At 43.1% G+C, this 72,089-nt stretch overlaps 1 protein-coding gene and 1 long non-coding RNA gene across 13 annotated transcripts; one reads left to right on the forward strand and one right to left on the reverse strand.

Moving 5' to 3' along the window:
- Window positions 1-22,120: 22,120 nt before the first annotated feature.
- LOC110566611 (granulocyte-macrophage colony-stimulating factor receptor subunit alpha-like) lies at window positions 22,121-27,667 on the reverse strand. 7 transcript variants are annotated; one of them, XM_060375737.1, is made up of 14 exons: window positions 27,255-27,667; window positions 26,383-26,548; window positions 25,956-25,993; window positions 25,515-25,628; window positions 25,179-25,342; window positions 24,918-25,035; window positions 24,409-24,541; window positions 23,731-23,906; window positions 23,329-23,462; window positions 23,072-23,101; window positions 22,817-22,952; window positions 22,620-22,716; window positions 22,451-22,532; window positions 22,121-22,306 (listed from the first exon to the last, which is right to left on the reverse strand). In XM_060375737.1, exons 4-14 carry the CDS (start codon window positions 25,600-25,602, stop codon window positions 22,274-22,276), a joined length of 1,191 nt encoding a protein of 396 aa, XP_060231720.1. In that variant the 5' UTR covers window positions 25,603-25,628; window positions 25,956-25,993; window positions 26,383-26,548; window positions 27,255-27,667; the 3' UTR covers window positions 22,121-22,273. The 7 variants fall into 7 exon arrangements, with proteins under 7 accessions (XP_060231720.1, XP_060231718.1, XP_060231719.1 ...); XM_060375735.1 differs by having other exon boundaries at window positions 26,383-26,593; XM_060375736.1 differs by having other exon boundaries at window positions 27,230-27,667.
- On the forward strand, window positions 26,959-49,624 carry LOC132650149 (uncharacterized). Of its 6 annotated transcripts, none has more exons than XR_009588543.1 (6): window positions 26,986-27,095; window positions 31,699-32,053; window positions 43,771-43,978; window positions 45,431-45,505; window positions 45,797-45,902; window positions 49,102-49,618. It is a non-coding gene; the product is annotated as an uncharacterized LOC132650149 (long non-coding RNA). The 6 variants fall into 6 exon arrangements; XR_009588545.1 differs by lacking the exon at window positions 31,699-32,053 and adding an exon at window positions 41,357-41,602 and having other exon boundaries at window positions 26,998-27,095; window positions 49,102-49,620; XR_009588546.1 differs by lacking the exon at window positions 31,699-32,053 and adding an exon at window positions 39,745-39,891 and having other exon boundaries at window positions 27,001-27,095; window positions 49,102-49,619.
- The last annotated feature ends 22,465 nt before the right edge of the window (window positions 49,625-72,089 follow it).

Raw genomic sequence — 72,089 nt, forward strand, 5'->3', positions numbered from 1 at the left:
TTTTTCTGAGGGTGGGGGAACCAGCAATGACGAGCTCTTAGAACTTAGTATGCTTGTGACTTTGAGGAATGTTTTAGCATATTATAGTATGTTTTCTCTTCCAGAGTAACATAGGTGAAAAATTGTTCAGATTCAATGGAAAAGATTCACCAGAGGAGTCCAACTTCCAGACTTCAAATATAGGAATTCAGGGTCCTGAAGAAATGGTTCGGCAGTTAATAGAGCTCACTGTTGTATGGAGTATCAGCACTTATATCAGATACCTCACAAAACACTTGTAAATCCAGCTCCAAGGTCTAACTTCTGACTTCTGTGTACACCTATTCACACACACATACACACAGAAAGAGACATTTACACACACATACACACAGAGAGAGACAGATTTAAAATATATGCGTTCAAAATGGCAGGCAAAATGGACCAATTTATAGGTAACCTATGTACAGTTTCTAGAACATTTCAGCAGTTCTCACTCAAACTGTGGGTCACCACCCCCAAAAGACAATCAGAAAACACAGATATTGATATTAAGATTCAAACAGTAGCAAGATTGTAAGGTAACAAATAAAATAACTTTATGATGGGAGGAGGGTCACCACAACATGAGGAACTGTATTAAACGGTCCCAGCTTTGGGAAGGTTGAGAACCACTGTGTTACTTAAAAGCACACAGTTGTAAGAATATATTTTCTATTACACTAAGTCATATAAAATGAATAAACAATATGTAGATTTCATGTGTCTTATTCACATGTAGGTATGTTCTAGTTTATCTTAAATAAAAATGCCACAAAATAAGGAACAACCTAAGAGAGAAATCCTAACCATAGAGAAAAATCAGCCTTTTAAGCCATTTACCCAAAAGCTTTAATAAGGAAGTTTCTGGGTATGTCCAAAAATAACCCAGTGGGAGAAAAGTTCTGCTCACTCTCTACAACTTCCCCTGCTTATCTTCCATTTCAGTGCATATGATTACTGCCAGTTCAACTGGTGCCAAAGCTCTGCTATTGTTCAAAATTGAACATAAAGATGGTACCAACTATTGCTCATTCAGGGAGAAAAAAAAAGATGCATAGAGCCTGTTAACAACCACCAGGTCCACATTCACAGCTGAACCTGTCATGATGGTGAAGATTGAGTCCATATACTCCAGAGACCAGCATATCTTCCAGGAGCATAGCCATCTAAGTGGTACCCTGTACCAGGGGGCTTGGAAGTGTAAAGATAATTGATAACTCGTAGGACAGAAACAAGCCCTGCAAGTTTATGCTAGACAGAGATGAGATGATGTGAACCTGGAAAAAAAATGTCCCAGTTGCATGTCAGAGTGCCACACTGTCTCCCCAGACTGCCTACAGAGCCACAAATGGATCTGCCACAGATGGATGTCAGTGCTTCCAGCTGTGGGCACATATACCTGTGTGGATTCTTTCCTGATGTTCTTTGTAAAAACATCTACCTGACAGGCTTGTATTTCAGGATTTAGCTTTGATTTGGATGTCTCCATGACCTCTTGTTTCTTCTTGAATATGTGTTGACCTGAAGTATATGTCATGGGCCTCAAGTTACTCATTTTGTTTTGGGATGAAGTTTCAGCCATTTGGATCTAGGTTTCATGATAAATATGTTGTCAAATAGTAATAGTACTAGTTTACTTTAGAATAAGAATTGTTGCTAGGGGTAGGAGTTATTTGTTTGGTCGTTTGGTTTTGGTTTTTCCAAACAGTGTTTCTCTAGGTAGCCATGGCTGTCCTGGAATCACTTTGTAGACCAGGCTGGCCTTGAACTCAGAGAGATCCTCCTGCCTCTGCCTCCCTGAGTGCTGGGATTGAAGGCATGCACCACCATGCCACACTGGCAAGTTGCAAGAATTTTGTTTTATTGAAATAGAGTTTCTATCTGTTTTATTTTTTAAGATATTTTGTTGTGCTGAAAAGCCATAGCAAATTTGAGAGACTATTGAGGACTGAATTATTCTATGCTCATCAGAGAGATTGGTTGATATTTTTTATTTTGTCTCTTTTTGGAATTCTATAAGGATGAGGTGAGATTGGTAGAGTTTAGACACATTCCTTCCTTTTCTGGTGTATTGAATAATGGAGAAACATTGGTTTTAGTTCTTTAAACCACTGGTTGTATTCAACACTGAATCATTTGTACCTAGTCCCCATGTGTGGGAAGAAGAGGCAAGGCAGAACCAGCCTGCCTTAAACTGGAAGCTATATTCAGACATGGATTACATCTGGGTGGCCTAAGAGTTACCCTAGGGTCAAGATGACAACTAAAGGGTCTGTGTGAATGTCTAAGTCAGAATCTTTCTGCTGGGCAGTGAGATGGCCTGGGATCAGCCCATGTGGCCATTGCCCATGGTTTTGTTACTGAGGTTTTGAATTTCTCTCCCAAGTAGAATGAAGTTCCTTCAGGATTCCTGTATAGCTGCTTCACATTTAGATGGCACCATGTCCCAGTTAGGGAAGTGGCTCAGTCCAATGGGAATGAGGAAACCGCAGGCCACATCTACTGATTCAGGCTGTAATGCCCATCTCTGACCAGAAGTGTTCTAGATAGTGAGTTGCCATCATGAAGAGTAGTAGCAACTGGTTGGCTATTTTTTTCTCAGCAGGTGGGAGAGGGAATGGCCCTTAAGCATGGCTGCTTTGGCATTTTTGGAACAATCCTGCCATCAGGAAGAATTGCTCTACCAACACTTCCCTACCAACACTTCCCTGTGCTTTTTAAGAGAGTACTGGCCTGCTGGGAGGAATTCAGTTCCAAGCAGGACAAGGAAGTGGCTCCTTCAGACTTGTGAACTTTGGGAGACCCTAGGTGGAAATTACTGTGGCAGTCTTGGATAGTATTAATTCCTAGGCAAGACCAGATGGCAATGTGGTTGGAGATTGCAATCAAGAGGGAACAGACTGTTATTGGGTGGTTGCTATACCTGGGTCTATCCCATACCCCAGTATCTCTCAGGCCTTCAGTAAGAATGGCCTGCTATCTCCACTTTCCTTTCACTCTCAAGGTTTCAGTCATTACCTACTCATGGATTTGGTAATCATGAAGACATCAAAGATGCTTGCATCACTCTCAGTGGTTTGGAATTTGGAATTTCCTCTGCTTACTCTCCACATTCCCTTTCATGTCTTTGTGTTCACCATCACTTTCTTCTTCCATATCTCCCTTATATGCTTCACATATTATGTATGCCCATGATGGCTAGGTGTTGGGCATATGCTCTGTTCCATATAGCCCTTCCTTGCAGAGCCTAGTTTTCCTGGTAATTTACTTCTGGAAAGTTTCTGCAATGGGCAGTGTCCTTTCTCACCTTTCTACCTGCGTTCACAGTGTCCACAGAGAGCTGTGGAAGAAAATTCTGTCTTTCCACTCGTTTCCTGTCTTTTGTTTTATGCTTGGTTTTCTTATATTTGCCATTTTGTTGCCAGGAATATTCAAAACTGTATCCTCATGCCCCTTTATTTCACACCCTTTTGATATTCTGAAGCATTATAAAGTAGTTTCATGTGGCCAGAACTTTTTGAACCCAAGCACCCTTCTTCACTGCCAGATGCAAGGTGGCTTAATCTTTACTCAAAGGATTTGATCATTAAGCTTAATAAGCATGATGGCCTTAGTTTGCTCCCTTTGCCTGAGTCAATTTTTCAGGCCCAAGATAAGGCATAAGAAACAAAGACTTACTTTTTCACACATTCAAGAATCCCATAAAAACACTAACTTGGAATTCATAATGCATATACAAAGGACATGTGGGGTAAAAAGAGAAAATACATAACTCATATAAAAATTAAAATAATATAATTTTTAAAAGGAAAAGCTTTGACAAGATGTTATGTGATACGTTTTCATTTAACTAGATAACACTTCCACCTTTCTGTTGGCCATCTACTGCAAAGGGTAGTTTGTTTTCCCAGTTGGAGGAAACTAAATTTTTATATGCATGTGGCTATCAATTGGAGATTGCTTCTGGGACAGGGATTGGGCATGTGTCCACTTCCTAGATGCTCTAAGATCTCATCTGGTGCAAACCCATGTAGGCCCTGAGCGTGCTGCCTCATTCTCTGTGAGTTCATATGTGCACTGATCTTGTTGATTTAGCGGGCCTTGTTTTCTTGCTATTCTCCATCCTCCTTTGCTCTTACACTCTTTCTGTCTCCTCTTCTTCAGGGTTCCCTGAGCCCCAAGGGGAGGTGTTTGATGGAGGGAGATATCTCATTTAGGGTTCTCTCTAGTTGTTTCTGTCTGCTGCAGGAGAAAGCTTCTCTGATCATGGCACTGATCTATAAGTATAGTAGACTATCATTAGGAATCGTTTATCAACATTTATTTTTTTCTTTTTCTAGATCAGTATTATTTGGTTTTGCCCTCATTTCCCATAATTTTAGCAAAGTTAATGGTTCAGACACCTTGGTGCTCATGTCTAATTACATTTGGGGGGGTCCTTTTTTAGGATTTTTTCTTTTTCCTTTATTATTTTTTATATTAATTACAGTTTATTTACTTTGTATCCCAGCTGTAGCCCCCTCCCTCATTCTCTCCCAATCCCACCCTTCCTCCATCATCTCCTTCCTGCCCCTCTCTAAGTCCACTGATAGGGAAGGTCCTCCCCCCCTTCCATCTGATCCTAGCTTATCAGATTTCTTCAGGGCTGGCTGCAATGTCCTCTTCTGTGGCCTAGCAAGGCTGCTCCTCCCTTGGGGAAGGGGAGGTCAAAGAAGCAGCCATTGAGTTCATGTCTGAGATAGTCCCTGTTCCCTTAACTAGGGAACCACTGGGATACTGAGCTGCCATGTGCTATATCTGGGTAGGGGTTCTAGGTTTATATCCATTCATAGACCTTGGTTGGAGAAAGAGTCTCAGAAAAGACCCCTGGACCTAGATATATTTAGTCTTTGTGGAGCTCCTGTCCTCTCAAGGTCATAATAACTCCCCCTTCTTTCATATGATTCCCTGCACTCTGCCCAAGGTTTGGTTATGAGTCGCAGCATCTGTTTTGATACACTGCTAGGAAGATTCTTTCAGAGGCCCTCTGTGGTAAGCTCCTGTCCTGTTACTTGTTTTCTTCTGTTTCCAATGTCCATCCCATTTGTCTTTCTAAGTGGGGATTGATCATCTTACCCCAGGTCCTCTTTCTTGTTTATCTTCTTTAGGTGTACAGATTTTAGTATGTTTATCCTATCTTATAGGTCTAGTACCCACTTATAAGTGAGTATATACCATGTGTGTCTTTCTGCTTCTGGGATACCTTACTCAGGATGATCTTTTCTAGGTCCCACCATTTGCCTGCAAAGTTTATGATTTTCTTGTTTTTAATTACTGAGTAGTATTCCATTGTGTAAAAGTACCACAATTTCTGTATCCATTCTTCAACTGAGGGACATCTGGGTTTTTTCCAGGCTCTAGCTATTATGAATAAAGCTGCTACAAACATGGTTAAACAAATGTTCTTGTTATGTACTTGAGCATCTTTTGGGTATATGTCTGGGAGTGGTAGCTGGACCTTGAGGAAGCACTATTCCTAGTTGTCTGAGAAAGCACCAGATTGATATCCAAAGTGGTTCTACAAGTTTATATTCCCATCAGCAATGGAGAGGGTTCTCCTTTCTCCAAAACCTTTTTTAAGATTTATTTATTATGAATTCAATGTTCTGATTGCATGTATACTTGCGTGCCAGAAATCATTACAGATGGTTGTGAGCCACCATGTGGTTGCTGGGAATTGAACGCAAGACCTCTGGAAGAACAGTCAGTGTTCTTAACCTCTGGGCCATCTCTTCAGCCCATGTTTTTTGGTTTTTCAAGACAGGGTTTCTCTGTGTAGCCTGGTCTGTCCTTGAACTTGCTCTGTAGTCCAGGCAGGCCTTAAACTCAGAGATCTGCTTACCTCTGCCTCCTTAGTGCTGAGACTAAAGGTTTTTGCCCAACCAACCAGCTGTCTGGCTACATCTTATTCATACAACTTTCAAGGAGTCTGGTGAGGTGGCTGTAAGTCAGTCACAGAACATCTTAAGTGCTCCTAACCTATATCCTTCTTCATACCAGATACCTTCCCCACTAGAAAAATAATTACTGAAGACAGGAGGTACATTTGTCCCTTTTATTTTAACATTAAGTTTTTCTTTTCCAACTTCAACTCCTGTTTCTTTTTTTATTTATTTAATTTTTTTTTATTTTATGTGCATTAGTGTGAATATGTCAGAGACCTTGGAAGTGCCATTACAGACATTTGTGAGCTGCCATGTGGGTGCTGGGAATTGAACCCGGGTCCTTTGGAAGAGCAGAGAGCGCTCTTAACCACCGAGCCATCCCTCCAGCCCTCAACTCCTGTTTCTATGAAGAATAATTGTCTAGGAAAAATCATACAAAGTCTTAGCTTTGTCAGGGTGAGTATGACTCTGTTATGTTATATATTTTTCTTTGTCCACCTAGAACTGACATGGTGGGTAGATTGAGATATAGGCACACCCTAACATGATTGTCATTGTTCCTGGAAGATCAATAATAGGTATGTTTGCAGCTAGAATGAACATCCTTTGGTAAAGCAGAGGAGCTGTTCACAGGATTATCATCATGGATTGCTGCAGCCATGAATCATCTGAAGGAATGGGCGGGCATGGGAGCATTAGCAGGCCTTCTGGTGTTGGTCTCTTTGGTTTGCCTGTGGTATGTATGCAAGATTAGAGTCTCACAACAGCGTAATGCAGCCATGACCATTCAGGCCTTTACAGCCATTGAAGCAGGACAGTCTCCCCAAACATGGGAGCTAAAATGTTAAGCTCAGGATGCGAAGCTAAGCACTGCACTCAGGGTCAGCCGCTTTCTACCCAGAGAAGAGCAAGTCTGATTGCATGCTGTTCGATGCCCCAGGTCCCGCCTCTGAGAAAAAGGTATCAGACGGGTCTGATGCTCTTTGGGTGGATGACACCTAAATGAACATCGGTACAAAGTCCCAATTTATTTCTAATATCAGAGATCAGACCTCTACTCTTGCCTGATGCGTCTAAAACAAAAAGGGGGAACTGTAGAGAGCTGCGTAATGCCGCGCCTTAAAGATGGAGCTGGTTTCCGCCTTCCACCTTCCCGATGGTGAGTGCTCTCTGTCACAAACAACTCCACATTTGGCTAAGGCTGAGGATCTGGCTTGCTTCCATGTATGTGGACCTATCTGCATTGCCCATGTGGCACGCTGGGGTTGGCTACCCAGAGGCTATTTAAGCTGTGGGCTGGCTTTCCCCAGGGTCAGATGATTGTTCAAGGTTCCTGAATAAACCGCATTGAAAAAAAAAAAAGCAGAGGAACTGTCAATCAAAAGTCTATTTTCCATTTATTCATAATGGAGACGATAAGGTGGGAAAGAAACTCTGCCATGTTCTGCTATAGTCACACAAATACAGAGCTGAAGACATTCTTTTATGTTTTTATTGTGTGGGTATGTGTGTGTTATACAATATACATAATGGTCTGAAAGCAAACTGTGAATGAAAATTCCTGAAAATAAAATGTGTCTGGCTGTGACAAAAACCTCTTGGAAGGAGTCTCTCTGTCTGTGGAGACTGATCGACCATACCATGAAGAAGTTAGAATTTTGTAGGTTCAGAAGCTAATTACTTTATCTTGGGCTAAATTGAGTCTTCTGGAAAAGCCATTCCTTGTCTGGCTCTGTGTCTGAATTACCACCTCATGATAATAAATAAAAACATCTTAGAAGCTATTAACTTAGAAGAACACTTAGCTAAAACTGATCCAAGAGCTAAGACTGCCATAAGATAGCATCTTGGGACTATAAAATAGCTCTCCCCATGTAGATATACCCATGTCTCTGATGTACTCACCAATATATTTTAAAATTCCATGATTTATGACTTTCTTTGTTCTGTAAAATCATAGAAACACAGTGAAACTGTTTCCACAGTGAGACATAGAATATAGGGTAGCCTAATTCTGTGTTCCTGGACCATAGTCACTCAAAATGGCTCCAGAATAAACTATTTCTGTTACCTTTGATATGGGAGTTGTGGTTTTCATATAAACAAAACCTTCTTTTACATGGGTTCTGGGAAATGAACACAGGTACTCAGGTTTGTACAGCAAAAACTTTTACTCCCTGATCCAACCTTGGTAGTCTAAGAAAGGAAGTTCTGTAAGTGACAAAATGAAAGATTCATTTCCCCCAAAAGCGATTTTAAAAAATGTGTCTTTCTGCTTTCAGTGGACTCTTTCATGAAAGTTGCTGTTACTTTTTTTTTTTTTTTTTTTTTTTTTTTAATGAATCAATCTGGACTTAATCCTTGTGGGATTTCAAAAGGATGAGTAGAGCTGATTTTTCATGTTATGCTTTCTTTAAAAGCTATCCTGTTACTTGAGTGCTGTGATATTATAGCCTGAATGCATTCACTGGGATAGTCAAGTGAGGGAAAAGAATAGTTCCACATTTTGGTCATCCATTTGCAAATGCCACATGAACTGAAAGACGTTCTGGTGTTTCTTCCAGGGTGTGAGAATGGTATCCACTATGATTTCTGGTCATCTCTACATCCTGGAGTTCTGGGTAAATATTCTGTGTTCAAAACATAGTTTTTAGATCCTATGAAAATGCTGATGGAGAGGATAACAAGGCAGAGTGTTGCATGGGACAGTGATATATCGTCTTGTGTAGATTCACCACACGTAGTAAAGAAATAAGTCTTTTAGGTGAGATTCCAGTGAAAGGACATCTAGGATTTGTATGGATGCCTATCCAAGCCAGACTAGCACTCAGAACTTCAGGAGAAAATACAAAGGACATGGACACACACTTGACCACAGCAGGAGCTTTGTAGATTATGTAGCTTTCTGAGGAAGGATAGCAAGGTCTTTTTGGACAATGAACTTGTATTTGATATAAAACCCTTTCAAACCTTTCTTCCTAGTTTTCATCTCTTTTCAAAAAAAAATTAAGAACTTTAGACACAATTACAGTATCTACATCACTCCCACTAGTCTCCCTCAAACTGTGCCTATCACCTCCTCCACCAAATTCATGGTCTTTCACCTTTCCTCTCCCTCTCTTTTTTTTAAGATCTATCTATCTATCTATCTATCTATCTATCTATCTATCTATCTATCTATCTATCTATTATGTATAGTGTTCTGCCTGCATGTGTGCTTTCACATCAAAAGAGAGCACCAGATCTCATTATAAATGGTTATGAGCCACCATATGGCTGCTGGGAATTAAACTTAGGGCCTTTAGAAGAGAGCCAGTGCTTTTCACCTCTGAGCCATCTCCAGCCCCACCTTTCCTCTCTTAGTGGTGAATTTTGAGTTGGCTAACACTGTGACCATCCAGTATAGAAAATAAGGACATAAAATGGACATGAAACTGTTGTGGTCATTCTGAGTGAGGTATCCCAGAAGGAGAAAAACACACATGGTATATACTCACTTATACAGACCTATAAGCTAGGATAAACATACTGAAATCTATACACCTAAAGAAGATAAACAATAAAGAGGACCTGGGGTAAGATGATCAATCCTCACTTAGAAAGACAAATGGGTTGGACATTGGAAATAGAAGAAAACAAGTGACAGGACAGGAGCTTATGGCAGAGGGTCTCTGAAAGACTCTACCTAGCAGTGTATCAAAGCAGATACTTATACTGAGACTTATAACCAAACCTTGGGCAGAGTGCAGGGAATCATATGAAAGAAGGGGGAGTTAATATGATCTGGAGAGGACAGGATACCCACAAAGACCAAATATATCTGTGCCCAGGGGCTTTTATGAGACTGTTTCCAACCAAGTACTATGTATGGATATATCCTAGAACCCCTGTTTGGATGTAGCCCATGGTAGCTCAGTATCTAAGTGAGTACCCTAGCAAGGGGAACATGGACTATTTCTGACATGAACTCAATGGCTGGCTCCTCCCTAAGGGAGGAGCTGCCCTGCTAGTCCACAGAGGAGGACTTTGCAGCCAGTTCTGAAGATATCTGATAAACCAGGGTCAGATGAAATGGGAGGAGGTCCTCCCCTATCAGTGGACTTGGAAAAGGACAGGGAGGAGATGAGGAAGGGAGGATGGGATTGAGAGGAAATGAGGGAGCAAGGATACAGCTGGGATACAAAGTTAATAAACTGTAAATAAAAAAAAAAAAACTGTTGCTGAATTTGAAGATAGTGCTCTTGTTTAATTACTAGGGCAAGTAATTTTCCTGAGGCAGAAACTCACAAAAAAGTCATAAGAAGAAAATGCTGGTTTTATGGTGACTATGTCTCTGTTCAGCAGCTATGCTCAGGTGAGTCTACAACGGTTATATATGTTGCACACCCTTAGTTCTCTACTTCTCATACTCTTGCCAAATGTATTTTTAATTATGTATTTATTTTAATTCACTTTACATCCTGCTTGCAGATTTTCCCCCCAATCTTACCCTCCCTGTCCCTTCCCCCTTGACTATTCCTCAGAAAAGGGGAGCTCCCTTTCCAATTCACAATAGCTCATCAAGCTGCATCAGAACTGACCCTATCCTCTACGCTTGTAGCCTGACAAGGCAGTCCCACCAGAGGCAAGTGATCAAAAAGCTAGCAGGTGGGTCCATGTCCAATGCAGTCCCCACTTTCCTTATTAGAGGACCCACATGAGACCTAAGCAGCCCATCTGTTCCATCTCTGTAGGGGCCTTAGGTCCAGTTTTTGCATGGTCCTCAGTGTTAGCTTTTAGGCAGCCTGCTTTGGGGTTGTTTAGCAACCTATGATGTCATCATGTGTCACCTGCCAAGTAGCCACACCTAGCAGGCATGGTTAAGTTGTTCCTTAAAAGTTATTAACCTGCCACTTTGTCTCTCTCTTGCCCTCTTACTCTCTTGCTCTCCTGCTCTCTCCCCTTTCTCTGTCGAGACGTTCCCTACCTACCCCCTTCATGCCTTACTCTCTCTTCTTCTCTCTTTCTCTTCATCTCCATCTAAAAAATCTTTCATATAAAATCTGTGCACAACATTTCACTAATCCTAACATTGGTGCATTGGACAGGAAGGGCTCTCCTGGTAGCACCTAGTCTGGTCACACCGGGAACCCTTAATTGGACCATGATGCCTGCAACAGATTTTTCTTTTGTTCTACCTATCACTAACCACCACTCAACCATATATGCCTTAAAACCTACACTTTCTCTCTGCTCTGCCCTTGACACACACATCTGTCCCTCTGATCAAGGCTACTCAGAGTTGGTGTCCTGCCACGTGCTCTGAGCACCTGAGACAAGGCAGACACTCATGCTGAGCCAGAATCAGCTTGTGGAAACTAATACACTCACACGAGATGCTGAAGCTGTTGCTTCCTACACAGACACGGCTTGCTTCTAAACTATTGCTGTTAGGTAAGCAATTGCAGGGGACCCTGCACACACACAGATGGCTTTAGATTGGGCCTCTGCCTCAGGCCCAATGGTCAAGGTTCTAAATCTCCCATGGAACACCTGCCACAAGAGTCTGGCTTGCAGAGGAGGATTTTCAGTTGCACAGACCTCCAATCAGCTATGCCACATGCACACAGAGTTTCAGTCTGGGCTGGGAAAGCCATCCCACCAGCATGTATCTGGTCTCGCTATGCCACTATGGCCACACACTGAACATGGCTAGTTGCCATGTTGATTTGAGGATAAGGAGGGTGGAGCCACAGCTTCACTCCATCTCCACTAAAGGCAAGCACATGTTTTCACCGCCATCCTAAGTTAGTTCAATTAAGGACAGTCACACCACTGGCAACCATCTTGGTTATTAAAAACAAGCAAACAAAAAACAAAACAAAACAAAACTCTGTGGTTTCCCCCACTACCATCTGCTTTTACTACTTTGTTTCTGTCCCACTGTTTTTGGCTCTGCAAAACTGCAGTCTGTTGTAGACCCTAAAAGGCCACTGTGCCCCTTCCTACCCCCATTCTAAAACTGCCTATCTGCCCCTATTCTTTCCCATGGATGAGATTTCCTCTAGGAGGGCCTTTCTGCTGATAAAACCCTGGTACCAGGCACCAAGGTTCTCTGGTTTAGCCAGGCTAAGCTCATGACCTGCCATGCTATTTGGTTGATGAACCACTAGCTGCATGGCCCATTTTCATTTCCCTGTTCTCATTCACAGGAACAGCTTCCTCATATTCTCTCCTCTTAGGGAAACCTCTGGCTGCTACACCTATATTTCTCCTACTCAAATGTCTAACATACAGTGATATCCAGTAACACTAAGAGTGATCCATGAAGTAAAAAACAATTCCCTATTTCTCTTTTCTCAAAGTCTTGTCTGTTTCTGTCTGCCTGTTATCTCAATAAATACACTCCGTTTCTTTTTATACTCTCCAAAAAAATTAAATTAAATTAAACTGTAAACCTTAAGGTGACTGTGTGGTATGAACAATTTCAATCAAATTAATTCTGTTTATTTATCTCCTTTTGGACTAGGACAACAACAAGTCTCATTTTAAATTGGTATGTATTTTTATAAAAATTCAAAGTTACATTTTACAGTATATATGATTCAACCCTGGTTCAAAATAATTTTTATATAATGCTAAAAATTCAAAATTATAAAGGTATATTCAAATTAAGCAAATTTAAATGTACATCTAACTGCCTATGCCTTTATCAATTCCTAAATTAATAAATGCTGTTTCTCCTGCCATGAGCTGCCTATGATCCAGATTCACCACTAGGCTTTCTGGCTAATAGGTTTGCTATAATAAATTTAAATGTAATTTTAAAATTGCTTTATACTGTTCTACTTTGTTGTTGGTTTTAAGACTTATAACTCAGAGGTTACAACATACAAGTTTTTACCAATAATCTAAATTAAGATCTATTAATTTTAGAGGCATTCACTAAACAAACACAGCACACCTGGTTGGGGCTGAGGCAGTGCCCTCCCAGGATCCACAATGGGATTATAATACTCCAGAAAGCATTTTAGCTTGAGATCAGTTCAGGACCTGCCTCCTGACTGGCCTCCACAAGGCTGCCCTTAAGCCAGTTAATTATAAGAAGCCTCAGGAGGTCATTCAGGACAATAATGAACACCTGTCTCAATTCCTAGAGCATCTTACAAAGGCCTTCTTACAACATACTAGTTGAGACCCCGAAAGTACAGAGGGTAGGCAACTTCTGATGACCTATTTTTTTCTCCCAGAGTTACCCTGACATCAGGGGTAAATTTAAATGCTTAGAGAGAAGACCTCTGACTCCACAGGAAGAAGTCTTAGTCCTGGCCTTTAAGGTTTATCACTGGAGAGATGAAAAAGCCCACAAGCAAAAATACCAAATGTTGGCCAAAGCCATCCAACTGGCCTCAGTGACTACCTAGGCTCCCTTGCCTCCTAAGGGACATAGACCATAGTGTCCCTGTTTCAAATGTGGTCAAGAAGGTCACTGGGCCAGGTTTTGTCCTAAACTCCACAAGACATGGGAGCCATGTCCAAAATGCCACCCAGAGGCACATTGGGGTATTGACTGCCATTGTTTCTCCCATGATATGGAGGGGGGGGAAGACATCAATCCTAGATTGGCCTCTGGCCAATATCCTAGGCCTGGCTACAGACGACTTAAGGTGCCCAGGTTCCCTTGACCTGACCACTGCCATCACTAACAGGGATCCACAGGTAATTATCATGTTATTGATGCGACCCATCTCTGTCCTTGTGGACACCAGAGCCACTTACTCAGTCCTGACAGAGTAACTGAGGACCAACCTCTCCTTCTAGTTTCCCTATTACCGGGGTAGGGCGACAGCCTTGCCAGCCTTGCTGGACTCCACCATTTAATTGTATTTTCAGGGATGTTCCCTTGACTCATTCCTTTTTAGTGATGCCAACCTGTCCAGTACCCTTCCTGGGAAGGGACTTTTTAGTCAAAGTGGCAACCTCTATCTTCCTTACTCTACCCACTCACCTAATCCCAAGCTCACCAGTGTCCTCTCTCCTCCTTCTCCTAGCTCTACTAACTATCACTTCCTTTACCAGCCTCTCAAGTGGACCCCCAAGTCTGGAATGTCCAAAACCACTCTGTCAACTAGGCACAATTCCTCTGTGGTCATTCAGCTACAAAATCCCACCCTGTATTTCACCCAAGCTCAATAACCACTTCCTCTCGGGAGTCTCAGGGGACTGAAGACTATTATTGCTGACCTTCTAAGAAAAAAACTCCTTTGCCTCATTTCCTCTCCTTTTAACACCCTATACTTGCAGTTACAAAGCCCAATGAACTTATTGCCTGGTTCAAGACCTCAAGATTCTTGATTCTGCAATTGTCCCACTCCACCCTGTTGTAGCTAACCCTTATAACTCTTCTCTCCACTATCATGCCAGGTACCCCCATTTCTCAGTTCTGGATCTCAAGGACAAATTTTTCTCTATCTACCCTGGATGCTCAATCACAAAATATATTTTCTTTCACCTGGACTGACCCTGACACCCTTGTTTCTACTCATCTTACCTGGACTGTCCTACCCCAGGGATTCCTGGACAGCCCACACCTGTTTGGTCAAGCCCTAGCCTCTGATCTACTCTCCTTATCTTTCCCTAAATCTAAACTTATATATGTAGATGACTTTCTCCTCTGCAGCCCATCCTTACAAGTTGGCCAAACTTACACCTCTGCTCTTCTAATTTTCCTATCCAACAGAGGATACTGGGTCTCACCCTGCAAGGTCTAACTGTCCAACTCTGAGGTCACTTACCTGGAATGAATAACCCCAACCCACAAGCCCATCACTTTAGATAGAAAAGACCTAATGAAGTCTCTGGCAGTTCCCTCTACTAAAGAAGAAATACTATCATTTCTGGCAATGGCTGGTTCCTTACAGTCCTGGGTCTCTTCATTTTCCTTTCTTGCCCACCCCTTATGTGAGGCAGCCTTAGGCTCCTCGAATGAACCCTTTCTTAAGCCCCTTACTAAGCCCTTTTGGAGGCTCCAAAAGGATCTTCTTGAAGCTGCAGCCCTACATCTTCCAGACTTAACCTGATTTTCTTCCCCTATGTAACACAAAAAGAGGGATATGCCCTTGGAGCCCTGGATCACCAACTGGGACCCTCCTTTGCATCTGTAGCATACCTATCAAAAAAATTATACCTGACAATCCAAGGATGGCCACCCAGCATTTGTGCCTTAGCGGCTTTGGACTTATTCAGGAGTCCAAAAAACTAACTTTTGGGTCATGTATTACTGTTTTCCCTTCTCACAATTTGTCTCTCCTTTTAACATAGAATGTCTTACAAACTTCATGTCCTTCTAGGGTCCTTTCCCTCCAGGTGGCGCTAATAGAAGACTCTACCTTTACTTTCCAACCATGCCCACCTCTTAATATTTCAAACCTTCTTCCTCGACCTAACTGACTACTCCCCATCTCATTCTTGCACTGAAACTTTAGAGGAACTATTGCCCTATCACTCACACATACAGTAGGGCACATTACCTCAGGCCATCTATACCTGGTATGCTGATGGCAGCTCCTTTGTGCATGAGGAAACTCAAACAGCAGGCTATGCCTTAGGGTCGGATACTGAGGTGGTTGAGGCAAAAGCCCTCCCTGCCCACACCACTAATCAAGAGGCCAAACTAATTGGAAGGCCGCACCTTCCAATAGTCCCAGGGACAATCCCTTAAGATCTACATAGACACTAAATATGCCTTTTATATTCTTTTCTCCCATGTTGCCATCTGGAGAGAGCATGGGTTGCTTATAGCAAAGGGAAGATCTGTAACTAATGCAGATCAAATTATGGCCATGATAGAAGCTTTCCACCTTCCCACAGCCATCAGAATAGTCCACTTCCAGTCCCCCTGGACAGACAATTCCATCATTAACAAAAGAAATAACGGGGTTGACAAGGCAGCTAATGCTGTGGCCTTTAAAGACCTAGACTCATTCCATCCACCACAGGACATCCTTACACTACAACCCAAATCTCCTGTCATCACCTGACACTTGTTAGATTCTGTCCTATATACACCAGCTCTTTCATCCTAATATTTGAGCCTTGTCTAACTTTGTCAAGACTTACCTGCAGCCCACCCTGACAACCTGTGTTTACTAAAGACTATTACTGCCCCTTGTAAAATCTGCCAGACTTCAGAGCCTAAAGCAGGATATCGTAGCAACACTTTCCTTACCCACCAGACTAGAAGCTCTCTCCTTATGACTGACTGGCAACTTAATTTTACCCTCTTGCCAGCAGTTAAACTTGTACCGTACCTCCTGGTCTTGGTGGACACATTCTTGGGATGGGATGAGACATTCCCCAATACTAACAAATGAGCTCATACAGTTTCTGATCTCCTGCTTCATGAGATTATCCCGAGTTTTGGAATCCCTACCTGCCTCCAGTCAGACAATGGTCCTGAGTTCACTTCTCAGGTTTTCCAGACCTTATCTAAAGCCCTTAACATTCTTTGGTATTGTCATACCCTATACATCCCCAGTCCTCAAGAAAGGTAGAATAAAGTAACAGATCCTTAAAAAAAAAAAAAATGTTTGTTAAACTACAACAAGAGCTTCACCTCGATTGGCTAAAACTCTTCCCCCTGGCCCTTTTCAGGCTCCAAGCTCTCCCTAGAAAACCTCTATCTATCTTGCCCTTTGAGCTCATGTATGGAAGACGAGTCCTAACTCCTGGTCTTTCAGTTAAGTCCTCATGTCTCCCTGACCACCTATTTACTTCCCTATTGTGTCATCTCCCTTCTCTTCTACAGAACTTTACTGACCACTGTTTACCACGGCCACATACTAACCCCTGTCTATCTCCTATTACCAACAGGGACCATGTCCTTCTTTCCCCTCCAGACCAAAGTTCCCCATGTCTTTCTCCTAAATGGCAGGGCCCTTTCAAGGTGATTCTTGTCACCTCCATAGCTGCTAATCTTGAGGGATTCCCTCACTGGATTCATCTATCTAACCTCAAGCATTTTACCCCCCTCAAGATAATACCCCTTCCTACATATCAACTCCAACAGGACACTGCTCCTTCAAGCTCCAGAAGATGCCAAGATCAATTACTTTGTCTCTGATTCCAGAGAAATGAGGCCTCACTACGGAATCTGTGTTCAACCCTACAGTATTAGATATGTATTTTTCCTCCTTTCCCTCTTGTCTATTTCTGTCCGAGACAATCCTTACAAATGGAGATTCGAGTTTCAAGAAACAATCATTGATAATAAAGTCTTTCCATATAGGTTCAGGAAGTTGCTCTATGGGAGTCTGTTGGAGCCAACTCAAATAGCCATCACCCCCATATCCATCCCTCCACTCTTATTTGTTAATTTTTTTTTGCTTCCTTTTTGATCAAAAACAAAAGATTATTGCAAAATATCCCCAGACAGCTATTAAGGTTGCCCATATTGGTTTTGACAAATCCATGCACCAGCACAGGAGAAGCTCTTTTACCTGTATAAAAAGACTCTACTTAAACAGCCAAGACCCTTGGGATCACAGATGGAAAACAGGCGTCCTTGGAAAACTCTACCACTGCTATACACCCAATTTACCAATAAGTACCATCCATATTCAAAGAAAATACATCCCAATTACCCAATCCCTGGGGATGGGAGACATAGAGAAGGTAATTAAACACTCCTCTAATGTCATTGTGTATTTGACATCCCCCTTCCTAAATAATACAATCCTGCCATTTCGTCTCCTACTTCAGACTTTGACCACGCCTTACAAGCTCCTTAATGTGACCCAACCAGGCAATTTTAAAGCTTGCTGGCTGTGTGTCTCACCTGGGACCAACTCAGAACTATCACTGACAGCTTCTCTGGTGACTCTGTCAAGTTAACCTTACTTCACCATTTACTAACTGCCCTGACTCTGATGTTGCTACAACCCCCTTCCTTTTTCATATCATCCTCTTTGGTGTGGCAAGCTGTTTCAAGGCATCTGGGACACACTCTGTAGGAATGCTAAGTTCCTTAGACTGTAATAAAACTATAATCCTTGATACATCATCTCAACCCCAATGCCCTACTGCTAATAATACCTCGATTTTTTTTATGGTACTCTGATCTACCATCGTCTGCCTGTTGGTTAGTCAGGAGTTTACACACTTGTGCCCCTCTTTCCTGAGCTGGGGTTAATAAATGAAAAGGAGCCCCTACCAATCCAGGTCTTGGACTCAATAGCTGTCCAGCAGAATAAGAGGGCAATTTAATTCTTGCCGTTCTTGGCTATTGCAAGCATCATGGCAGCTGTCAGAACCAGGACTGCAGGCTAGCCACTTCAGTAACTTTGTATTATCAGCTTTCTTCCCAGTTAATCCAGGACCTCCAACAAGTGGCTCAGACCATATTAACTCTCCAAGGACAGATCGACTGGCTGGCAGCAGTAGTACATCAAAACCAACTGGATTCCCTTACAGCTAAAGAAGGTGGCCTTTGCATCTTCCTCCAGGAGGAATGTTGTTTTTATGTCAACCAGTATGGTATAGTAAAAGACAAAATCCAACAACTCCAGAAATATCTACAAAAGCAAAGGGAATAGCTTGAGGCCTCAAGCTCTTGGGCCTATGAGAACCACATATGCAAATAGATTCTGCCTCTCCTTGTACCTCTTCGGCTCATCTTTCTGCTTTTGCTTTTTGCTCCCTGCTTAATTAAATTCCTCTCTACATTCCTCCAGCAACAAATACAAAAATTCTCTAACCAAACCATTAATCAGTTACTTTAACAATATTTTCAACCTCTGCCTATAGAACTGGATGACAATGACCTTCCAGCCAACCCTGATGGTGGGGACCAGCTATATCCTTAGAATGACCCTAATTCTAATACAATAATACTCCTAATCAGCAGGAAGTAGATTGAAAAGCAAAAGTCATCCCTATGCCCTCCCCACCATCACCCCCTTACTAGTTCCACATTTAATAAAACAGAAACAGAGAAATGTTGGGATCCATAAGGAGACATCTCTATGTCCAATCCCAAGGGATCTGACAAACCGGATATCAGGCATCTGTGAAGCTACATAAGGACCATCCAAGGACCACCTCTAATTACCTCCTCATGCTATGGGTCACCTTATAGGAGAAATCGCACCATCCCCTCTTTCTCTCCTACACTGCTTGGAGTCAGTCTCTGTGAAAACCTCCCCCTTCGCTTAATAAAACCTCCTAAGTGGAACCAGTCACGTGGTGTGATTTATGAACCAGCTGTGTAACTTCACTGCACAGTCCTAACACAGTGGGACAAGGAGAAGCAGAGGGATATAAAGTAAATAAATAATGATTGAAAAAAAATTCCATGGAGCAGACTCTAGGAGCCTACTCGCTAGGCCATACAAATCCTAATGAGCAAAGGTGATGAGAGATGGGTCTCCTTATAATGAGAGACCAAAAAGATTAAAAATTAGCAGCTATTAAGGGCTAAACTATGTGGGTGGAGAAGTCTGTTGATGCCCTGAGGGGAAGGACCGCCTTACTACATTCTTTCCCCACCCACTAAAGATAACAGTTGCTAGGAAACTGACCCATCCCCCTATGGAGGGACACCAGGTCATTATGGTCTGGGGACCTTCCTATAGCCAATCAATTCAAAATGTAGCATTTTGACCAATAGATGCTTGCCAGGCAGGAATCGCCTCTGCCTTGGGCATGTTGGGAGGAATCAGAATCTATATATCACCCAACTAACCTGGGCGCGGGGCGCTCAGCTCCCACTGCTTCGGCGGTGGGTGCTGTGTAGGCCCAAGCTGCAGCTTGTAATTTTCAATAAAAAGACCCTCATGTGTTTTGCAACGGAGTTGATTCCTGGAGATCTTTTGGGGGCTCTCGAACTGGGTATAACAATAATTACACTAAATTTTCTTTTTTCTCACTTTCTCCCCATCTCTCCTCAAGGCAAAATCATTATATGTTGTGAGGCAGCCTCCTATGTTTCTCCTCCTTCAGCCTTTCTAGTACTGACATTATAGACATGTGTTACCACACCTGACTTAAAAATGAATTTGCCTACACTATGATTTTCATTTCCTCATCTGTTTTGCTCATTTCTTAAAAATACAGGGTCTTGCTATGTCAGCCAGACTGTCTTTCAACTCTTGCCTGGATTCAAGCAAACCCTACTGATTGAGTCTGCCAGATAACTGGAACCTCAATCAATTTGCCACCATGCCCAATTCTATGAACAACATTAATATGTTTTGTGAGTGCCTGATGTGTCTTCCTCAGTTATCCCTTGGAGGACACTGGAAATTTTGTGTGGGATGCAGCAGCAATTCCCAAACAAATGAGTTTGGGTCTGCAGAAATCTGTCAGTTTGGCTCATCACAGAAGGAGTGAGCTGTAGCCACATTCTTTTCTGAGGGTTTCTGGGAGTTCTCCCCCCTCATGGTCAGGAAACCCTGGTGCTCTGATTATACAGAACAGAACACTCCAGAACATGCAGGGCAAGGATGTCCTCTATCTGCAACTATGTTAGATGAATGTGCCTAGCAGTTTAAGCTCTGGCTATGCTTTCTTTCAAAGGGCTGTATTAATTCAGGAGAAACTTGTAGTCATAAAATTGGTACTATAAAGGATTTACTAGTTAACTTACTTAGGAAAATGTTATACAAAGAATTTAGCAGAAGGTGCACTGCCTCCACATGACTGGAAGATAACTAGTGTACTAACCAGCTTGTTAAAAACTGTAAGAAAAGTAGAGCTGGGGGTGGTGACATATGCCTTGTAATCCCAGTACTCACAGAGGCAGAGGCTGGGGATGCTGTGAGCTAGAGGCCAGCCTGATCTACAAACCCCAGGACAGCCACAGCTACACAGAGAAACCTTGTCTGGCGAGCAATTTGTACTACAATGGAAGTTTAAGTTTGCTGAGGAAGTTTTCTGCTAATGTTTATTTACAAAGACTGCCCTATAATTATGCTCTATCCCCATAATAAAAGAAAAGGACTCTGATTTAGAATCAGCCCTGAAGCCCATTACCAAGTCAAAGAACATATCTAAAACAGTCAACTAAACAGGGCGTGGGTCCCAGTCTCCATCTACAGACTGTGCCCGACCATCTTCCTCACCCCTGTCCTTTGGCCAATTTCCTGAGATAACAGAGCGACTGATAGAGCGCTGGCTGAGGTGGGGGTCACCGGGGTCATGGAGGTCACGAGGTTACACACAAGGACTGCCACATCCCTACTGTGCCCAATCCCTACTGCCATACCTCCAAACCCAGCTCCTGTGGCCATTTTGGAAACTGAAATGTGGATTTTCACTGGGAAGCAGGGGGTGGGGGTGGGGTGCGGAAAGGATGGGGTCTAACAGGTTGATTGGCTTAGAGGGGAGGGGAGGTCAAAGTCTGGTTTCCCAGCATGCCTTGTGGACCCCAGCACTGAAAGAAGCGAGCCTGAGGGATGAGTGAAAGCCTCAGGGGAGTGGGCGGGGGCCAGAGGGAAAAGGAGGAGCTTTGGCAGATGATGTTAGCAGCCCAGCCCACTACTTGGACAGGTCAGTCGGAGCTGAGGCAGGGGCATGGCCACCAATGTGGAGCCAGTGAGTGGGGGGCAGGACTTCTGGGTGATTCCTGTGATTGACAGGTGGAGCTTAGTTTTGAGTCATTCCCTGCAGAAGCCTGGACCCACAGCCTGTTCTTGTGAAACCAAGACCGGATGTCAGTCCCTTGGTGGGGGTGTTTAAGGGCGACTTTTCATTTTTGTTCCAGCACTTTGCTTTACTCAGGACTAGTGATGTCATCGCCACGGGGCTGAATTCTGACTCAGAAAGGGAACATCCTCTTTCCCCTAGCCCCTCTCCAGCTTCTCGCGCTCATGTGCATGTGAGGTATTCACTCAACAATCTCCTCCACCCTCTTCAAGGCCCAGGTCACATGGGCCTGTGACATCACTGGAAGTGCAGGAGCTGAAGTGTGTCCCATGTTGCTTTACTCTCTGATGAATGGGAACCCTAGGTGCAGGTCATGGACCCATTGCTGTCATTATTATGTGTCAAGCTCCACCCACAAGCCCACGAACTGGACCTTTTCCCATGTCTGTTTGTATGAGTGACAGGTGATCTGGGTCTGTGGCCCCACCATGATCAGCTTAACTCTGCTTGTCAGGCGTTGCCCACACAGTGGTGATAATCATGAGAACGGCCTGTTGGGAAAAATTATGTTTATTCCTCACATTGTTAAAAATGAACTGGAAGTCAAGGGAGGGCAAAGCGGGAACTTCCAGTTGCTATGTGCGTAGGGGATAGTGGAACTTCATGTGACTGTGACGTCAATGTGGTAATGTCATAAGTTCAGCTTCCTACAGGACCAGCAAGATGTCCTTCCTGAGAATCTGTGGGGCCAGAAGTATTTCAGAAGGTCATCAGGGGTCAAGAGAGATTACACGAGATCACCAGGGGTCACCCAGGTTAATTGGCTCAGAGGGGGTTAACAGGGCTGGCACATGACAGCCTTGGCCTGCCCCAAGACATCTGACCTCAGAGTTGACTTGATCGTTGTCTGTCACTTTGTCCCTGATCTCCGGGATCCGGGGTAACAGCTCACAGGTCCTAACAAACCTGCAGGGAGGGGTTGAGTCACATTGGGTCAGGGTCGGCGGGGGGTGGGGGGGAGATCATGGAGGGTCATGGGAACTCAGGTGTCACCTTTTGCTGAGGAGCCCGAGCCCCAGAGTACACAGCAGGGTCCCGGCTGCCAGCAGCAAGTACAGGTTCATTGTGGGAATTCTACTCTCTTGGCAGCCTGGGGAGACAGGAAATAGTCATGAGTCAGAGGTCAGAGTCTCAGAAGTACATGGGATATGCGGGGTTTAGTCTGCTAGAGACAAACTGGGGGAAGTCACCAAAAGTGAGGGGGGGGCTCCAGTCACTCCAGCGCTCGCTGCGCACATCGCCAGCCCGGAGGCGCAGCACATGACCTGGCCTGGGCTCGGGGCTCAGGAAGATGAAGTGGTTTTGCTCCTCACTGGAAATTCGGACCTGCAGTTAGGGGTGAGTGTGGGGTATCGGAGAGGTATGTGTGGCCACGTGAGCATCTGTTGGTCCAATGCTCATGAGGTTAGGGGTTAGGTTTCACCCAAGTGTTCCCCAGGCCTCACCATAGGGTTCCAGCTTCCAGGTTCAACATCCTAGAGGGGGCGGGGCTTAGTATGAGGGCGGTGCCTAGAAAGCACCACTGATACACAAGAGACATGAGTGGCCTGGAAACTCCCCAACTCATCCACACAGAAATTGTGGGTCAAAGAAACCTAACTCACACACAACAGGCCATGAATGGCCTAGAAACTCACAAGGGAAAGGCAGAGTAGAAGGGGGCTCAGCCTTGCCCATCCTTTTCCTGTGATGCACTACTCACCTGTCTCTGCACGTCCACCTCGTAATGAAAGTCCCGGAAGGAGAGGCGGGCCCAGGTCCTTGGCCGTGACCATGTGACTTCACAGTGGGATGCGTTGCAAGTCACTGTGACGTCACTCGGGGGGCTGAGTTGCTCTGGGTGAGAGAGGGTGGGGTACAGGGGTTCCACCCACAGGGAAAAGGGACAAGAAGTGATGCTATGACGCCTTCTGTGTCCCGCCCATAGAGAAGCAACCAAAAAGTGACTTCATGATAGGTTTTGTGTCCTGCCCACAGGAGGAAAGCAGCTAGGACGTGATGTCATCACATCGGCCCATCACTCCTGTGTGCCTGCCCCTCACCACCACCCTGTAACTCCTGTGTCCCTGACCCAGAGGTCACCGTTACCTCACTGTGACCTCACCGATGAGTTTGCTGTTCAAGATAACATCGTGGAACCGCACTTCGGCTTCCTGGCTGACCCCTGTCACAATGATGTAGATGCGATGCGGCAGCAGTGACAGATCGTCCACACGGCAGCCATGGTGTGCGTCAGTGCCCAGGTAGGTGGGGCACTCTCTTGCCGCTACGCCCCCCCTGCTGGGGACATCCAAGGAGAGTGACACCCCATAACAGTCAGTGTGGGACTGTGGGAACAGTCCATAATTGTCAGTATGGAATCAGGGACACCTCAGAATAGTCAGCAGGGGGTTGGGGAACATACCATAACATCCCCCATGGGTGTGGGGAAGAACAGGTACATCCCATAATACCAGGGGATGGGGAACATCTCATAATACTCAGTGAAATACTGGGATAAACCCTTTAATAGTGTCAGTGGGGGATTGGGGAACATTCCATAATAGTCAACACGAGAAATGGAACATACCATAGTAGTCAATGTGGGAACTGAGAGAACATCCCAAAATAATGTGGGGATAGGACCATCCCATAATACTCAACACTGCACTGGGAGCATCCCATAATACTTGGTTAGTGAGTTGGAATATCCATTAACACTCAGCAGAGCAGACACAGGGACAACCCATAATACCCCTCTGCCCATTCTGGCCACGCCCCACGTGGTAACATCACCACTCACCTGGAAGCATCACGAAAGTACAGGAAGTAACGCACGTCATCAGGCGCTGTGGGTCCCACCCTCCAGTTGCAAGTCATGATGCTCGCATCGCGGATGATGCATGTCACATTCTCTGCGGCTGAGCCCTCCAGGCCTGCATGGACAAGATGGTCCTTGAGCTTCTAAATAATCTTGGGGCAGGGGTGGGCGTGTCTTGGGAGGTAGCCTATCAATCAGCTTTGGTGGGTATGTCTAAAGCAACCTTCTTCCACACTGTCATCAATGAACCAGAAAAGTCCACCTTGCACCTGGAAGTTGTGACCCTTCTACCTGTGAGGTCAACCACAGAGTCTGTCCTCAAGCCCTGATATCTCCTTGGAAGACCGGCATGTGACCTGGAAGTCCTTCCCTCAAGATCCTCAACCCGTAAGTTCTTATATTCAACCCAAGAGGCCATCAGCAATTGTGTTATGGAAGTGGGTAGTGACACTGTGATGTCATTACCCTCCCCCCTCCATTGGGGCCCTCACCAGTATTGACATAGTTCAGTTTTCGGTATGCTGGCTGGTTATTGATAGTCCCATTGACCTCTAGCGTGAGCCCACGGTGCAGGACCATCGGCTGGAACTGGCAGACACAATTCCTTGCCTGGAAGGATCGGGAACAGAAGTGACTTCCCCCCATACCCGCGCCATGCCTTGGTTTCTCCCTTTAGTTCTGGGCTGAGTGATGACGTCATCCCGCCAGCCCTGTCCTATGAAGCCCCGCCCTGCCCGGTTACTACTTCTCACTCGGATCCGCCTGTGCCTTGGTTTCCCCTCCGACAGAAGGGGCTCCGTGGCAACGCATGATGTTACTGTGATGTTTTCCTGGCATTCCCAGTACAGGCTCCAAGTCCTGGGATCAAAGGTCACATCCAAGGCCAGAGCGAGGTTGGGGTCAGAGAGGGTCACGGCTGTGACATTGAGAAGGGGGAGGAGGGGTTCAGGGTGGCTTTGCCTGTTGTCACCCTGCTGTCATCTCTCATCGGTGACTCCTCCCTCCCCTGCAAGATGTGATAACCTCATGGTGCATGGGCTGTGATGACGTCATCACATGCATTGGGACCAGGCCTGTCAATTACTCACCAGGAAGCTCCATGGCATGGGCGTGGTCGGGAAAAGTGAGTGTGAAGCACAGCAGCAGGATGAGGCAGGGCAGGGGTGGGCCCATCATCGAAGTGGGGGGGGCAGGGATTCCTCCTGTCAGTTAGAGGCACGGGGTGGGGGGGTTTGGGGGAAAAAAGGTCGCTGGATGACAATCAATCACACAGGGAAGTGGCATGACCGGTGACGCCACCCAGTCACAGCACCACTTCCTTAGGAATGTGAGGTCACTTATAGCCTCCTGATTCGCTTCCCCAAGAAGACTGCCTGACTTGGAGCCTTTGACCTCTGACACTTCAATTCTCCAACAAAGGTGGATACCCAGCCATCAGGTGTCACCCCACTGTTTCTGTGATGGCACCACAAAGGCCCCGCCCATGCCCTGACATTAGCCCCACCCACATTCCCTTCACCCATTCATACCTGAGCAGAAAATGGCTGGAGCCACCTGGATTCACTTCCTGTAGTGGGGTCCAGGGTGGGAGGGAAGAGCGTAGGGGGGGAACAACCTGTCAGTTCCTAGTTCCCTGTGACACCACCGAGAGCGCCCTGCCATTGCCTTAATGTCACCCCTGCTCCCTATCCCTCCTGACTCTGACCTGAGAACCCCAAGCCCAAATCTAGGGGGAAGCTCTGTTTCCTGTTAGGGAGAAGTGCTGTCCAGTGCGACCACCCAAGGCGGTTATTATTTCCCCAGTGTGATATCACCAGAAGTGCTCCTTCCTCTCTGCCAAGGATAACGGGACTCACTGAGGAGCTACAGCAGGAGAATGCCCATAGAATGGATTTTGGAGTGGGTTCTGGGGGGCGAGGGTCCTGCCTCGCTTCTGGTGATGACAAACCCCCTTACCTCGGTTGCTGTTGTGGGGTCACCCGGGAAGCTTGGGGCTGGGTTTGTCTTTCAGTCTGGGTGTCAGTTGCTCCTGCTTCCTCATCTCGCAGTTGGGAAATCCGGAAGAGGAAGGAGCCAGGCGTGATTGACAGCTGTCAGCCGGTGCTGGAAGTGATGTCACGCCCTGTTGGATGTGTGCATCCCCCCTCAACACGTGATTGATTGACAGCTGAAGGAGGACAAACCAGAGCAGAGTGACTGAGTGACTGACAGCTGTCAAGGCCAGGCCCTCGCTCATTAGTTGAAGTGACATCATACACAAGAGGGATGGAAATGGTTGAGGGACAGATGGCTGCACCCTGATGACCTCACCCAGGGGGAACATGGGCGGGGCCTGAAGGTGATGGAATGAATACTGATCACAAGGTTTGATGGGAAGCAGAGGGGGAGCCTCGTGTAGGCGGCATGTCATCGAACAAGGCCACTGATGGAGCGGGGCTTCCCCTGACAATAATAAGCATCCACAGTCACTCAGTCACAAGCACCTACAACCCCCACAATACCAGGCCCCTCCCACTTCCAGGACAGAAGTCACATCGTCCCCTCTCCCTCCAACAAATCCCCGGGTTGTCCCTTTGAGGTCAGTGGGGGGAAACACAAGACAACTATTCAAACCCCGAGTCTGAAGGAGCACCTGCGTTCTGCGTAGCATCCTGTGAAACCCGGTGCAGGTGGGTGCGTGGGGGCGCGAACGGGGTATTCTCGGCGTGTCCTAGGGTGTGTGCATCTGTTCTTCTCTCCCCAACCCCCATTCCTTTGCCCTTCCCTCCCCTTCCTCATCCTCCCGCCCACGTGATTTTACTACCTCTCGCTGATCTTCAATCACTCACACGGATTCCGCCTCCTTGTCCTGGGGCCGCGACTTCCCTAAAACCTCCCACACAGGGCTGGAGCGTGGCTCGATCCGTCCCTCCGTCTACCGGACTGCCCCTCATGGCGGCCGCCATCACTGTCATCATCCTGCCTCAGCTTCCGCTCTTCACTGCCAATGATAACTGTCAGAGCCAAGGGGAGAAGGGGGGGGTGGTGGCGGTACCTTTGCTTTGGTGTGAATGGGCAAAGTCCCGTCTTCATTAGGATATTATCTGCATATACAAACACTCCCGCTAGTCCAGGGGCCGGTGCTCATTTGCATGTTAATTGGCCTCGTTTGCACAAATATAAAGCGTCTCTGCGATATGAGTATGCAAATAAGGGGGTCCCCGCGGGTCGTTAACTTTAAATATTCATAAGCCACTCGTGATTGAATATTCAGGAAGATGCACAGGGCGAGGGTGCTATGGGTGGGACGGGATGGAGGAGAGATTCCGGGAGGTCTCTGACGTCACTTCCCACGCCCACAGCGTTTCGTTTTCCTACGTCCCGCCTCTTCCCGCTGCAGTTTTTCTAAGAAAGAACGGGCTTTGACCGTTTCATGGGTCCCCTGGGGAGGGGCTGGGATAGGGTGGTCGCGTCATACCAGGAAAGCCAGAGGAGGGGTAGGGGAGCGGCGACAGTTGCTTGGTGCTGGATGATCTCTGCTCCCTTCTAGATGTTGCATGTTCTCTTCTCGGTGCTCAGTATTCAGTGCCCCACCGCTTGCATTCACGACCCCCAGCGGTCCAGGAATGCTGCCCAGTGACATCACCCCCATGGCCCTTGAGACAATGCAGGCTTCCATAGATTGAGCTATTCCGGAATACAGGCTTTGCGATCTCATTGCAGCCATGTCTGGCACAGTGATGAGGAACACTGCCGTGGCTTCAACTGGAGTGCAGTTATGTGAGTAACTTTCTTGTCAAGGTATAGAATCTGCCCAGTTGCTCCTAAACTTTGATTTTATTTTAGATACCCATCTGCATAATCCTGAAATCAGGGATTGTGGTCTTTGTTCGTGAGTTCCCGGGTCCCCAGAAATTCCATCTAGAGGTCACAAATTAGACAGTCCTTTCCTTTATCATTCTGTCTATCCTGCTCTCCTTTTTTTTTTCTTCCTTTCTTCTCTGTTTGTTTTTGTTTTAGCATCGGCTAATCTGCACTTGCTTTGTAGAGCAGGCTGGCCTCGAACTCAGATCTGCCTGCTTCCCCATGTGCTGGAATTACAGGCTTCTCTCCTTTTTTCATTTTCTCCCTTGCTTAGTCAGTGCTTTGTTTTCTCATCCTTGCTTTCTGTATTTTCTGTCTATTAGCTTTCTTTTTATTCCCTTTATATTTCTGCTGTCCTTTAGGAGTTCTGTAGGTTGAGCTCTGTCTGGAACCTGTAAGCACCAGAATCAGGTCCCCAGTACTTCCCAGTGTTATGGGAAATACTGCAAAGGTGAGGTGTAGACATTATATAGCCACGCCACAACGAAATTTCACCTTCAAAGCAGGTGGGCAGTTAGTATGAGGAGGACAACCATCCCAATTTATCTCAGGACTTGCAATGGAATCATACCTGGAAGCAGACTTCATGATAACAGAAGACAAAGAGCACATAAGTTGCATTAGCCAGTTACTTAAACCATGGATAAGAATCACACTAGAGAGGACATTTGCCAGCCAGGCCCTTTGGTTCTCTTGACTAGAGACCCCAGCTAGCATTGTGTTTTTGGATGGTGTCATCCCCAGCCTCTGCTGAGATAGGAGACTCCCTGGAACCATGATCTGAGGATAAAAAAAAATATAATAAAACTCTTATTTCATCTCAGCTGCTACTTGTCTACCAGGCCTTGAGGTTAAGCCCCAGTAGATTTTTCCTGGCTTGCCCAGCAATAGTTATGATCTCACTATGTGTAAACTATAGCTCCCTAGACAGGAAACACCCATACCCACTCAAGATATTTGCTACTTTTTTGTTTGTCCAAAGGACACAAAGTCTCTCTAGGATATGGAGCTTTCTTTATTATGTACATCATATCTTCATTTCTGAGGCCCTGCACAAACATAAAGGAAGGCTTTTTTATTAAGGATGCCAGTCTTCTTGACTCCTGCCAGGTTGCCAGCACCAAAACAGGATACCAACACCTCTTTATACTGCAACTGGGGCAACTTCAAAAGAAACTTGAAACACAACTTCACTTCATCTTCTTTTTTCCTAGAGCTGTACACAGGGACAGTTAAGGGTATTAGGAGAAGGAATGTGTTTCACTACCTGCCCCCCCCCTCTCTGTCTCTGTCTCTCACTCTGTGTGTATCCAATAAGGATAGATTTCATTGGATTTCTGGGGAATTAACACTTTAGCGGGTGAAATGCTCTTTACTACCCAACATGAAGCCTTCTTATCTCTAAGAATTAAAGCTGCAGAGGCCCACCTCCTCATTGCAGACTTTCTGTGCTACCTAGGGATAAACAAAAGCTCTCCCTTCTTCCCCCAGAAAGCCCTCTGCCATTGCTTTCAAAGGCTCCATCTCTACCATCTACCAGCTGGGGGAGCCCTTCTCATAATGGCAAATGAGCTCCCTTGAGGCAGACCTGCTCCAGTTTCTCACTGGTCTGAGGCAAACCACATCTAATTGACCGGTCTTGCCACTTTCCGCATATATACTTCCCGGCTAACTCACCCTTGGTTTGAGGAAAGCTCATCTTCTGTCACATGCCACAGTTGGGTCCTATTCTATCTAATATTCCAACAGAGTGACAGTGATCACATGGGAGGAGGGGGTATTTCTTGAACTTGAGCCTGGCTGTTCTCTGGGAATGCTGAGCAAGGTATCCTTGGAAAGAGAAGCCTTCAAGAGTGATGACTTGCTTGTCTGTAAGTTTTATAGCTTAGTGAGTTTTGTTAACCAGGCACTGGTAGTAAAATCAATCACTGTGGCCTCTCTCCCAGGTCACATCTGACTTCGTTGCTTGAACTATGGGTGTGTCTACTCAGATACAACTCAAGAAAGAACACTGCCTTCTGCTTCTTGCTGTTACATACTCACTTGGCTCACAACACAAAGCTACCCCACTTGTTCCCATCCTTGGAACTATTCTCTGTAACAATGGATTATACTATAGACTTGGTTTTGTTGGTGAATCCTTGGGTCACAGGTAATGGACAGAACTCTATCTGCAACAGTACTTAAGGACAGCAAAAGCACAAAGGAAATAAAGTCAAAAGACAGAAAGAAGAGAAAGGAAAGGTAAAAAACAAAGTAGGGGTATCCTGAGGAACTAAGTATGGGAAGAAGAAAGAGATCGAAGGAAGAAGGACAAAAAGAAGGACTGAAGAGAAGGTTAGAAGGGTGAACAGGGAAAGATATGAAGTAATAAAAGAGGATGGAAAGGATTGACAAATATATGACTTCTTGTTAGAATTTCTGGTAAATCTCCAAGTCTATTAGCAGAGTCCAGAATCCCGAAGACAATGTCTGATTCCAAAAAATGAGGGGTAGGTATGAGTGAGAGCTCAAACAACAACAACAAAAAAAACCAACAAAGAGCCAGAGACCATGTTTCTTGACACTAGTAGGAAATGAAAGAGTCACAAGCAAGTTGCTCATGTATATATCTAGGCCAAGCTGATAACTTCTGGGCAGAGACCATGGCTGTCACAGGATCTCCAGCTAGAACTTTCTTTGTCCACGAGTTTATTGCTCAGACTGAACAATTCTGGTGACCTCACTGGTCACCTGGACCCTGGGTGACCCCTGGCAAGCTGATTAGAGCTCCCTTTACTTCAGTATTTGGACCAGAGTCCCAAGCATTCCTCACCCCCATACCTCAGACCTGCTTAGAAAAATCACATTGAGGTGTTACCAAAAGCAGAAATACAGTTCCATTGGATGGCATTATTAGAGAAAAAAATGCCAAGAAATTTTTACCATTTTTCTCTCTCTCTCTCTCTCTCTCTCTATCTGTGTGTGTGTGTGTGTGTGTGTGTGTGTGTGTGTCAAGCAGTTTGCCATGACACTCCAAGATAGCTGAATTCTATCTTGGCCACTATTGCTAGATATGGGCCTTGGATCTTGCTTGCTAGGTCTCAGACCTAGTTGGAATCCCAGTCTCAATGCACTGAGACACTCTTAACAAGGTCAGGGCCCTATATCAAGGCATAAGGACACACAAGAAAGCTAGATACAGGAGTCAATAAAAGCCACAGAAACATAGTCTTGGATAGAAACTGGTCTTAGGGCTAAGCAAAACACCTCACATATCAGAAGTGTTCTAGCTGCCACATGTAAAGAAGACCTTCAGCTGGCACCTTGACCCTGGGAGTCAGGGCTGTCCCATAGAGTGTCTAGGACTGTACTTCCAAAAACACCTCCTCATTAATGAGGTTTTCTTTACTACCCAGATGAAAAGGACTCTTCCTCTTTTTCTTCCAGACAGCTGTGGCAGTGCTTTCCCACTCTTCAATCTCAAAGCTCCACCTGAAAAAGCACTTTTGATGATGGAAATTGACCTCACCTTTGATTGGCCTCCTCTACTTATCACTGGCCTGAGGCTATCCACCTTTATGGACTGGTCCTGGCACCATCAACATACATACTTTCCAGCCAAAGGTCCCAAGAAGCATATCTAGGCAAAGATACTCACCTCCTGACAAATGCATACACTCCTCTATGATCTCAGGACTTCCTGCTAGATGCACCTAAGGTCTGGGTCCATAGGAGCTTATATAGTTCAGACCAACAGCCCTTCTGTGTTTGAACTTGGGGCTGCCTTCATGAAGTAATAGAGGTAAGATGTTCTGCCACTTTGGTGTCTGAAACCTCCATGATCATAATTCTCTTCAGGGTTACACCCTTTTAATACAGACTTGGGTGGTTTGGTAGGAACGGCCCCCACAGACTCATGTGTTTGAATGTTTGCCCATAGTTAGGAGGTATAGCTTTATTGGAGTAGGTGTGGCCTTGTTTGAGGAAGTATGTCACTGTAGCAACAGGCTTTGAGGTCTCCTATGTTCAAGCTATGCCATATGTGGTACACAGTCTCCTGCTGCCTACAAATCAAGATATAGAACTCTCGGCTCCTCTAGCACCATGTCTGCCTGGATGCTGTCAGCTTCCTGCCATGATGATAATGGACTGGATCTCTGAATGTGTAAGCCAGCCCCATTTAAATATTTTCTTTATAAGAGTTGCTTTGATCATGGTGTCTCTTCACAGTAATAAAACCCAAACTAAGACACAAACTCACACACATACCACCTAACATTCAGGTGGAGATGAACCATAGCCTATTCCTCCACTACCTGCCAAAAGTGGTACCTACTCTACTATATCCATAATTCCAGTGGTTGAGCACAGACCAGTTTCCCATTTAGGGCAGTCAGCACATGGGAGAGGAAAACCTTTCTTGGGATTGACCAGGGGATTCTATGGGACTCTTAAACAAGGTGGCCTAGGAAAGAGTGGGCTCCAAGATCTGTGATTTGCTTATTAGACAATTTTGCACCTACTGGGCTTGGCAATGGGGTCACTGGTAGTGAAACCAATCTATATGCCACCTTTCCTGTTACACATCTACCTTCTTGATTCAGATTAATCTTAAGGAAGAACACTGACTTCTTGTTTCTACTCACTCACTTGGTTCACAAGACAAAGATGTCCCACCTGTAATTTACCCTTGAGTTCATTCCCCATACCATTGAATTGTGCCGGGGACCTGATTTTTATGTTCCACAATTGGCTGAGAGGTACAGGACACTGAACTCTAAGTGCAGCCCTCTTGAAAGAGAGCAAAATACAATTGAACAGAAAGAAAGTCAAAATACAGAAAAGACAGAATCAACAGGGCATGAACCAGAGAGAACAGACTGGGGATGTCAGCATGGGATGGAGGGAGGGGGCGAAATAAGGAATATTCATTGAGGATGGACTGAGGGAGAAGGTATGAAGGAATGAAGAAAGGAAAGAAGGACTGAGTGAGAAATAGGTAAACTTTTGATATTATTTCTGGAGATTCCCCCAAGCCCATGTACAGAGGCCAGGATCCCAAGATAGTGTCTGGTTTCCAGGAATTGAGAGGTAGGTACACATAAAGGTTCAAAAGAATAATCATGAAGATGGGGAATGTCTTGTAATAACAGACTTTTGATCTCTCTCTGATCCTTGTCGCTAGGGGATATGAAGGAGTCAAAAGTATGTGGCCTATATATCTGCTCTGAGGCTGCTAACTCTGGGGCAGAGAGCTCCTTCACTCCCTGACAAACATAGCTGCAACAGTATATCCAAGCCTGTACTTCTTATGTATCTCTGGTTATTGCTCTGTGGTACAGCAAGCTTCTGAAGCAGGCAATGGTGTAGACCTCACCTGTCACCTAGAGTGGGCTAAATGGAGCCCACATTACTTCAGTCTTTGGACAAGCATCCCAATGAAATTTCTCAATCCTTTACTTCCAGTCTCTTTGAGAGAAAGCACACTGAGTTATTTGTAGAAACAGTAAATAAATATTGCTTGATGGCAGTATTGCACCAACAATGCCAAGAGACTCTTCTCCCAGGATTCCTCCCTCTGCCTTTCTTTGATTAAAATAAAGACAACTTGCCATTAGGTTACAAAATGGTTGAATTCAATCTTGGATTCTTTTGGCCAGAGCTTGGCATTAGAACCTTAATATATGCATACTGTCTGGGAAGTCACAAGCCACACAATCCCACTCCAACACAAGAACATATCACTTCCTCAAGATCTAAGGACCATACAGAAAAACTAAATGGGGAATCCCAAAACTAGAAGCAAGAGTTAGAAGAAGCTTTTAGAAAGAAAACCTTGAGTAGAAGCTAGACCTCAGGCTGAGCACAAACCCCTCATGTCCTGCCAGGAATATTCTAACTGATAAATATGTGCCTGTCAGCACATATTTAACACTGGGTATCAGGCTATCCCATAGAGTTCCAGTTCTCCTATGGGTATACAGATATTGTATAGCCATTCCACAACCAAGCTCCTAGTTCAAGGCTACCAGATTCCTCTTCCCAAACTCACATACCAGGTTTCTGCTAGGGAGAGTACATTAGACAGAGAAGAAGGTGGGCTGTTGGCACAAGGGAGACAACTACCTACCCGGACCTAGGACCAGCGACGAATTTGTACCAGGCAGAAAGAAAGTCAAGCTTGTACAAAGCACAGAAAGCATAGGGATTGTTTCTGTTTTGAGTACCTCAGTTCCTCAAGCCAAAGAGAGTCAGAGTAGAAAGAGGATGATAAAGGACAAATGTCACCATGCTGGCCTTGAACTTACAGAAATTTGCCTATCTCTGCCTCCCAATTGTTGGGATTAAAACTTACGATGTTATGTTCACATGAGTTTTTGTGTTGAGGCATTCTCAGACTCCGATGGAACAGTACCCTCATGTAGGGACTAGAAAATATCAAAAAAAAAAAAAAAAAAAAAAAGAACTGTTAGTCCATCCTAGGTGCTATCAGCCCATAAGTTCCTGGTCTGTGCTAAAAACCGTCGCTTTGGACCTTTCAAGAAAACATGGTAATCTCATCAAGAGTTAACAGTATTTCCCTTTAGTCTACTCAGCCACTGCCACTGCAGGTCAAGATGTGTGTTAGTATTTCCTTTCTCCAAAGGACATAGAGTCCCTTCTGTATGCAGACCTTTATTATGTGCATGCAGCCAGGTACAGATGTCTGTAACTCTCTACACAGCCAAAGCAAAGCTCTGTGATTGTATTGCACAGACCATAGGGCACCTAGACATTTTCCAGGGAACCCAGCCCTCTTGTCTTTAGCGGGAATACCAGCACCACACACCAGGATACAAGAACATTTTGCTCAGGCAGTCCCATTGTGTCACCTTTGGGCCCAAACCAAAAAGAAGTTAACAATTTCATCATGTTTTCTCCTACATATCTGAATACAGGGAGAAGGACAAAGTCAGTGTAGGCATCATTAGAGGAAATGTGATTTTATAAACACACACACACATGTACATGCACATGTACACACACACATACACCTATGCTAACATGTCTTTTATACCACAAGCAAAGTTAAAGCACCGTTTTCTCTGGATTCCTGTGGAACTATTACTTTCCCTAGGGAAGAACTTTTTACTACCCAAGAGGAAGCTTTTTGTCCTCAAGGACTGGACTTAAAGCAGCCACCTCCTCATTGTTGTGAAGTTCTGAACAGCCCAGAGGAAAAAAGACTGAGTTCTTCTTCTCCTCAAGACAACCCTATACTACCAGTGCTTTCAGGCTCTCTATCGGTTCCATGGCCTAGATGAGGGAGCCATTCTCAAGTTCCCTTGTGACTGGCTAGCTACTAGCTCTCAGTGGCCCAAGGCCACTCCCACCTACAGACTACTCCTGGTACCTTTTACACAATTTTAAGTGAAAGGTCTTGGACACTACATCAAAACCTCCCAGCTCCTCTCTGACAGGACAGTGTGCCACTCCTCTGTGATCTGAGCCCTATGTGCCAGGTGCACCCTTCTCTGTTCTCCTCAGGAATGTGTCCCTAAGGGGCTTCCACTTCAGACCAATCTGTGTGTGAGCTTGGGAAAGTCTTCCACACCTACTAGTGGTAAGATGCTTTGCCATGGTTTCTGGACAGTCTGTGGCCTTACATTTTCTATAGAGGACACCTGAGATGTACACACCAATATACAAACTTGCATACTAGCTTACTCCTGAGTCTAGGGGCATTTAACAACATTTCTGCCACCTACTAAAATTGGGCCTTATTCTACCTGTAATTCCTCTGGTTGAGTAGACCAGCGTCCCACTTACAGCACCTTAAACAAGGTGAGTGAGCCATTTTTGACTTTTACCCTAGGTGTTCTCTGGGTCTCTTCAGAAAGGAAGCCTAGGAAAAATAATCCTGTGAGAGCGATGACTTACATATACGTTCATTTTTTTCAGTTAGCATGTTTGGCCAGTGAGACACTGCCAGTGAAACCAGACCATGTATATAGTCTTATAGTCTTATAAACTTATAAATAGTCTTATTTCACATCTACTTTCCTTGCTTGACTGTGGTTGCCACAACTCAGATTGACCCCCAAAATAGATACTGTATGCATTATGAATGTTATTATTGTGATGAAACACCATAGCCAAGGGAAACTGTAGTACCCATTTTTAGCAACTCTGTTTAGGGTGCTTAGTTCTCAACCTCTCTTCCAACCTCCAAAACTCTACGTAAGAGAGAGGTGAGTGGGGAAAGGGCCTCTTTCCTTTTTCTTGCTGTTTAGGGTCAATGGGTCTTTTAGGACTGTACCAATCTCTGTCAACCACAGATGCAGCCAGCAGTCTTCTTCAAGCTCTTGGGCCCTAAGTGTTTCTGTCTGTTTGCTCCAAACCGCCATATGATCGGTCTCTCCAAAATATTACAGGCCAATACCACATGCCACATGCAAACACCACACTGTCTCTTTCTCGGCTCTCATATTTATACTCTCAGAGTCTTATACCAATCCCCTCTCCATGCCATGTACAGAAGGCCATTACCAGCTAACAAAAGTCACAGTCCACATGAGACAATTAACGGGTGTAGACAAACTATAGCCCAACTAAAATTCCACACTTGGGATTAAAACAAATACATATTTACATAACATAACTGAGTTTACAGAGAATCCAAAATTTCCATTATAGGAAGCTAGGGAGAAAAGTGTTTATTGTGGCATATACTTCCACTGTTCATAATTGGAGGAAGCCAAGACAGGAACTTGGAGGCAGGAGCTGATGCACAAATTATGGAAGAGTGTTGCTTACTGGCTTGCTCCCCATGGCTTGCTCAGCCTGCTTTCTTTTAGAACTCAGGATCACCAGCCCAGACATGGCATCACCCACAAGGGACTGGGTCCTCCCCCATCAATCACTAATTAAGAAAATTACCTACAGGCTTGCCCACAGAAAGATCTTATGGAGACATTTTCTTTCTTTCTTTTTTTTTTTTTTTTTTTTTTTGAAAACCAATACATTTATTCAACTGGGATTTGAATCACCTCTTTTTTTTTTTTTTTTTTTTTTCAACGCAGTTTATTTGGGAACCTTGAACAATCATCTGACCCTGGGGAAAGTCAGCCCACAGCTTAAATAGCCTCTGGGTAGCCAACCCCAGCGTGTAACGTGGGCAATGCAGATAGGTCCACATACATGGAAGCAAGCCAGATCCTCAGCCTTAGCCAAATGTGGAGTTGTTTGTGACAGAGAGCACTCACCATCGGGAAGGTGGAAGGCGGAAACCAGCTCCATCTTTAAGGCGCGGCATTACGCAGCTCTCTACAGTTCCCCCTTTTTGTTTTAGACGCATCAGGCAAGAGTAGAGGTCTGATCTCTGATATTAGAAATAAATTGGGACTTTGTACCAATGTTCGTTTATGTGTCATCCACCCAAAAAGCATCAGACCCGACCGATACCTTTTTCTCACAGGCGGGACCTGGGGCATCGACCAGCGTTAAATCAGACATGCTCTTCTCTGGGTCCAAAGCAGCTGACCCTGAGTGCAGTGCTTAGCCTCGCATCCTGAGCTTAATATTTTAGCTCCCATGCTTGGGGAGACTGTCCTGCTTCAATGGCTGTAAAGGCCTGAATGGTCATGGCTGCATTACGCTGTTGTGAGACTCTAATCTTGCATATATACCACAGGCAAACCAAGGAGACCAACACCAGAAGGCCTGCTAACGCTCCCATGCCCGCCCATTCCTTCAGATGATTCATGGCTGAAGCAATCCATGATGATAATCCTGTGGCTAGTCCTGCGTCCACTCTGGTACCGTGACAATGGCCACTCTCAGCTGCTCCATCGTAGTATCAAATTCTCCAGTCCAATTACCTAAAATATAGCTAGACAATTGTTTAGACAGATTTGCAGCACAGGAAAAATTCTCATATGGTATGCTAGTGACACAAAGTCCAGCATACTTCCATTGACAGCCAAGTTGAGCGATTTGCCATAGGGTATCAATTTGCTCCGGCATGAGGTCAATCCTCTGATTGAACACCATCAAGCCTCCTTTTAGTTGAGCATTAATTCCTTTTTGTACATCTAAGGCATGAGCTACATTGGCTAAAAGATTATTCAGGGTCTGAGCAGTCTGCACAGTATGACTCATGGCTAATGCCACGGTGGTAGCTCCAACAGCTGCCAATGAGATGGCAGTAACAATGGTGGCTGTAGTTCCAAGATCCCTTTTCTGTCTGAAGAAAATTCATAGCATGAGGGGCATCCACAGGCACAGGCACCCAGCAAGGCATGCGAGTAACCAGGGCATACCTAAAATCACTAGCATTCCAGCATTGGATAAAAAAGCAAGTATCATTACCACAATTACTTGGCTCTATCTGGCTAATAATGAAAAAAAATGGGGGAGATAAACAAACAGGTGTGGGGTTATAGGAAATATTATGAGAAGCCTTAACCCCCTCGTTGGAACTCCTGCATCAGTTCTAGAACTAGCAGTGGTGGTGTCCGAGGTCTGAGTAGGTTCAGGAGACCATTGCCCCCAAGGGCGAGACATGCTCCATGTAAATTGACTAACTCCATGTTTTCCTCCACTTTTGAAAGTCATTTAAGGTTCTTAAATTATCTTTTTTTTCCTTTGTTTTTTAAATTTTTCATCATTTACACTTTATTCATTTTGCATCCCCCCATAAGCCCCTCCCTCCTCCTCTCCCAATCCCACCCTCCCTCCTCCCTCTGTGTGCCTGCCACTCCCCAAGTCCACTGATAGGGGAGGTTCTCCTCTCCTTTCTGATCTTAGTCCATCAGTTCACTTCAAACGTGGCTGCATTGTCCTCTACTATGGCCTGGTAAGGCTGCTCCCCCCCAGGGGGGGTGATCAAAGAGCAGGCCAATCAGATTATGTCAGAGGCAGTCCCTCTTCACATTACTATGTAACCCACTTGGACTCTGAACTGCCCTGGGCTACATCTGTGCAGGGGTTCTGGGTTATCTCCATGAATAGTCCTTGGTTGGAGTATGAGTCTCTGGGAAGTTCCCTGTGTTCAAATTTTCTTGTTCTGTTGCTCTCTTTGTGGAGACCCTGTCCTCTCCATTTGGGAAATAGTAAGAGCTGGAGAGACATTTTCTTAATGGAGGTTCCCTCCTCTCAAATGACTTTAGCTTGTGTCAAGTTGACAGCACAGACATCATCTTCTGCTCTGTCTGATTGCCTCAGACTGACTTGGTTGACAAAACTAAGATTCTTCCACAACCCCACATGCCATACTTGCAGTTATTCTACATACCCTTGGTTTGTGCTAGAGGCTGGGTTTTCATGCTGAATCCTTTGCTTACATATACAGGATGCTGAATGCTACCTTGCAGCACTCATTAAAGTACAGAAAGATAGCATTCCGCAGCTCTCTACAGTTCCCCCTTTTTGTTTTAGATGCATCAGGCAAGAGTAGAGGTCTGATCTCTGATATTAGAAATAAATTGGGACTTTGTACCAATGTTCATTTAGGTGTCATCCACCCAAAGAGCATCAGACCCGTCCGATACCTTTTTCTCAGAGGCGGGACCTGGGGTATCAACCCGCATGCAATCAAACATGCTCTTCTATGCTATGCCTTAAAGATGGAGCTGGTTTCTGCCTTCCACCTTCCCGATGGTGAGTGCTCTCTGTCACGAACAACTCCACATTTGGCTAAGGCCGAGGATCTGGCTTGCTTCCATGTATGTGGACCTATCTGCATTGCCCCCGTGGCACGCCTGGGTTGGCTACCCAGAGGCTATTTAAGCTGTGGGCTGGCTTTCCTCGGGGTCCGAGGATTGTTCAATGTTCCTGAATAAACTGCATTGAAAAAAAAAAGTACAGAAAGATATAAAGAAAAGGAAAATCCAGAAATTCCAACAGAAAAAGAAAATAACTCAAACAGAAAAGACAAAGAGAGGACCCTAACTAAAATGTTCAATACCCATCCTGAAAGGCAAAGAGGATGGACATCCGAAGAAGAAGAAAACAGGAAACAATCTAGGAACCTGCTACAGAGGGCCTCTGAAAGCCAGAAAAAGAAAACAGGAAACAACCTAGGAACCTGCCACAGAGGGCCTCTGCAAGCCTCTGCCATGCAGACTGTGAAAGCAGATACTGAGCCTGATGGCCAACTGACAGGCAGAGTGAATGGAACTTTATGTAAGAAGTGGGAAATAGTAAGAGCTTGAGAGGACAGGAACTCCACAAGGAGAGCAACAAAACAAGAAAATTTGAACACAGGGAACTTCCCAGAGACTCATACTCCAACCAAGGACTATTTATGGAGATAACCTAGAACCTTGACAAGGCAGCCACTTCTGATGAGAACTGATAGACTAAGATCAGAAAGAAGGAGAGGAGGACCTCCCCTATCAGTGGACTTGGGGAGGGGCATGCATGCAGAAAGGGGGGTGGCGTGTGGGCCCGGGAGGGGAGGAGGGAGGGGCATATGGGGGGATACAAAATGAGTAAAATGTAATTAATAAAAGTTAAAAAAAAAACAAGGAGAGACAATGAAGCACAGACAATAGACTGATAATATAAGCATGGAATAAAGGAAGGGAGCCAGGATAAATATAGGGAAGATGAAGCAAAGAAGGATGGAAAGGAACACATATACATGCTTTCTTTGTGGAATTTCTGGGGACCCTTAGGCTAGAAGCCTTAGGCAATGTCTCATTCCAGGAAAGAATGGGTAGGTACAGGTGAGAGTCCAAAAATTAATCACGAAGCCAAGGACCCTGTTGTGCCCACAGGCAATTGGTAAGTCTCTGCTTCTTTATTATTATTATTATTCATTTATTTATTCAGTTTATATCTTGATCACAGCCGTCCTGTCCTCCCAGTGCCACCCTACAACAGTAGAAGGAAATGAGGGATTCCAATGTATGTTGTCCACACATCTGTTCCTAGGTTGCTGATTCCTGGGAAGAGATCTCCTTCCTACCCTCATAAACATGGCTGCCACAAGAAACCCAAGTCTATACTTTTTGTGTAGCTCTGGCTGTTGCTATAAAGCATGGTGATCCTCTGATGCTGGCTCTAGTTAGTCCCTCACCTGTCATCTGGCCTGGACTAAATGGAGCATTCTCTTTTTCAGTCTAGGGATCAGAGTGTCCTTGCATCCCTTACCCCATTGCCCTCAGTTCTGCTGAGGACCAGCACATGAAGCTGTTGGCACAATCAGGAAAGCTGTTCCACTTGATGACATCATTGTTTCAACAATGTCAAGAGACCCTTCAGAATGGTCCTCTCCCTCCATCTTTATCTGAGAAAAAAGAAAAAAAATACAGCTTTCCAGTAGACTCCAAGATGGCTAAATTCAAATTTGATTGTTTCTAGCCAGGTAAAAGTTGGAATCTTCTAGGACTGATCTGGGAGGTCACAGAACCCCCAGGTTCTTCAATCTCCTTCTAACAAGAGAACATGTCATTCTCTCAAGTCCTAAGGACCACAGAGAAAAACTAAATTGGGGACCCCAAAACTAGAAGCAAGAGTCAGAAGAAGCTATAGAAAGAAAACCTTGGGCAGAAACTGGACACTGGGCAGAGCACAACCCACTCATATCCTGTAAGGAGCACTCTAAGTGGTCCATATGAGCATGATACTCTGCAGAACTCTTGACATAGAGTGTCAAGGTAACCCATAGAGTGTCCACTTCTCCCATTGTTGTGCACACATTGTATAGCCATTGTACCATGAAACTTCTAATTCAAGGCCGCTTGACCCTCTTCCCACACTCACACACAAGGCTCCTGACAGGGAGAGTGCATAGGACAAAGAAGAAGGTGGCAGGCTGGCACAAGAGAGATAACACCTACCCACACAGACTTTAGGACCAGTGACATATTCATACCTGGTAGAAGGAGATGCCAGATTGTACAGAGGACAGAAAGCACACAGTTTCCATGCAGAGAGCTCCAGTTCCTTGGACTGTGGACTGGAATCAGAGTAACAAGGACAATTGTCACCCAAATTCTTTCGTCTTCTTGTCCAGAGAACCAAACCTGTACATTCCAGGACCCTGTCTGTGCATTCAAGTGTATCTGTCAGCCATCTTCCAAAGCTCACATGAGAGTTTGTGTTGAGTCACCTCAGCCTCTGATGAAAGATTATGCTTCTAGGGTCCTCATCTGGCAGCCAGAAAATACCAAAGAACTATTAACCCATCTCATCTTCTGCAGGCCAATCAGGTCTTCAGATGTGGCTCCAAGCCAATAATTTGGGCCTTCCCAGAAATCATCATGATCTCATTGTCTGTGAACAATGTTTCCTACTCAGCCACTGCCAGTGAAGATGTTTGCCAGTATTTCCTTTCTCCAAAGGACAAAGAGTCCTTCTTATACATGAACCTTCCTTTATCATGTGCATATAGCCAGGTACAGATGTCTGTTACTCTCCAGTCAAATATCAGATTCCCTGGTGGTATTTACATAGACTCAAGAGCACCTAAACACATAACAGATAACACAGTTCTCTTGCCTCTTGCCAGGACACCAGCACCACATTACCATACCAGCACCCTCTCCTTGTGCAGTCCCATTTTTGTCTTATTTTGACAAACTCAAAATAAATCCAGTACTTCATCTTGTTTTCTTTTACAGATATAAACACATGGAGAAGGACAAAGTCGGTGTAGGCATCAGGAGAAGGGTTGCCATTTTGCACAGAAACACAACGCACACACAAACACACACATGAGCATGTGTGCTTACACATGTGTGAGCTAATTTGTCTTTCACTCAAGAAGTATACTGGAAGCACAGAATGGGGATAGGAATACGGGATCGATGGAACAAGTGAAAAAGGAGTGTAGTAAAGAAGGACCACATAGAGGAAGGATGGGCCAAGGGAGAAAACAAAGAGAATGAAAAAAGGCAAGAAGGCTGATGAATACATAAATTCTGTGGAATTCCCAGGGGTCTCCAAACCCATGAACACAGGCCATAACCCCAAAGGCAGATTCTGAATGAAGGAAGTGAGGCTGAGGTACAGATGGGGGTTCAGAAAAACTGTCATGAAACCATGGACTCTGTTGTGTCCACAGCTACTTGTGCTATTTCTGCTCATTGATGGTGATAGGAGGGTATGAAAGAGACACAAGGAAGTTGCCCACATATCTGCTCCAAGGCAGTGTGTCCTAGACAGAGAGCTCCTTCACACCCAAACAAACATGGCTGTCACAGGATATCTAAGCCTGCACTTTATGTGTCAAATGTGTGTTGTCTTGAAGCAGTGTGTGGCAGAAGAGGAAAAAGAATGTTACAACTCATAGAGGGACATGGCTCCCTTAGACAAAGAAAATGAAAATATAACTGAGTGGCCATGAAGGAGTGGGATGGGAAGAAGTGTTAGATTTACAGACCAAAATATTATAATGGGTGCTGAGCAATCCTAAGGAGATTCTTAGGAGTCTATATCCAGGTCCCAACATTCAGGGAGGTGTGATCCAGTGTTTTACTTTGAATATATTACTTTCTCAAGATAATGATCATATACAATCTTTCTTTTCAGCACATATTTATTACGGATGCTCCCAGCCAGGTCATGACTCAAGCTGTGAGAGATGGTCTTCAAATGACACTCTAACCCATACCCTGGGTACCTGATGGCACAGGCTGTGGTCTGCGAACAAAATGAACAGAGAGTTTTGGTGGCGAATGTTCTCTTTCCTAAGAATGTGGACTAAGAAACTTAAGGCCTCAGAGGTATACACAATCGGGTGAGTTTTACTCTGTGTCCACCAGGGACTTGCCTTCAACAAGGTTTGGAGCAATTTCTCAGCATAGGCCTTCGATGATGCAGGTGTCTGTCTCTGTTGTCATACATGTCTGCCTTGTTTATTTACACAGTGGTCTCTAAGATCTTGGTTGTGTAGTGGATCCATGGTGTCAGCCCAATGCTGATAAGATTGATTGCCTTGGAGCTTACCTTATAGCCTTGGGTCGAGAGAATAGCTGGGGGTCCTGGGCCAGTGATCACGTCAGGATGTTCCCATTGCATAATGAAAAGACTTCAGGTATGTCTCTGATTCTAGTGTCCGTGGCTTTGGTTCTGAGGATTTTCCCTTGTGTCCATAGGAGAACTGCATTTAGCAAGCTTTGAAGCCATTTCATGGGCTGAGCCCTGGTTGATGCAGGTACTTGTCTCTTCTTTGGCAGCTGCCCACCTTCTTCTATGTGCAATGGTCTCTAAAAGCTTGGATATAGAATAGCTCCACAGTGTCAGCATAGCCCTGATAAGACTTATGGGTCAACCTTGACTTTGCTGTCAAGATGAGAGTTGAGGCTGCTGCATCGAAGCCAGGATATTGCTGGTGAGAGGACTTGGGCCCAGTGTCTGTGGTCTTGTTTCTGAGGCTTCTGATCTCTCTTTAAGCTAAGAATGGGGTTCCTTTTGTCTTACAGATGTCTAATCTCTGTGCTTTGATTCTGACATTCCTTCGAGTGGAGTGTCTTGTTCCAGTGGAAATGAGAACCCTGTGTGATCTTTGGCCCTAAGGCTATTCCCCTGACTCACACTGAGAGGCCTGAAGTGCCTAAAAGAGTGGGATTGTCATGTGGGTACCTGGTAGTCAGCAACTACCTGGGTGTTTTGCTAAGCAGAGGGCCCAGGGTTTATACCCACGTAAAGAATAGTTTGGCATTTTTGGTGAAATACTACCCTGAAAGAGGCATCAGCCTTTTCCTGATGCCCCTAATACTTTGCTTTGCTTTGCTTGACTTGTCTTGAGAACAGTGGAGTCTATATCCGATGGGGCAGGACAAAGGATTCCTTTGGTCTTAGAAGTCCAGGGGGATCTAAGATCCTGGTGATCACTTGGACTAGTAGACATAGGAAGCAGTTTCCCAGTTCCATTGGTGGCCATGTCTGGAGAGGCTGGAAAACTACCTGCTCAGCAGTTTACACATGGGGCTCAGGGATATGGGAAACTTGCCCGACCTCCCTTTCTGTCTTCCTAAGCAGAAAACATAGGATGTCCAGGTATGCACAATCTCCCAGTGGAGACTCTAGCTGCTTTTCACTCCCAACAAAGCTCATTTCTTGGAGCTACAACCTGACCTGGATATTCTGGCCTCTGCCCATGAGATTGGGAGTACACAGACCTTTTTCCCCAAAGGTTTTTGTTTGTTTGTTTATTTGGGTTTATTTCTTTCTTTGCTTTTTGATACAGGATTTCACGGTGTAGCCTTGGCTGTCCATACTTTTGTGTCTGAGGCTTCTGATCGCTCTTCCAGAAAGAGATGAGGTTTGTTTGTTTCAGATACTTATATAACATGGTTCCTATCCCTTGAGGGAGCATCATCTACTGGAATGTCACAGTAGAGTAGAAATGGGGACCAAATGGGATCTTTGTCTCCAAGGCTGAGTCATGTGATTCATTCTGAGAGGCCCATATCTAGCCAACTCATATCTAGTGAGTCTGGTGGCAGGTAATGTGTTGGAGTGCTTCACTCTATGTAAGGACTAGATAGAATGTGGCAATGCATTATTATGAACATGACTCTTACATTCCCAGTTTAAAATGCAAGTTCTATAGCCCTAGGGTTGACTCAACAGAAGAACAGCATGTTGCTAAAATAGCAGACTCTGCATCCTGTGGAAGAAGCACCATGCTACCCAACTCCATCCGTAACCCAAAACCAGTAAGAGATTTGATTATTACTACTAAGTGGAATTTATTGTTAGTTGTATCTTTAACTCCATTTATAAAATTACACATAATCAAAGTGGTAAAGGATCCCAATAAATCTATGATGACTCCTTCCAACAAACTTTCCCCTTGGTATTTATAATATCAAATTGGACTATTAAAGGAGACTTTGTTCTCACATATTATATTGATTCCAATTATAACTTGTCAAACACATATTATAATTTATTTCTAGAAGCTCTGAGAAATTCCAACTCTAACTCAGTGGCAGAATTGATTCTTCTTCTTTCTCCTCCTCCTCCTCTTCTTTTTCTTCTTTGGTTTTTTGAGACAGCATTTCTCTGTGTACAGCCCTACATGTCCTAGAACTCGCTTTGTAGACCAGACTGGCCTCAAAGTCCCAAGTGTTGGAGCAGAGATCCACCTGCCTATGTTTCTAAAGTGCTGAGATTAAAGGCATGTACCACCATAGCCTGGCATGATTATTACTCCTTTCATGATTCCATATCCTTAATTTGGTTCCTAAATCAAAAATGTTATTCGAAAAACAGATACTGGACTCAGTTAATGTCTCTTAATAAACATTATTTACAGTTTCTATCAACCAGATCCTATTAAAAGACATTATAGATACAGTAGTAGCTGATGGTTCTTTTTTTTATATAGTCAAACATCACTGATTTCTAATTGGCACACTCAGCCTTTAACTGTAGAAATTCAAGGGGTTAGTAACAAAAGTAATCCCCTCCAAAGTACAGAAAACTTCTGTGCAAGTTCTCAAAATGAAACTACCATTTGCAACCCTATAATTACCTTTCTCTCTTGTTTCAATGGAGTTGTGAAATCTCTGTACCTGAAGGTTCTCTCTCTAGCAGCTACTGAAAAACAGCTAGCCAATATTCTTGGATAGAAAGGTCTCTTATTTTAGTAAATCAATGACTGATTATTGGGGGACAGACTTAAACATTTATATTAGCTAATCCAAGAACAATGTCAGGAAGATCATATTGACCATGTTTTGGTACTTGGTATCTTCTGTATTCCTCAAAGTCTGGTAAATGGAGACTTTTATATAACCTCCCTGCTTTCAATACTCATCTACATGTCTTTGATAGCCAGAGTGAGTTTAAGGACATCTCCCAGCTGTCAACTCTCACCTATATTTCCTTGATGCTCTTTAACCTGAAGTTCTGCTTCCTGCCACGGTCACTCAAAACTACTATATTACTGTTATTGATTTAAAGGATTGCATTACTATTCCTTTACATCCTGGTGATAAAGGTATGCTCTTTCAGTGCCTACTTCTCAACAATCAAGCACTGATGTCTTGCTTTCAATGGAAAGTACTTCCCCAAGAAATGATCAACGGCCCTAGCTTCTGTCAGTGCTGGGTAATAGAGTAATTCACCCCAACAGACAAAAATTTTCCCACACAGAGCATCAAAATGCACTCGTTGGAATATAGTAATAATCTCAGAGTACACAAAACCTGTCAGTGTCATATTATGGAAAATAAATTTTTTAATGGAAGATAAATTTAAATGCTTTGCCCTGGGTGTAATTTAATCAAGAGTGAGTCTGGATTTGAATGCTTTGTTTCTCTCTTCCCATGTCTTCCATAGTTTCTGCTGATCTGTTACATGAATCCGGGCCTATACAGTGCTGAATGCAGACTTGTGAATATGTATTTCTTTGACATTGTATCAGTTTTTGTATGTACCTGTGTTCCTTTCCCCAAGTAATGGAATCTCTCTTTCTCTCTTTTTAAACAATACAGAATGCATCATATGAATAAAATCAGGGATACTTTAAAGAAATATTTAACAAAGTTTTTACAAGGGGATAAGTCACAGATTCCAACTGATCTAGATTTAAAAAAAAGAATAGAACAAATAGCATTGTTTTTAAAGAAATATCTATATGTTGCATCCAATATTTATGGTGGGTATTCATTTTATAAGAACGTTTTTATTCTATTTACTGTTTTCAGAATATGATTATCATAACACATATGCAAACACACATGGGTCACACCATGGGTCAGGGGCATAGAAGAGATCATGTCTTAAAATACAAGGTTTACATTAGATTAGATTATAATGGTTACTTACTTGGGAAACTCAAGGCAAGTAAGGATGGCTGTTGCATTGGTCTGTTCAGCTCTGGTTAAACAAAGATGATGAGTACAGTAGGATAGCAGTCTTAAGTTTGAAGTGACATCAAAATATATTATTAACCTTAACTGTGAGATTAAATAAAAATTTCAGTCTTTTAGAATGTAAAAGAGATTTTTATGAAAAGTGCCTCACCATTAGAGTGCACAAGGCATAAGGGTAGTTTGGAGTTCTCAGTGTGATACTGTTCTGAAGCAGAGTTGTTTCATAGATGCCCAAAATATTTTCCTGTGGTTTTCTTGTCTAGGTTTGTGAAAAGAGGGTACTTGGGTCTCACAAGAATAGGATAGCAAGTTTCTGCAGACTTGGGAGACCTTGAGAGAATGAAGGTCCAGGTTGACCTGTGGCAGCTTGGACCATGGCAGGCTTCTAAGACAGACAGGGCTCCAGATTTCAAGGCCTGGGAGATACATATACATCTAAGTCATGTGACAGCCATATCTTCCAGGGAAACCAGTTTCTCACTGTCCAGAAGAATGTGTTTGATATTAAAGTATGTGCTGAAAATTTCTGGGAATGATGACTGGCCTCCTTGCACACTACAGCAATGTGCACTCCTACACAGGGTCTTTACCTACTTTCTGGGCTACCCAGTCCCTTTCACAACAAATTCAGTGGACCCATACCTTTTGCTGAATATCCTGGAATCTTCCTAACTTTTCTCTCTTTCCTCCCTGCCTCTGACCCTCTGTCTTTTCATGTGTGCCTAGTCACAGGTAGGAAGGTGTGTGTCTGTGGAGTACACAGAAAGAAAGATCCATGTCTGAGAGCTACTTAGAGACCTTGGAAAAAGGAAAGATAGTGAAGTATCCTGAGTGGTCCCTGATGATTTACGTAGGGTTGTATGATAGGCTAGGAGAGGAGAGAGAGTGTCACAGATCTCGAGATAGCTCATTATGATTGCCTGGCTATGTATAGGAAATGTTTAGGGTGGGAGCCAAGCCCAGGGCTTGGCAGGCAAATGGGCAGGTGGGATGGAATGTTTCTCCTTTTGATATGTCTTCGTCCTCACATCAGGTTACTGGGCATCTTGACTTTTCAACAGAGGTTGTGAATGAACTCTTCTGCCTCCTAGTGGCCCCTGGTTTGAAGGACATGCTGTAGCATCCACCTGAGCCCAGATGACTGGTGGTGGTGGTGGTGGTGGTGGTGGTGGTGTGACACCTGAAGACTCTGGCTTCGGACTGTGGAAAGAAGAAACAAAAGTATTAACAGCCCTTCTCATCTCCTTTCATACTCCTGGCTCTGGGTTGTGACTCTGACATGGACTCTGTTGCCTGCTTTTCGATCACTTTCCCCTGGCGGGACTGCCTAGTCAGGCCTCAGGTGAAGAGGTCTAGTTCACTCCTGATGCAACTTGATAAACTGGAATGGGTGGGTAGGGGGGGTTCCCATTTTGTGAGGAATAGGGATGGGGGATGGGAAGATGGAGGGAGGGTGCTATGAGCAGGATGTAAAGTGAATAAATACATTAATTAAAATAAAACACAGAAAAAATGGAGCCCTCACAGCTGAATATAGCTGTCTATGCTTTTCCCTGTGCCCATCCTGGAGCCACCTTCTGCCATGTGGGAATCCAGTGGTGGGCCTAAGGCCCCCTGAGGTAGGTTCTACTTAGATCCAAGGACTCCTGTCATTTAAACAGAATGCACACAGTGAGGGGGAAATAATTCTCCCAGGTGGGCCTTCCCTTCACTCAACACTTGTTCTAAACTCTATGTGGTGGGAGCGGGGATTCCCTTGGGCTGAGGCCTAAGAAAGAGAACATTCCCCTCCTTTCTTTTTTATGATTTATGTCCTCTTCAACCGATGATCCATATAACTGGAAAACTCAAAACCCACCATTCTTTGAAGAAAAAAAAGAAAAAGAAAACATAGAACAACCACACATGGTCCAGGCAGGGTGATCTCTGCCAGACAACACAGTCTGGACAGAACTGGTTTTACCTTCTGTCCAACACTGACCAAGCAAACGTTAAACAATTTTTACTAGGTTCTTTTTTTTTTTAAGATTTATTTATTTATTGTGTATACAGTGTTCTGTCTGTAGGTATACCTGCATGCCAGAATAAGAGTACCAGATTTCAAAATAGATGGTAGTGAGCTACCATGTGGTGGCTGGGGATTGAACTCAGAACCTCGAGCAGCCAGTGCTCTTAGCCTCTGAGCTGCTAGGTTCTTTTTTAAAAGGATTAAAAATAGCTTCTAAAAATATTTCCTTAGCCATCTCATCAGCCCCAGATATTAGAAAAAGGTTAAAAAAATTTGAGGTATAAGTAGGTCCCAGTTGCTGGAGGTAGCTCAAAAAAGTGTTGTTTTTTTTTTTTTGTTTTTGTTTTTTTTAAGAGAACTGATTGCTGCAATATATTTTTCATAAAATGAAAGCCAACATACCCTTTTCTGATGATGAGAAACGGTTAGATTTACAGATACCCACTGTCAGAAGAATATATCCTAGTTGAAAGTTCTTTCTCAAATCAAAAGATGCAGTTGGACTATCTCTCAGACTGACAATGAAGATTCTTGGGGTAATGGACAGAAACCAACCTCCCAGTGCTATCCCATTAACAAGTTCAACTAGCCAGTTCAGCTATCACCTCCAGATTAAACAATACCCAATAACCCTAGAAACAAAAGGAGAAATTGCATTCCATGTTTTCTGGCTTGGATAGACAGGCATCCTCGTGCTCTGTGAATCACCCTGGAATATATCACTCCTTCCTGGGAAGAAACCTGGGACATATGATTTCCAGGACTATGATTCTTCAAGAGAAACAAGTGAAGAGTGTCTTGGACCTCAAAGATGCATTCTTCAGCCTCCCATTGGCAAATGAGTCTACCCATCTTTGCTTTTAAATGGACAGACCCAGAAAGAGGTCACAGCAAAGTATATGGACCAGTTGCCCCAAAGAGTTCAGAAAAAAAGTCTCCAACCCTGTTTGATGAGACATTAAGTGCTGACCTCCTTCCTTTCTATTAGATGTTTCCTGGGAAGATAGATTATAAAAGACCCACTGAAGGACTGTTGCCAGAAATACAAACCCTAAGCCAGAAGGTCAGCTAAGAAAGCCCAACTTTGTACATCGGAGACTATGTATCATCTTTGGCTACCAGCTGAGAGGAGGCAAAAAGGACTGTGTCAGAGGAGGATAGCTGCTATCCTTCAGGTCCCAACTTCAAAGACTAGGCAAATAGGTTCAGGAATTCCTAGGCACAGCTGGGTTTTGCTACCTCTCGATACCAAAATTTATAAAAATACCAAGTCCTTTTTCTATATACCAGCATATGGGGAACACTGAGACCCTAATCTGGACTGAGACTAAATGAAATGTATATGAGGCATTAAAAACAGCTCTTACTTTGGCTCTATCCCTAGCACTTCCAGATGTCTCAAAACCTTTTCATTTGTTTGTCCATGAAATAAAAACATTACAAGTGGGGGTTTACCCCAAACTTTGGGGTCATGGAAATGTCCTATGGCATACCTATACAAAGGATTTGACCGTGTTTCAACAAGTTTGCCGACCTATTGAAATACTGTGGCAGCTATTACTAGTCTAATGCTAACAAACAAACAAATCAGTTAACTCTGGGTTAAGAACTTACACAAACAACACCCCACAATGTGTTTGAGGCCCTCCTCCGAGAAACACCAGAGTTACTGTCTAATGACTGTATGACCCAGTACCAGGCCCTCCTACTAGACCAACCTTGAGTCCAATTTCAGAAATCCACTGCCATCAGTCCTGCTACCTTCTTGCCTGATGATGGCTTGCAGGTGCTCATCCGTGACTGTCACTAGATGCCAATGGGGCCTATTGATATTCTGGAAATATACCCAACCTAGTGCAGCCAAAGATGCCATGGTAAAGAAGAAAAGAAAATAAATTGATAGCTCAAACTCATAGGTGGATGAAAGACACCAGAGGGGAAGGATCATTTTCCCCAAAACAGCTAGCTGGTAGGTAACTAACCTTTACCAGGTATCTGCGTCCGGAAACCCATAGTCATCTTGACCTTTGCTCATTGATACCCACTTTAAATGTCTTGTTGTACTGGAAAAAGGATATATGTGGGAATTTATCTTTTGAGATAGGAATATATAGTTTACAATTCTATGCGTGCCCTGTGGCTGGCCCTCCTAGTTGCCAGAAACATTTTCCCATTGCAAAACCTGGGGTTGTAAAGCAAAGGCTTTCCCAAAGCACACAGATTAATATATAGAAATAAAGTTTTTTCCCCAAGAAATGCACTATAGAAAAATAAAATCCAATGGCTGTAAAATGAAAAAAAAAATCTGGAAATTCCTTTTGAATTTCCAGTGGCCTTTGGAAAACAGGGAATACCTGGGTAATCAGACCCTATATAACAGGATGGGACCCTGGGGATAGATTTGATCATAACCAGCCAGAAATCAACCAGGACTACTGGTTGAACTTAGACACCCAGACTCTGTGCTAACGAACCAGACTTTCAGCCCACAGACAAAGCTCACTGTGACTGAGGACAGCCCAAAACTAAAGGATTTATAAGGGGATGAAAACTAGAGGATTTATAAGTGGATAAAAAGAATGTATAAGGGGAAGAAACTTGTCTAATATCCAAAACCTATAACCTAGGTGTTCTGCCTCATGGATTAATTCATCAGGATAATAGCAGTATTATCCTGCCCCTGAGACTACTTTGTGGACATGTACTAACGATTTGACTAAATGTGTCTCTTGTGATGCCTCACAAACTGAGTAGACAGGTTGGTCAGGACCCAGAAGTATCAAAACATTGGTTATATTCTCTTGAGGAAGTATTCCTACAAAACTGAAGAGGATTAGACTTATTCTCCATGAGATAAAGGAAACTATGTCTTTGTTTGGGAAAAACTTGTTGTTTCTATGTTAAGCGCTAAGGAAAAAATAAAAAAAAAAATCTTGCCATGGTTGGAAACAAACAACAAACTCCAAGGGAGAAAGAGAAAGACATTATTAGATAATGATACCAGTCTCTGTTCTTTTGGTCCCCCTGGCTAACTACTTGCTGTCAATACTACTCAGGCCTTTAATTCAAATTCTGATTGAATTATAGTGTGGTCCTGCAATTTAAACTCTCTGTCCAGTTGTGTACTAATTCAGTAAAACGTAGTGGTCCTTAGAACCAACTGCACCTCATTTTATTTATTTGTTTGTTTATTTCACTTTATATTTTGATGTTAGCCACCTCCCTCCTCTCCTCCCAATTGCTCCCCCCCTCTTCCCCATATTCCTCCTCCCCTACTCCACAGAAAAGGGGAACCCACCTTATACACCCTCACCAGCACATCAAGACACATCAGGACTGAGCCCATCCTCTTCCCCATTGTGGCCTGTAGAGGAAGTCCCACCAGGGCCAAGTGATTGAAAAGCAGGCAACAGAGTCTTTGTTAGCCAACCACACACCTCTTTAGAGCAGCATGAGTCCATGATTTGTCTCATCCAGTGGGGAGTGTAACAGGACCCTCAGCCTCTCCCCCAACCACTCCATTGTTGCTTTTTTGTTGATCTTCACCATTCTAAACTCAGCTAAGACAGATGAAATCTCACGGTTGTTTTGAATTGCATTTCCCTAATTACTGAGGACAATGAACATGTTTTGAGTTATTCTTAGATACTTTTTGATCATTTGAGATCTCTGTTCATATTCCTAGCCCATAATTTTATTTTTTATTTTTGAGATTAGATTTACAATATTTGCCCCTTACCTTTTCTCCCTACAATCCACCCATATACCACTCCCTACTCTCTTTCAAATTAATAGGCCCAATTTTTGAATATGTCATTTGGGTATTTTGCTATTTTTTAAGTTCACTGCATATTCTGGATATTAATCCTCTGTCTGATAAATACCTAGCCGAGAATCTTTTACCTTCTATGGGCTTCTTTTTCACCTGGTTGACTATTTGTTTAGTTTTACATAAACTAAAATACTGTTATAAAGTCCTACATCTCAACATTAATTTTGGGGTAAATCGGGTCCTTTTCAGAAAAGCCTTTCCATTCTGGTGTATTCACCAAAGGAGACTACTTGGGCATGGGTTTAAGCTGATAGAAAGTCTTTCATGGCTGGCTAGCACCTACACTGGGTGTTCAGGATCTCAGTGTGCCCTGATTCTTTCCCAGGGTGAACTTTATAGGAAAAGTCCTCGTTCTGAGTTGACATGCTTAAGTCTAGCCAACTGTATCAAGAACAATAGTCTTTTTTGTTTTTTTGTTTGTTTGTTTCTGTCTGATTACCAGAAGATCATTACCATGTGCACTTGGGCAAAGCTTTCTCAACACTCAGGAAGCTTTCATTCCTTTGAGGACCAAGCCTTCAGAAATACATCACTGTACTGCATGGAATTTCTGTGCTGTACCCTAGAAGAAGACCACCCTCCCTGCTGCTTGGAGACATCACCACCACTGCATGCCAATTCTCCCTCTCTAACAAGCATCCTAGAAGCATCCACTCTGGTGCTTGAAATAGAGCTTCCTTGCATTGGGCCTGATCTGAGTTCACAGAGGTATCATGTTAACAACATCCAAAGATGGGGTATGCCACAACTGATAATTCTACCATGTAATTCATCTGCTAAGCTAAGCCACATGTATATACACACATCCCAGAACAAGTCCAAACCTTGTGCCCACCTTGGCTGATTTTGAGGGATTGAACCCTACTTGCCTTTCCCTTCAAAACTACCTGTCCTCACATGTGTCTACTCTGAGATGTGTACCCTAAATGCTACACTCTGTGCCCTCTGTGGTCTTGCTTCTTAGCTCTCTGAGGCATACTTCCTGTACAGATGACAAAGTGGTTATACTAGAAACTAATGGACACATGAAAACACACAAATATGCATAAGAATGCACACAGACACAGACACACAGGTACAAGCACAGGCACACACAGAGACACCCCATAGCAATCCGGGCTATAGTTGGGGAGCCTTAGGAAAAAAAAATCGTGGATATGGAGACCAGGCTCTATGCCCTGTCCCTTCACTTATCAGCCAGGTCATTCTTCTTGGGACCTGACCAGCTATAACACTCTTGGGCATATATCCAAAGACTGTTTCATCCTACCACAAGGAAACTTGCTCAGCTGTGCTGATAACAGATTTATTCATAATATCCAGAAATGGAAACAACCTAGATGTCCCTCAACCAAAGAATAGAAAAATGTGTTAATTTACACAAATGGGGTATTACTCAACATTAAAAAAAATGATAGGATAAACGTACTAAAATCTGTACACCTAAAGAGGACAAACAAGAAGGAGGTGAGGGTAAGATGATCAGTTCTTACTTAGAAAGACAAATGGGATGGACATTGGAAGTAGGAGAAAACAAGTAACAGGACAGGAGCTTATCTCAGAGGGCCTCTGAAAGACTCTACCTGGCAGTGTATTAAAGTAGATGCTGAGACTCATAACCAAACCTTTGGTAGAGTGCAGAGAATCATATGAAAGAAGGGGAAGTTAGTATGACCTGGAGAGGACAGAGCTCCACAAGGACCAAATATATCAGGGCACGGACTGTTTCTCCAACCAAGGACCTTGTATAGATATAACGTAGAACCCCTGCTCGGATGTAGCCCATGGTAGTTCAGCATCCAAGTGGGTACCCTAGTAAGGGGAACAGGGACTGTCTCTGATATGAACTCAATGGCTGACTCTTTGACACGCCCCCCCCCCTCGAGGGAGATGCAGTCTTGCTAGGCCACAGAGGAGAACAATGCAGCCAGTCCTGATGAGACCTGATAAGCTAGGGTCAGATGGAAGGGGAGGAGGGACCTTCCCTATCAGTGGACTTGGAAAGGGGTAGGGAGGAGATGAGGGAGGGAGGGTGAGATTGGGAGGGGATGAGGGAGGGAGCTATGGCTGTAATGCAAAGTAAATAACCTGTGATTAATATAAAAATTTTATATATATATATATATATATATATATATATATATATATATATATGAAATTTGCAGGCAAATGTATGGAAATAGGAAAACAAACAAACAAACAAACAAAACCCACTTCCTAAGTGTGGTAACCTAGGCCCAGAAATGTGGGATGTGTTCATTTACATGTGAATATTATCTGTGCTGGATTTTTTTTTTTTTTTTTTTTTGTCAGCTTAACACAAGTTGAAGTCACCCGAGCACAGGGAACCTCAACTGAGAACTGAGAAAATAACTCTGTGAGATTGGGCTACCAGCAAGCTTGTAGGGCATTTTCTTAGTTAAATTTTATTGTGGAAGGGTCCTGTCCATTGTTGGTGCTGCCATCACTGGGCTGTTGGTTCCAAATTCTCTATAAGAAAGGAGACTGAGCAAGTCATAAGGTGGTAGCCAATAAAACATCACCCACCCTTCCATGGCCTCTATATCAGCTCCTGCCTCCATTTGAGTTTCTATTTGAGTTTCTATTCTGGATTCCTTCAATGATGGACTAAAGTGAAGAAGTGTAACCTAAATAAATCCTTCCATCCCCATTTGCTTTTTGGTTATAATGTTTTGTCACTACAATAGAAATGCAAAGACATTAGACATTAAATAAATGGTGATTAGTTTACAATCCATAGAACCAGAGAGGTTAGGTATAGAGGAAGGAACTGGGAGATGGATGTCCTAGTATGGGGAAATACAATAGATTTTATTGGTGGAATGGGGTGGGATATGGTGGGGCAGGAATCAGAGGAGCAGGTTGGGACGGGAAGAGATAGGGTTGAGGAAGAAATGCAGGGAGAGAGCTGGAATCGATGTACTTGGAGGGATGATATGAAAACCTAGTGCAGTGGAAATTTCATAAAATATATGAAAGTGATCTTAATGAAGTCTCCTAATAATGAAGGAGAGCGAGTTTTCAAATGAAGCTTCCAGCAAAAGACTGGGTTGCATTCTGTTGGTTTGCTGACCAAGGAGCTCCCATGGAAATCCCCAAAAACCCAGGCCATTGTCAAGACAATGCATTACTTTCTGCAAATAGACAGTGGTGCTCCATTGCTGAGGAAAACACTAACACAACACAATGAAAACGAAGAAATCAAGCTGGTGTCTACACAGAGCCTTCACCCTTACATTTTAGTGTATTTGATGCATGAAGGTACTCTGGGGGTTAACAAAAGGGAAATGTAAGCAGCAACCCAGCCACCAAGCCTTTGACATACAGTCTGCAAGATACGGTAGGGTAATGGTGGCACAGAACTTGTGGGAGTAACCAAACAATAACTGATTTCACCTAAGACTCACTCTTCAAGGTAGATCCCATAGCCAACACTCTTTGGGTCACTGAGAACCTGAGACTAGATATCCCAGGGACCTAGGGTACAATAAAATAATGGCCACCCTGCCAAAAGCAATCTACAGATTCAACGCAATTCCCATCAAAATACCAACTCAATTCTTTTCAGACCTTGAAAAAAAGATTCTCAGCTTCATATGGAGAAACAAACAAACAAACAAACAAACAAAAAAAAAACCTAGAATCTCCAAAACAACCCTGTACAACAACAGATCATCTGGAGGTATCTCCATTCCTGATCTCAAGCTGTACTACAGAGCAATAGTAATAAAAACTGCATGGTATTGGCATAGAAACAGAAAGGAGGATCAATGGAACCGAATAGAAGACCCAGAAATAAACCCACATACCTATGAATTCTCAATTTTTGACAAAGCAGCCAAAACCATTCAATGGAAAAAAAGATAGCATCTTCAACAGATGGTGCTGGTCTAATTGGATGTCTACATGCAAAAAAAATGAAAATAGATCCACATTTATCACCCTGCACAAAACTAAAGTCTAAGTGGATCAAAGACCTCAACATAAAACCAGATACGCTAAATCTGTTAGAAGAAATAGTGGGAAATACCCTAGAACTCATTGGCACAGGAGACAACTTCCTGAACAGAACTCCAACAGCACAGGCTTTAAGAGCAACAATCAATAAATGGGACCTCATGAAACTGAAAAGCTTCTGTAAAGCAAAGGACACCATCATCAAAACAAAACGACTGCCTACAGATTGGGAAAGAATCTTCACCAACCCTTTATCTGACAGAGGGCTAATATCCAGTATATATAAAGAACTAAAAAAGGTGAAAAGCAGCAAACCAAGTAATCCAATTAAAAAATGGGGAACGGAGCTAAACAGAGAATTCTCTGTAGAGGAATATAGAATGTCAGAGAAACAAAGAAATGCTCATCTTCATTAGCCATTAGGGAAATGCAAATGAAAATGACCCTGAGATTTCACCTTACACCCATCAGAATGGCCAAGATGAAAAACTCAAATGACAACACATGTTGGAGAGGTTGTGGAGAAAGGGGAACCCTCCTCCATTGCTGGTGGGAATGTAAACTGTACAACCACTTTGGAAGTCAATCTGGCACTTTCTCAGACAATTAGGAATAGCACTTCCTCAAGACCCAGCTATACCACTGCTAGGCATATACCCAAAATTTGCTTAAGTACACAATAAGGACATTTGCTCAACCATGTTTGTAGCAGCTTTATTTTTAATAGCCAGAACCTGGAAACAACCCAGATGTCCATCAACGGAGGAATGGATACAGAAATTGTGGTATTTTTACACAATGGAATACTACTCAGCAATCAAAAAGGAGGAAATCATGAAATTTGCAGGCAAATGGTGGGATCTAGAAAAGATCATTCTGAGTGAAGTATCCCAGAAGGAGAAAGACAAACATGGAATATACTCGCTTATATAGACCTAAAAGATAGGATAAACATAATGAAATCTATACACCTAAAGAAGATAATCCAGAAAGTGGACACGGGGTATTTAGAAAGACAAATGGGATATGCATTGAACGTATGACAAGAGTCTACCGCAGAAATCGTCTGAAAGACTCTACCTAGCAGTGCTCCAAAGTAGATACTAAGACTCATAACCAAAGCTTTGGCAGAGTGCAGGGAATCATATTAAAGAAGGGGAGTTTGATGTGGAAAGGATAGGAGCTCCACAAGAACCAAACATATCTGGGCACAGGGTCTTTTCTGAGATGGACACTCAACCAAAGACCATGAGAGGATAAAACCTAGAACCTGGCTTGGGTAGATGACAAAGGTTTTGATGTCTCTGAAGTAAGTGGTAGAGGTTGCAGAATCCACACTGAAATAGATGGCAGTCCAAGAGAATCATGTCAAAGCCCTCATTTCAGTGCACCAAAGTTTCTATTTTACTACTGAAGTATACATTCTTTCTTTTATTAAAGTGTTTGCTTTAACCAAAATATCCATTGCAGTTGCATATCAGTCTTATTTGCATCTTTATTGCAAGGTACTGGGAATGGTTTAATGTAATGTTACAATCTATAGGAGATGTATGACAACAAACATGAGGGCTCTATGTTCTCTGGATGTCCAGAAGTAATATTAGACTATAAGAAGATACCTACAGGACTGGAGAGATGATTCAGTGCTTAAGAGCACATGTCATTTTTGCAGAAGACCCAAATACAATTCCCAGAACCTACACTAAGGTTTAAAAATCCATAGCTACAATTCCAGGAATCCAATTTTCTCTTCTGATGTCTGTGGGGTTACCAGGAACATATATAGTATGCAGACATACATAAAGTAATAAGACTCATATAACAAAGCAAAAGAAAAAATATCTATATCCATTGTGCATTATTTCCTTGTCTTAAAAAAAGGGAAGGGAAAAAGTATTTTGTCAACTGAAATTTAAAACTGATAATCCTGCTACAACAGAGTTAAGACATAGATATTGCATGAGGACATGTTCAAGATTGAAGACTAAAACCCAAAGAATGTAAAAATAAGTGACAAATACTATACAATCAGTGTAGTTAACTATAGACTCTTAAGTTTCTAGCAACACACAAAAATAAGATTATTACTTTGGGCTAAAGTCTAGGTTTAAGTTATATCTCAATGGTAGAGCCCATGACCAACATGAGTGAAGACCTATTCTCAATCTCAGGCACTAAAGAAAACAAAACAAAATGAAAATTAAAATCAATACCCTGGCAGTAGGCAAAGAGGCACAGTGTTGATCAGGGACAGAAGAGATGACCATTCTTGTGTCATCCTAGGTTGATGACTTTCTTGGTGACCAAAGATTTTTATAACTAGGGCACATAAAATTCAAATCAAATCAAATGTAGTCAGCACAGCATAGCAGGAGGAAGACAGACAGAGTTATATGGACAGCCAGGCCACCCACAGACCTGTATTTTAAAACACTAAACAGGCAGGTCTTAGACACTTACTTGGTCCCATACTACAGCAAGGATGGAGGATGTCACCAAGGGACCCAGCAACCACATGGCCAGCCTGAAACAGGAGCCACCACAATGTGTATGTGGTGGACAAATGTGAGAAAAAGAGAAGTAGCACATCTTGAGCATTATGAAGAAAGATAGAGGTAGAGACTCAAGTGTTTAGAGAAGTATCCTGTTCAAAGTGGCCAGCCGTGCCACCTGGGGCCTTGGTGAGGTCCCAGCAAGAGTTGCTGCTAAGAGCTATGTCTGGGTCTGTGACTTTGCAGTGTCAGGTGTTGGTGTGATGTTTGTTGCCAACATTACCACTAGAGAACGAGGAGACCTCAGTGATAAGGGCAGCAACTGGGGTCAATGTCGATGAGCTGGCTCCACCTCTCACTTGAGCAGGCACTGTACCTCAGCCAGACAGCAGAGCACAGCTGCCCTCAGTGTCAGGAGCATAGGTGAGTGAGCTCGGAGGGCTTGAGAGTGGGAGAGCTGATCCTGCCAATGTTTTGCCATGGGGTGGCATGGGAGTTGAAGTCCTCCTTTCCCACCCCTCACCACCTCTGGCATTTGGAAAAGCTGCCCACAGGGTCATGAGAGCTGGAGAGCTATCCCTGCACCTTGCAGAGTGCAGCACTTGGGAGAGCAGGACCTGGACCTCACCTAAGCATGGCAATAGAATTGGTCTTCATGGAGTGGTCACAGATGAGCTGCCCTGAGAGGGAGAGCATGGGAGATATTCCCCCACCCCTATTCTGCTCTGGTGTTACTTCCCCTTCGACACCTTCAGTACTTGAGAGAGCTGGTCCCAAGGGCATGAGAGAGGGAGAGCTAGCCTTTCCCACTCATTGGATGTAATGCTTGGGAAGCGGGACATGCATCTTGCCTGTACAATACAGTGGAGCTGGCCATGATGGTAAAGGCATGGTGAGCAGGCCCCCTGGCTGCTAGAGCAGAAGAGATGGCCCTTCCTCATGCTGATGTTGACATTGGGTATTCTAGCAGGAGCAGTGCTAGAAAGTTGACCCTGGTAGTGTATATAAAGGAGAGCCAACATGCTGACCAGCTCAGCTACCAACCTAGTCCAGATCCAGGGCTATGAGTTGCCCCACCACAAAATGTATATCATCTGCAAAGTATTGGGACACAAAAAAGGCCATTCATAGGTGCCCAAGCTGCAGGATCTCTATGATGCAGAGCAACAACAGGATAAATAGGAAGAGTCCCAGTGAGGATCCAATATTGATGGTGTTGCAGAAGCCATGGATCTCGATCAAGACCAATGACTCATTGTAATGAACATTTGCAAATCAAAATGTGTAGACATGGATAAACTGTCGAACATATTGTGACGTACTACAACTTCCTTGACAAATTTTTTCTAAACTTTGGATTTTATTGTTGTTTATTTGTTTGCTCGATTGAATATTTATTATTTTGGAGAGAGGTTGCAAAGGTGAGGGACAGATATGAGAGGATGGGAAGCTGAGTGATATTTGGATGTAAAATTCACAAAGAATCAGTAAAAAAGTTTTTTTAATTCTTTATTAATTACACTTTATTCACTTTGTATCCCCCCTGTGGTTCCCTCCCTCCTCCAGTCCCAATCCCTCCTTTCCTCCACCCTCTGCATGCATGCCCCTCCCCAAGTCCACTGATTGGGGAGGTGTTCTTTTACTTCCTTCTGATCCTAGTCAATTAGGTCTCATCAGGAGTAGCTGTATTGTCATCTTCTGTGGCCTGGTAATGCTGCTTCCCCCTCAGGTGGAGGTAATTAAAGAGCAGGCCAATCAGTTCATGTCAGAGACAGTCTCTGTTCCTATTACAATGGAACCCACTTGGATACTGAACTGCCATAAGCTACATCTTTGCAGGGGTCTTAGGTTATCTCCATGCATAGTCCTTGGTTGGAGTATCAGTCTCAGGAAAGACACCTGTCCTCAGATTTTTTTGGTTCTGTTGCTCTCCTTGTGGAGTTCCTGTCCTCTCCAGATCTTACTGTTTCCCACTTCTTTCATAAGATTCCCTGCACTCTGCCCAAAGGTTTCCCACAAGTAAGCATCTGTATTGATAGTCTGCAAGGCAGAGCCTTTCAGAGGTCCTCTGTGTCAGGCTCCTGACTTGTTCCCTCTTTTCTCCTTCTGATATCTGTCCTCTTTGCATTTCTAGACAGGAATTGAGCATGTTATAAAGAGTCCTTCTTGTTGATTAGTTTCTTTAGGTATCCAGATTTTAGTAGGTTTATCCTATATTATATGTCTATATGAGTGAGTATATACCGTGTGCATCTTTCTGCTTTTGGGATAGCTCACTCAGGATGATCTTTTAAAGATCCCACCATTTACCTGCAAATTTCATGATTTCCTTGTGTTTTTTTATTAGTTACATTTTATTAACTCTGTATCCCAGCTGTATCCCACTCCCTCATTCCCTCCCAATCCCACCCATCCTCCCTCATCTCCACCCTGCCCGTTTCCAAGTCCACTGATAGGGGAGGATCTCTTCCCCTTTCATCTGACCCTGATTTATCAGGTATCTTCAGGACTGGCTGCAAAGTCCTCCTCTGTGGCCTAACATGACTGCTCCTCCCTTGGGGGGTGGGGAGGTCAAAGAGCCAGTCATTGAGTTCCTGTTAGAAATAGTCCTTGTTCCCCTTACTATGGGAAACCAATTGGTTACTGAGCTACTACAGGCTACATCCAAGCAGAGGTTCTAGGTTATATCCATACATGGTCCTTGGATGAATGTCAGTCTCAGAAAAGATCCTGTGTAGAGATATATTTGGTCCTTGTGGAGCTCCTATCTTTTTCCTATCATACTAACTCCCCTTCTTTCATATGATTCCCTGTACTCTGCTGAAAGTTTGGTTATGAGTCTTTGTATCTGCTTTGAAACACTGCTAGGTAGAGTCTTTCAGATGCCTTCTACGGTAGACTCCTGTCATACATTCAATGTATATCCCATTTGTCTTTCTAAATGAGGATTGATCATCTTACCCCGTGTCTGCTCTCATTTTTAGGTGTATAAATTTCATTATGTTTATCATATCTTATAGGTCTATATAAGCGAGTATATACCGTGTTTGTCTTTCTCCTTCTGGGATATTTCACTCAGAATGATCTTTTCTAGACCCCATCATTTGCCTGCAAATTTCATGATTTCCTCCTTTTTGATTGCTGAGTAGTATTCCGTTGTGTATAAGTACCACAATTTCTGTATCCATTCTTCTGTTGATGGACATCTGGGTTGTTTCCAGGTTCTGGCTATTACAAATAAAGCTGCTATAAACATGGTTGAGCAAATGTCCTTGTTGTGTACTTGAGCAAATTTTGGGTATATACCTAGCAGTTGTATAGTTGGGTCTTGAGGAATCACTATTCCTAATTGTCTTAGAAAGCACCAGATAGACTTCCAAAGTGGTTGTATCAGTTTACATTCCCACCAGCAGTAGAGGAGGGTTCCCCTTTCTCCACAACCTCTCTAGCATGTGCTGTCACTTGAGTTTCTGATCTTGGCCATTCTGATGAGTGTAAGGTGAAATCTCAGGGTCATTTTGATTTGCATTTCCCTAATGGCTAATGAAGATGAGCATTTCTTTAAGTGTTTCCCTGCCATTCAATATTCCTCTGTCGAGAATTCTCTGTTTAGCACTGTTCTCCATTTTTTAAATTGGATTACTTCGTTTGCTGCTTTTCAGCTTCTTTAGTTCTTTGTATATACTGGTTATTAGCCCTCTGTCAGATAAAGGGTTGGTGAAGATTCTTTCCCAATCTGTAGGCAGTCGTTTTGTTTTGATGACAATATCTTTTGCTTTACAGAAGCTTTTTAGGTTCATGAGGTCCCATTTATTGTTTGTTGCTCTTAGAGCCAGTGCTGTTGGTGTTGTGTTCAGGAAGTAGTCCAACTGGATGTCTACATGCAGAAAAATGAAAATAGATCCATATTTATCACCCTGCACTTTGTCCAAGTGGATCAAAGACATCAACATAAAACCAGATACTCTAAATCTGTTAGAAGAAAAAATGGAGACCAGCCTAGAACTCATTGGCACAGGATTTCCTTGTTTTTTATTGCTGAGTAATAGTACATTGTGTAATTATGCCACAATTTGTGTATTGATTCCTCCAATGAGGGGCATCTGAGCTGTTTCCAGCTTCCGGCTATTACAAATAAGGTTGCTACAAACATGGCTGAGCAAATGTCGTTTTTGTGTACTTGAGACTCTTTGGGGTATATGCCTAGGAGAGGTATAGCTGGATCTTGAGGAAGTGCTATTCCTAGTTGTCTTAGAAAGTGACAGATTGCTTTCCAGAGTGGTTGTACAAGTTTAGATTCCCACCAGCAGTAGAGAAGTGTTCCCCTTTCTCCACAACCTCTCCAGCATGTATTGTCTCTTGAGTTTTTGATCTTAGCCATTCTGATGGGTGTAAGGTGAAATCTCAGGGTCATTTTGATTTGCCTTTCCCTGATGGCTAATGAGGTTGAGCATTTCTTTAAGTGTTTGTCTGCCATTTGATATTCCTCTATTGAGAATTCTCTGTTTAGCTCTGTACTCCATTTTTTTTAATTGGATTACTTTATTTTTTTTCTGTATAACTTCTTTAGTTCTTTATATATACTTTATATTAGTCCTCTGTCAGATATAGGGTTGGTGAAGATCCTTTCACAATCTATTGGCTGTCGTCTTGTTCTGACAACAGTGCCCTTTGCTTTACAGAAGCTTTTCAGTTTCATAAGGTCCCATTTACTTATTGCTGCTCTTAGAGCCTGTGCTGTTGGTGTTCTCTTCAGGAAGTTATCTCCTGTGCCAATGAATTCAAGGATCTTCCCCACTTTTTCTTTTAAGTGGTTTTGTATGTCTGGTTTTATGTTGAGGTCTTTGGTCCACTTGAACTTTAGTTTTGTGCAGGGTGATAAGGATGGATCTTTTTGCATTTTCTACATTTATACATCCAGTTAGACCACCACCATTTGTTGAAGATGCTGTCTGTTTTCCATTGAATGGTTTTGGCATCTTTGTGAAAAATCAGGTGCCCATAAGTGTGTGGATTTTTGTCAGGGTCTTCTATTCGATTCTGTTGATCCACCAGTCTGTTTATATGCCAGTACCATGCAGTTTTTAGTATTATTGCTCTATACTACAGCTTGAGATCAGGGGTGGAGATACCTCCTGAAGCTCTTTTCCTGTAGAGAATTGTTTCAGCAATTCTGGAATACTTGTTGTTCCACTGAAGGTGACAATTTTTCTTTCTATGTCTGTAAACAATTGTGTTGGTATTTTGATGGGAATTGCATTCAATCTGTAGATTGCTTTTGGTAAGATGGCCATTTTTACTATATTAATCCTGCCAAGCATGAGCATGGGAGCTATTTCCAATTTCTGATATCTTCTTCTAATTCTTTCTTCAGAGACTGGAAAATTTTTTCATACAAGTCTTTGACTTGCTTGGTTAGGTTCACACCAAGATACTTTGTGTTCTTTGTGGCTATTGTGAAGGGTGTTGTTTCCTTAATTTCTTTCTTGGCCCTTTTGTCCTTTATATATAGGAGGGCTACTTATTTTTTGAGTTAATTTTGCATCCAGCCACTTTGCTGAAGCTGTTAATCAGGTTGAGGAATTCCCTGGTAGAATTTTTGGTGTCACTGAGTTATACTATCATATCATCTGCAAACAGTGATAATTTGACTTCTTCCTTTACAATTTATATCCCCTTGATCTCCTTCAATTGTCTTATTGCTCTAGCAAGGACTTCAAGAACAATGTTGAAGAGATATGGAGAGAGTGGGCAGCCTTGTCTTGTCCCTGATTTCAGTGGGAATGATTTAAGTTTCTCTCCATTGAGTTTGATATTGCCTATAGGCTTGCTGTATATTGCCTTTACTATGTTCAGGTATGTGCCATGTATCCTGATCTCTCCAAGACTTTAAACATGAATGGGTGTTGGATTTTTTTCAAATGCTTTTTCAGCATCTAAAGAGATGAGCACGTATTTTTTTCTGAAGAGTTAACTTTTTATTAATGTAATTTCTAAGAGGAAGTTTTCTATTTTTATTACTACCTTTGACCTCCTTATTTTTTTAATGAAACCCTGTGGGAAAAAGAAAACAAAATCCACAATGAATAGATAAAAACAAAGCAAAACACATACCCTAAAGTAACAAACAATACCAAAAACCAAAACAAACAAATCCTTGTGCTATGGTACCACACCCAGCACTGAGAAAACGGAGTAGACAAAACTGTGATTTCTAGACATAAATATAGCCAAAGCAGATGTGATTCACTTGGGCCACTCTACTTTCTGAAAGCCCATGAGTTTTTTCTTGATTTGTTTTGTGGTGCTAGGGATGAAGCCAGAGCCTCTGCATTACAGCCCAGCGCACAGCCACTGAGCTACATTTCACCACTGGAATGAGGCATTTCCAACACAGGATTACTCCAGTTGCCAAGATAAATTCATCTTCCCACTCCTCTTCTTCCCATCAGAAACAATCTTTTTCTTTTTCCTTTTTTTTTCTTTATGCTCAAAGACAACATTTACTAGAGAATAAGAGAAAAATATAGTATAGGTAGACTCCCTGGTAGGCACCAGGAGGACCTGGAGGGAAAAATCATGCCTTTCAAGTTGCGCAAGGAACAGAAAAAGAAAACTTATGAATAAAGGGAAAAAAAATCACCCCCAACAGTGGAAATGGGTCAGTGAGCTGAAGAAAGAGCTCCAAAGTCCTGCAGAACAATGTTAAAATAAACACCAGTGAGTCTGCTTTTAGCTGCCCATATGTTCTCTCTGCTGCCCATATCACATTAAAACTAAAGTGTGTGTGTCTGTGTGTGTGTGTGTGTGTGTGTGTATCAACCAATGATATTCTTTTCAGCCCTATACAGGACATGCATCAGAGAGCTAAGTCATCAGAGACCTCTTCCCAAAGAAATATTTAGGATATAAAATATGGAATAACAGAATATTGCAGAAAGAATAATTATAGCACAAGGACTTGAGAGAGAGAAAGAATCTTTTCCATGATATTCTGGAATCTGAAATTTGGCAAATTTATCTTAATTTAATCCTTCAAGAAATGTTGAGTGGAACCATGTGGCTAAACCTATACAAGTGATTTCGCATTTTCCAAGATATTTCTAGATCTCTACACTGACCTTTCTACTTCACATATGTCCCCTAAAATTTCAAAAAGTGTGAATTTAAAATTTACATGCGACCTTTTAAAATGGCTCAATAGTGATACTTTGCCTCCCTCCTTCCCGATTTGTAGCCCCTTAATCTCCTTTACTTATCTTACTGCTCTAGCTAGGACTTGTACTATGATGAAGAGATACAGAGAGAGTGGGCAGCCTTACCTTGTCCCTGATTTCAGTGGGATTGATTTAAGTTTCTCTCCATCTTGTTTGATTTTTGCTATAGGCTTGCTGTGTATTGTCTATACTGTTACTTTTACTATGTTAAGGTATTGTTTCACTGATCTCTCCAAGACTTTAAACATGAATGTGTTTAAATGGATTGTGTCAGAATATTTTTCAGCATCTAAGGAGATGTTCATGTGGTTTTTCTCCTTTAGTTTGTTTATATGGTGAATTACATTGATTGATTTCCGTTTACTGAACCAAAGCTGCAAGCCTGGTATGAAGCCTACTTTATGATGATGGATGATATCTTTAGAGAAAAACATAGATTTCTCTATAGAAGAATATTAAATGGCAGATAAACACTTAAAGAAATGTTCAAAGTCCTTAGTCATCAGGGAATTTGCAAATCAAAAGAACACTGAGATTCCACTTTACACCCATCAGAATGCTTAAGATAAAAAACTCAAGTGACAATAAATGCTAGAGAGCGTGTGGAGAAAGGGGAATCCTCCTCTATTGATTGTGGGAATGTAAACTTGTACAAACACTTTGGAAAACAATCTGGCAGTTTCTCATACAATTAGGTATAGTGCTTCCTTAAGATCCTAGGCTTATATCCGAATATACCACTCCTAGCCATATATCCAAAATATGCTCAAGTACACAACAAGGACATTTACTCAACCATGTTTGTTGCAGCTTTACTCATAATATCCAGAACCTGGAAAAAAAAACCTGATGCCCTTCAACTGAGGAATGGATACAGAAATTGTGGTATATTTACACAATGGAATACTACTCAGATTAAAACAAGAAAATCATGAAATTTTCAGGCAAATGGTGTGAAATAGAAAAGATCATCCTGAATTAAGTATCCCAGAAGCAGAAAGACACACACAGTATATACTCACTTATAAGTGGATGTTAGACATTTAATATAGGATAAATATACTAAAATCTGTACACCTAATGAAGCTAAGCAGGAAGGAAGACCCTGTGTAAGATCCACACTCAGAGAGGCAAAGGGGACAGACATAGGAATTGGAAGAGAATACGAAACAGGACAGAAGCCTACTACAGAGGGCCATTGAAAGACATTACCCAGCAGTGTATCAAAGCAGATGCTGAGGTTCATAGCTAAACTTTGGGCAGAGTGCAGGCAATCTTATGAAAGAAAGAGGAGATAGAAAGACCTGGAGGGGACAGGAGCTCCACAAGGAGAGCAACAGAAGCAAGAAATCTGGGCATAGGTGTCTTTTATGAGACTGATACTCCAACAAAGGTCCATGCATGGAGATAACCCAGAACTTCTGCACAAGATGTAGCCCATGGCAGCTCAGTGTCCAAGTGGGTTTCCTAGTAAGGTGAATATGGTACTGCCTCTCACATGAACTCAGTGCCTGGCTCTTTGATCACCACCCCCTAATGGGGGAGCAGCCTTACTAGGCTACAGAGCAAGACAATGCAGCCAGTCGTGATGAGACCTGATAAACTAGGGTCAGATGGAAGGGGAGGTAGACCTCCTCTGTCAGTGGACTTGGACAGGGGCATGGGAGGAGATAAGGGAAGAAGGGTGGAGTTGGGAGGGAATGACAGAGGGGGCTACATCTGGGACACAAAGTGAATAAAATGTAATTAATATAAAAATAAAAATTAAAAAGATGGCTCAGCAGATATTATCTGGTATCATCCTAAACTGTACTAAACTGAACCACAGGAAATCAGGATCTACTGTCTGTGAGTTCTGAGAGAAAGAATCAGGGCAGGGACCCTGCACGTGGATTCTTACCTGTCTTTAGTAACTTTGATAATTTTGTCTTCTGACTTCTGGTCATATGTTTCTAAACCCAACATGAAACTTCCATGTCCCATCTGGGGTTCTGACTGTTCTTACTTCTCAGACAAATCAAATGCCTGGTGGAGTATGCGTTCCGTGTAGAAACTAAGACATCCTTCAGGGATCATGTACTCATGAAACAAGTACTCCAGTACAAAGTTATACTTATCTTTATTTTTGAGATAAGTCTTTCTGGCTGCCCATGTTGGCCTTACTCTCCTGGACAGCAGAATTACAGGATGCAATTACAGAATTACATCTATTCTGAACACACACAAGTTTGCTTTTGAAACAGGGTCTCACTATATATTCCTAGCTGGCCTGGAACTTTCTATAGTGACCATGCTGGCCTTGAACTCAAATCTGTCTGCCACTGCCTCTCAGTGTTTGGAATTAAGGTACATGCCACCACGTCTGGCTAAAAATCTACTGATTTTTAATAAAATTAATTTAATGTTTTATTTACAAATACCATTGTACTGATGTAATGATAGGTAATCAGATAGTTTATAGCTGTAAAAACTGTTCCTAAAAACCTATCAATTTAATTGTAGATCTTTAAAAAATAATTTCAAGATTGAATGTGGGATTTTCTATGTTTAATTCAAGTATTTGCTTTTATGAAGGCTTTGAGGACTGCCTATGTGAGTGAAAGTTCTGGTCCTGCTGTGGGTTAGCTGAAAATCCTGAACCATACCTTTGGACCTCTTTTGAAAATGGAAGATGATGACAGTTCTTTCTACCTTAAAGCTATTCTGAAAACAAAATAAACCGTACATGCAAAGCTCTTAGGATAGTCCAGTTCACCTAATAAAGACTTAATGACTACGATCTAGTTTTGTGACTATTTTTAGTAGAGTATTGCTTTGCCCTTGTTTATACACACATTTGAGAAATCTATTACACTATTTTCAATATTAGATTTAATATTGGTATATATTATCAACTTTACACACACACATATTTGTGTCACATGTGATTATGAGGATTGAATCTAGGGTCTTGTACAAGCTAGACAAGCACATTCTACCATCAAATTGCATCCTCAGGCTTAATGGTGATATTCTTAATCTATTTGTTTTAGGGATAAAATGCCAAATAACTTAGGCTAAGTAGATGAGATTACAGGTACATACCACCAAGTCAAAGGCTATAATGAAATATCATTTTTTAGTTTTAGTCTAAAAACAGCTGTTTTTGGTGTGGTGTGTAATTCTTGAAAGGCAGAGATAACCAAATTGCGATTTTTTTTTTTTGAGTTCGATCTTTACCAGACTGGCCTTGAAATCACAGAGATCTGCCTGCCTCTGCCTCTGCCTCCCAAGTGCTGAAATTTAAGGCATGAACTACCACTGCCCAGGTAAAAAAATTTTGATTTAAAGAAAATATTAATGGCATTTATTTATTTTCTCTCTGTGTATTTTGCCACAGCATACATGTGTTCAGAGGAGAATCTGCAGCAGGCGATTCTCTCATTCTATCCCATAGGTCCTAGGGATCTCATGTCATCAAACTTCATGGTGAGTGCCTTTACATACTGAGCCATCTGTTCTGTAGACATATAATCCTGGCAACTGTAAATGTAATCAAGGCAGTCTTAGCTATAGTGTGAACTCCAGACTAGTCATGCTATCCATAAGGCATTGTCTTGTCTCAGGCTGGTGAGGTAGCCCAGTGGGGGGAGTCACCTTTTAATTTAGACTATTAATATTCTCACAGTGCAATGGTAGAATATAAGGTCAGCAGTCACAGGACCAGGAAGGCACACCTGCCTGCTTATGCTGTGTTGTCTTACTGTTTTTTTCCCTGCCACCAGGTGTCACTTCTGACTACAAATATACTTGTCTCTAACAAACATACATAAGACACTTAGCAGTGCTTGACACAAGGGATGCATAATATTTCTTATTATGATTGTTTGCCTCCTTTTTTTGTCCAAAACAAGATGGTCCCATTTGGGTCAGGTTTGCCTCAAGCTTAACAGTGTGATCAGGAAGACCTGCACTTCTCATCCTCTTGACTCTACCACCCAAGTTCCCAAGACTGGCATGTGCCTAGCTTGCTGTCTCTTTATTTTTGCTACTCCTAGAAGTAGAACATAAACCTTGTAAAATAAATAGGCTCAAGTAAGACTTTCCAAGAAGACAATGCACCAAACAAAATACTAGTGATAATTCATCACTCGAGGCATTTTTCTAACTGCCTTATTTATTGTACCTCAGTATTAGTGTACTTACTGACACTCATGTCTGTAATCTCAGCACTCAGAGTATGGATATACTATACTGTATGAAGAAGTCTTGTTTATCAAAAAGTAAAACCAACAATTGGAGCTTTCTGCAACTGGAGCTACAGGAAGGTGTGATCTGTCATGATGGGTGCTAGGCATTGAACCTGGTCCCTCTGGTCCTAAGTTCCAACTATACATCTATTAAATATGTATCTATCTAACTATACTAGATTTTAGTTAAAGAAATTAGGGAAACAACACCCTTCACAATAGCTACAAATGACATAAGGTACCTCGGAGTAACCCTAACCAAGGA

This window comes from Meriones unguiculatus, chromosome X (assembly GCF_030254825.1).
Source record: "Meriones unguiculatus strain TT.TT164.6M chromosome X, Bangor_MerUng_6.1, whole genome shotgun sequence".
Classification (NCBI taxonomy): Eukaryota; Metazoa; Chordata; class Mammalia; order Rodentia; family Muridae; genus Meriones; species Meriones unguiculatus.

Excerpts from the sequence above, each read along its gene's own strand:
- LOC110566611 (XM_060375737.1), bottom strand. The coding sequence starts at position 25,602 with ATGATGGGCCCACCCCTGCCCTGCCTCATCCTGCTGCTGTGCTTCACA. Across the intron at positions 23,907-24,408 it reads TACTTTCGTGATGCTTCCAG|CAGGGGGGGCGTAGCGGCAA; the intron begins GTGAGTGGTGAT and ends GGATGTCCCCAG. Across the intron at positions 22,953-23,071 it reads CTGGAAGCTGGAACCCTATG|GTCCGAATTTCCAGTGAGGA; the intron begins GTGAGGCCTGGG and ends CCCTAACTGCAG.